This window comes from Bidens hawaiensis, unplaced genomic scaffold (assembly GCF_021521415.1).
Source record: "Bidens hawaiensis isolate Kalapana, Puna unplaced genomic scaffold, B.hawaiensis_p1.1 tig00019310_1, whole genome shotgun sequence".
Classification (NCBI taxonomy): domain Eukaryota; kingdom Viridiplantae; phylum Streptophyta; class Magnoliopsida; order Asterales; family Asteraceae; genus Bidens; species Bidens hawaiensis.
The window spans coordinates 237430-309518 of NW_027492922.1; the positions used below are offsets into that span (position 1 = coordinate 237430).

Genomic DNA, 72089 nt, shown 5'->3' on the forward strand with positions numbered 1-72089 from the left:
TCCTTGGTGCTCCCGTAATTGAAGGAGGCATCGGCGGCAAAGATATTGATGAGAGAGAAACCGAAGATGGCATTGTTGATGAAGCAGAGGTTGATTGAGAGGCCATTGATGGTGATATGGGTATGAAAAGTTGAAAATTGATAGGAAATAATCTGGATTATAGCACCAATTGCCCCACGGTGGGCACCAAATTGTTTTGGATAAAAATCACTCAAGGATAATGTATCCAAATTCGTTTAGTGAGGATTAGTGCTATGGTGATGAAAAAAAGTATGTATCGATTGCAAACACAAACACACGGATTTGTTACGGGGAAAAGCCCTTGATCTGGTTCGGATCGCCGGCACAAAAACCCCGGGTGATGACAAATCGTCTATCACCACTTTATTAATCAAAAAAGGGTGTTACAATTGTGGAGATTATGATCAGTGGTACAATAATTCTAAGTGTGTGAGCTGTGATAGAGAGAATACTCAGGTGTGTGTGTATACAATGTGTCCTATAACTGATCATAATCTCAATTATATATAATAGATAATAACTCAATGGAGTTATTAATAATAAATGCTATTAACTAATTTTCCTAAAAATCGCCTTTATCTTCAATGCAACGTAACAGCCACTTTGACCGCGTGCTCCATCACTCAGGCTGCGAAATAGGGGGTAGACCAGGTCTTGGAGCCGTTACATTTGATAAATATCAGCCTTCATATAAGAAATAACCGTTAATAGCACCAAATACCGAGAATCCATGATCCTGACATAGCTCTGGAACTCTTCAGAAGGATAATTGATCCAGATACGTAAATATCTTCTTGACTACAAGTTAGTAGATAGACTGAGTCTTCTAATAGTTATACCTGCTAAATATTAGATTACACATGAGAACAACCGTTAGTAAATAATAAGTACTGTGGATCCTTGATCCTGATAGGATCTGGAACACACGCTAAGGATAATTGATCCAAAACATATGCCAGGATAACATATCCACAGTGTCAAATTTCTGTGCACTAACAGCAGGTAAGCTACCTAAAGCGCCAGGAGGAAAAGTATTCATGCTTGCAATGACTGATTACTTTTCAAAGTGGATAGAAGCAGAAGCTTTTGTTCAAGTCCACGAAAAAGAGGTGATATCCTTCATTAAAAGAAATATTATTACTAGATTTGGTGTCCCTTCGGAAATTATTTGTGACAATGGTTCCCAGTTTATCGGGAAAAGAACTACTAACTTTTGTGACAGTTGGGGCATTAAGATGATTACCTCCACACCAATTCATCCTCAAGCTAATGGTCAAGCTGAATCAAGTAACAAGATTTTTATCAACAACTTGACGAAGAAACTAGGATCCAAGAAAGGCAAGTGGGCCGAAGAGCTACCATATGTTCTTTGGGCTGATAGAACAACACCAAAGAATGCAACAGGTCAAACACCCTTCTCCTTGGTGTTTGGATCAGAAGCTATAATCCCTACGGAGATGGTGGTTCCTACTGCCAGAACAAGCATCCGTGATCCTCAAGCCAACAAGGAAATCCTTCTCCAAGATCTGGATACTGTTAATGAGCTCAGAGACCTAGCTAAGATCAGAATGGCAGCATATCAACAAAATGTAGCTGGGGCATACAACAAGAATATCAGGATTCGAAGATTTCAAGAAGGAGATCTAGTTTTGAGAAAAGCCTTCCAAAATGCAATCAATCCAGCGGATGGAAAACTAGCACCTAAGTGGGAAGGCCCCTACTTGATCGAGTCAGTAGCCGGAAATGGGGCATATCACCTGCTGACTATGAAAGGGAACATGTTACCTAAAGCATGGAAAGCTATTCATCTCAAGAAATACTTTTTCTAATCAAGATCAAGTATCCTCAGTAGGATCAAGGATCCTGAAATTGGTAATATCTATCCGATCAGTTATTCATTTCAGATTCTTATTAATTTAAGGATAATATATTTTTAACGTTTGTCTTTTTCCAAGTTTTAAATAACAATGCAGATTTCAACAAGAGATTCAATGTCTAAGAGGTTGGCCACCTCTCCTTTACATTCAAGGTACTTTACTATTTCCCTTGGCCTAGCCCACGATTGGATATGACCCCCGATGGTCATATCCCCTAAGGTATAAAGGTTTTCACCTTTCTTATAAATTAGAGTTTCTACACTCTCGCCTGGAGCGCACGCTATCCAACGTATAGTCCGGGGCAGCGGGACCAGTACACGCTTAGTGGTTGAAAATGTCGTTGTCTTCGGCTATATGGAGGATCCTACGATTTATGGTACACGTACCATACCACTGGTTTATAATGTTTTCACGTTATCTCACGTTTGGGCTAAATCCCGGTTTGGGCGAGTCCCCAGTTAACATCCGTATCTTTGGGCCAGTCCCTAGTTTGGGCTTGTCCTCAGTTTGGGCTTGTCCCAGTTCACGGGCTTGTCCCCAGTTACACGGGCTTGTCCCCAGTTGCACGGGCTTGTCCCCAGTTTATTTGGGCTTGTCCCAGTTTGTTGGGTTTAATCCCAGTTAATATCATAAGTTATTTGCATCAGGTATCCTAAGTTCAATTATAAGGATCACAGAAGGATCAACACTTATGGTAACTTAATGGAGTTAGATATACAGCCGGAAGGGAAGTTCCCAAGAAAACTCCATTGATATATGACTGCTTGTCAATTCTCATCTGTTTTGCAGGGAGTTTGATTTCAAAGGCAAAATGACAACTGTGATCTTATCACAACCGCCATTTTGGGGGCAATTGTTAGTGCACGGAAATTTGACACTGTGGATATGTTATCATGGCATATAATATGGATCAATTATCCTTAGAATATGTTGCAGATCCTGTCAGGATCAATGATCCTCAGTACTTATTATTTATTAACGATTTTCCTTTGTTATCTTGATATTTATGGCAGGTATAACGGCTAATGACCAGGTCCAACCTATAATCTCGCTATCAAGTTAAGAAAACGCGTGGATAATGAAGGAAACAGCTCTAATTACGGAAATGCTTAATTCTAGGCTAAAATTAGGGATATTTGTTATATTAATTTTGAATAAATTGAAGCTTGATCAGCTAGGATAAACACACACTGCTCTCTATGAAATTAGCATTATACACACACTTAGACATCATTGTAATCGCTGATCATAGCTTCCAACCCTTGTAACACCCTTTTTTTATTAATAAAAGTGGTGGTAGACGATTTGTCATCACCCGGGGTTTTTGTGCCGGCGATCCGACCAAGATCAAGGGCTTTTCCTCGTAACAAATCCTTTTGTTCATCATTATTTCGTTTACATATTCGCTGTTATCATTTTAGTACTAAACCTCACATAACAGATTTGGATACATTATCCTTAAGTGATTTTTGTCCAAAACAGTATTGTGTGTGTTAACCTAACTGTTTTGAGCTTCAACATATACAGAAAATATAATAACTAAGTCTCCACTTTTTAGCCACTATTCAAGCCCAGTCCTCATAGATCTGTTGCACACTTTGACCACGTTGCTAAAAGACTTGAACAACAAGATAATAGCATAGACTTGGTATTTATCCGGTGTACCTGTTATAATATCAATATAACAAAGAGAACAATCATTAGTAAGTAAGAAGTACTGAGGATCGTTGATCCTAACAACATCTGAAACACATGCTAAGGATAGCAAATCTAGAACATATGCCAGGATAACGTATTCACATCGCCAAATTCCTGTGCCCTAATAGTACCTACCACGACATATTCAGGAGGCAGGCCGTTAACCAGTTGTATGACGAGTCGTGATTCTTCAATCGGGTGGTCAGCATCTTCAAGTTGGTCAACCAACTCCTTTTAATTTTTGACAATAATCTTCAAGCGATGAACATATAGAAAGTGTGAGATTCGTAAACTGAGTCTCAAGAGTCGCCGCTGGAGATTTTTTGTTGCTTAAAAATATATCTTGAACTCGATCCCACTCCTGTTGAGCAGTCAAGTCGTAATTTAATACACAAGTGAGGTATTTGTCACACAACGTACCATAGATCCATTGAAGGACTATGACATTGATTTCAGACTATGGCTCGTAAGCCAGATCGGATTTTGCTGGTGGGTTGTGCCGTCAAAGTGGTGTGAGACTTTATATCCTCTGACGTGGAGCTTGAACAATTTTGTCCAAGACGAATAAGTGATTGCTGCTTCATCTAGAGGATGAATCTTGGTTTGGATATTAGCTACAGAGTAGACCGGGTGTAGAGTTTTTGGCTCAACCGAGTTTGAGGCGGAAGATTTAGGGGTCATGGTGACGGCAATAGAAAAAAAGAAATTAGGGTTTATGGACTTGTGGTTGTGATGCCATGAAAGTCAATGATGATATTATTGTGAATGAATATTACATGGCAATCATCTGAAATATATAAAGTATACATGACAATCTATTCCTATCAAGTATGGAAATAAATCATTATAATATATGGAGAATATAATACTCTAATATTAACTCCGTTACTCAACTCAGCTTTTTATGAGGTGTGAATCATTCCATTTTCTCTTATTGTTTCTTTTTTAATTCAATTAATATTCAAAAATGAAATGGCGCAAGCTCCATGACGTGCGTGAAGGTGGTCAGGCCCCCAATACGTCACGCGTGAGAATGGGATGGGGGGGTGTTTGATGAGATCATTTCCATCATTTTTGTCCACGTAGACCACCCATAGCTAGAGATGTTCAAAACGGTTTGGGACTAGGAACCGGAACCGGTTCCTAACCGGTTCCTATATTCAAAACCCCATTTTAAACCGGTTCCAGGCTCGAACCGGTTAGGGAATCGAACCGGTTCTCCCACCCTCGGACCACTAACCTATCTAACCGGTTCTTACCGGTTCCTAACCCGGTTCCTGTACTGTAACCGGACCGGTTACAGTGTAAAAAAAAATTTTTTTTTTCGTTTTTTGTTTGCGATTTGGATTCTAAACTACGATTCGTATTTGTATAACATGAAAAATAAAAAAAACAATTAACATAAAATTCATTTTATTTACTTTAAGAAGTTCAAAAAAAAAAGGTTACATGTTTTAAAATCTTCAAAAACAAACTAACAAAACATTAAACTTATAAATATAAAGTTATGACATATTATTTCTAGAAAAGCCTTCCTGTTCGTCGTAATTATTGAGCGGCGACTTCTTCCTCAGAATTACTTGTAGAAATGCCTTCTTGTTCGTCGTGCACTCGAACATCAAGTGGTGTTTCATCTTCGAGAGTGGTTACGTGTTGAATACGATCGATTGAGTCCAAGTGATCCTTTAAGCAAATGCACATCTCCACCGACTCCGAATTTAGTCTTGTTCTTCTCACCGATATTACCCTGCCAGTAAGAGAAAAAGCGGATTCCGAAGCTACCGTGGAAGCTTGGACGGTTAGTAAATCACGGGCCATGGTGGCAAGAATCGGAAACTCGGTTTCCTTTACCTTCCACCAAGCCAAAACATCAAAAGTGCCATATTCCTCTTCGGATAAACCGGTAGAGTAATCATTTGCACTATACCTTCCTAGTTCGCTTGAAGGGGTGTTACCCCTTTGTTTTTTAGCCGTTACGTTGCGAACGGTGTTCATAAGGCTAATCATGGGATCTCGTACTCTAGTAGCACTTGAACTTGATGAAGACCCCCCCCCCCCCCCCCCGGCATAGGCATGTGTATGTTTGACCCATATTTATTTAAATAAAAGTCATACATAAATTTAAAATTCAAGTTAAAATAATTTTTTGCCTCTGTTGAAAAGTTTGGGTCAACTTCATGCATATCTAAGGCTGAAAAAATTTCGTCTATCACACATTCAACCCCCGTAACATTTAACATTGGGTTTAAAGTGGCAGCGCAAGTAAAAACCGGTGGCAATTCAAGAAAGTATTTTTTTAATTTAAACTTCATTGGTAATATGATGTTTGAAAACATTGGACTTTTATTTTCAAATTCTTTAAGATTGTTAACGATTAAAAATAACTCCGAAAGAACCAAGGGACTTGTCGGATAATACGTTCCCGATAGTTTCGTAGTTGATGTTTTAAAAACTTCAAGAAAAGTCGATAAGTCATTGATAATTTCCCATTTCTCATTTGAAAAGGGGATTGCCAAATCATTCTCGGCAAGACTAGAATGAAACATTTGTAAAGTTTCTCTTTGTTCCAAAGCACTTTGAAACATTATGCAAGTGGAATTCCATCGATGAGGTACATCCCAAGTAGCTCCCAAAGCTTTTCTTCCCGTATCTTTACAAAATTTTCTATATTCCATTTGTCTTTTTTTACTTTTCTTAAAAACTTCATGTATCATTAGTCTAAAATCGTTTATAACCGATGTAACCTCATCCAAAGCAAGTCCGTCTTGCACGATTAAATTAATGATATGTGCAACACACCTTGAGTGAAAAAATACACCATTGCAAATCGGCGTATATTTTAATTTTAATTTATCAACCGCCGATGTATTATTCGACGCGTTATCAAATGCCATTGAAAATATTTTATTTTCTAGTTTATAAGTTTTTATAACATAATCTAAAATTTCAAACAAATTATCTCCCGTATGTGGATACTCAAAGAGTTCGAAAGCAATGGTGCGTTTCATCATTTCCCACGATGACGGGTCTACCCAATGAGCGGTGACACAAAGATAAGATTCGGGTAGACCATGTGGAGCCGACCAAACATCACTAGTTAAGTTTATTCCCGTATTTATATTTTCAAAATATGCAATTAGTACCTCTTTGGCCTTATTCCACAATTTTAAACAATAACGTTTAAGAGTATGACGACTTACGTGAGTGTATTGTGGTTGAAGCGTATCTCGAATCATGGCGGTTAAGCGAGGGTTGTCGAAGTGGCTAAACGGCAAAGCTTCTTGAATCACAAACTTCGCCATACGATCTTGAACTCGATCAATTTGGTATGTAAATATTCCGCCTTCACTATCCATTTGCGTTTGTTGCGAATCGACGTTCTTTTTCAACGCCTTGCAATACGGTTTTTCGATGTGTTTCTTCAAATTTGAATTCGAAAGTGGGTTTAAATAAACCTCACAAAACTTGCACCGAGCCTTCAATGAATGGTCACTCAATTCAACCAAATCCCAATTGCACCAAATCTCTTGATTACGATTATGAGGTACAATACGAACGAAACTTGGTTCGGCGTTGGAACCTTGACCAACCTATGATTGTGAGGCAGCCATAACAACAAATATGAATATAGAAGAAGAGAAAACAAGAGATTAGAGAACTCAAAACGTTGTAATAATAGCGTTTTTTTGTATTTTTTTGCGTTCGGGTTTGCGTTTTGAGTGTTGTGATGAACCCATGACACCAAATACCTATTTATACTAGTAGTGGGGTGCTTGGGGGAGCCAAAAAACGGCTATTTTTGACCCCAACGGTCAAAAAACGGCCAAAAAAACGATTTCCAACGGCTATAATCGATCCAACGGCTAGAACCGGTTCCTAACCGGTTCCGGATGGTTCGGTTCCAGAACCGGTTCCGGTTCGGTTCCGGTTCCTACCCGCCCCCACTTAGAAATGCAAGAACCGGTCACGGATCATCGGGTTGAATCAGATAGGGTCCGGTTCCTACAAAAAACGGGTAGGAACCGGTTCGGGTCCGGTTCGGGTCCACCGGTTCCAGGAACCGGTTTCGTTGATCAACCCTACCCATAGCCTTACACGTAAAAATCTAAGACGACCCCAATCTCACACCGTATACACCCTATTGCACCCTAACCTCCCGCCCCAAGCTAGACTCAAATTACGTCCGCAGGACCGTTCAATCCAAACATAAAAATAGAGATTCAAGAACACAAAATTAATCCTCCAAATAGCTAAACAATATCCGCTTTCAGGATACACTTGTTAGACATACACACAATGCATTCAAGAATATCGTAATTAAAAATAAAAGAACACATTAATAAAAAGGTCTGTTGGGTCACACAGGTGGCTGCTGCTGCCACTTCTTTAACAAAATTCAAATAAACACAACAAAATTCCTGATCTCTAAACCCAGCCTAAAAACTGTCAACTTTAACAATCTCAAACTTGAAAGTTTTTCTCTCACCTTCCTTTATTATAGGAAGCCATATGTGCAAATGGCCTTCCTTGGTGAGGACTGCTGTGGCCTCATTGGCATCATACCCCCAACAACGGAATTTCCGATTTGAACAATTTCATTTTCTTATCAACTCTAGTTAACCCTTCAACATAAAGAGCCGAACCCACAACCCTAATGCAAACCATTGGCTTGTTTTCAAACTTACTTTTCAAAAGTTCTAAGTGAACTCCACTACTGGAGAGAACAATTTTAAATTCCGCGTTGTTAACATTCTCTTCTTCCTCATCCTTGTATAACTTTTCAAAACGCTCCGCGATTAGTTCAACCACTTACGGTGACCTCATTTTACGTTTAGGCCAATCGTCACAGGTAAGGTACATGTGATAAAGGAATTTACAAAACAACACGTTAATAACGACTGCAACAAATAACTATGTTAGTTGGGCTAAATTAATGTAATTAAAATTAAAGATATTAATAACTTTAACAAAATATACCGTCTTTCATTTGTGGATAGAAGATACTCATGTACAGCAGCATTAAATCAATTGGTGGCATGGCCGCAAGTGTTAGAATTTCTAATTTCAAACAAATTGACAAGCAAATTAGTGTTTGTTCAATAAATTGTAATAAAGGGAATTCTTATTTACAATTAAAAAAAATCGTAAAACCTACCTGGCCTCCGCTCAAGGCTACTGAAGAAGCCTCTCATCAACGCAATCTTTTCTCGAGCGCTCCTGTCTTCCTTGGGTTTTGCAATTGTAGAATCCGGCCACGTTGACAGTTCACCCCTCACCATGAATCCGAGGGACCAGATGCTAACTATGCCAAATATAGTAGCTAAAAAACGAGCAAACATGTAAGAAATTATTATCCAGTTTAAACGTACGTACAAGCTAGCTAGGGCTCTTTAAATTAATTGTTCTTAAAGAAATGAAAGGTTTTCTTTAACTTACTTCCCTGCAAGGCTAGTGCATTTACGCATTCTAGCGTGGTTTCTGTAGAAAGTGGATAATGAGATATTAATGCCTGCGTACAGTGGCGGACCCATGATATTTTGCCAGTGGGGTCCCAATTTTTTCGGTTTACAAAACGGGTCGGTCGTTATTCGGGTCGGGTCGAGACGAGGAACATAATAAAACACGAAAATATGATGTCATTGGAAACGAGTAAGTAGAAAGAATATAGATTAGAAACTAGATAGAACATACACTTTTAATTTATTTTTATTCATACCCGAAAACATAAGCGTAAGCTATATATATATATATATATATATATATATGGTCTTACATAAATAACCAAGACATGAAAAACTAACCCTTACACAAATAAATGATTAATTATAATATACATACACAAGATAAATAATTTAAGAATATGTAAAACCTATGTTGTCATTATATATGTTGCATGATGATAATGGTTATATGGGATAAACTAAAGAAAAAACACAAATACCCTAACTAAATAACTAATATTGACTATGATATTAAAAAAACAACAAAAACTAGGTATGGTGAGGCTTGAACCTGCAACCTCCTAAAGATAAAACAAGGGACTTTCCACTAAACCAGTTCAGCTTAATATTATGAGTTCCAAATATTAATTTTTATAGGTCCTTACAAAATTTAATATACCGTCTCTAAGTAATTTTTAAAAAACATTGGTGTCCCGGGACCCCGATGGAAACTATGTGGGTCCGCCCCTGCCTGCGCATACTCTTTGAGAACAGAAATTGTGGATATTTCTCGTTTCACAGCTTGAAAGGTGAATCGAGTGGGGGGGGGGGGGGGTTAGTGAGGGTGGATCTGCGAAGGATGTTTCGGAACAAGGCTCAGGACGCCATTGTTGAGCTTGAGCTCAGGTATTTAGGAATAGTATGAATTGAGTGAGAGAAATGAGTGACAGGCCAGAACATATATAGTACACAAATTTACAAAAATAGCCCCTCACAAGGTGACAAAAAAGTGTAGTTTCTAGAATCCTCAATTTGGTGTTACTTGTATGGTAAATTATTTAGAAAATACTAGTTATGATAAATTGATGTTCATGATAGTCTCGCTTAATTAAATACCCATTTATTAATATCAAACACAATCGAAATCCCAACTAGTCATTGGCATGAATTTGTACAAATTACGTTCTAAAAAGGGCAAGTTGTTAGAATATGTGTAAAAGAAAATTAACACTAAAAAGTTTGTGACGTGATTTTATCTTATCAACGGCATAGTCACATGTTTTAATAAACTGAATCATTTTAAAAGTTATGATATTGAAGAGTGATATAATTAACTAGCCAACTCATTTTCAATCCATTCATGTGTTAATTAATCAACATGAATGAAATTAAGGTTCCTACTAATCTTAATAGCCATAGAGTTTGATTTCTAAAAAGGGGCTGAGACAATGACTTTGACTTAAAAGTGAAGATCCGTAATCATTGGCCCCGTTTATCTTCATAATAACCATGGTAGGTTTAAATTATATAATTCATATAGAGAGCTAGAAAATGGTGTTTTTAAAGGAATTTTGCTCCTAAATGACAGTCCCATTATGTCTCACGGTATGTATGCAGACAACGTCTTATACGTAAGAGATTGGTCAAGAGAAAATCTTTCAAAACTGTTTAGAATTTTGAATTGCTTTCACTTAATTGATATCGGGCCTAGAAGTAAATGTGAACAAAAGCCGAATAGTGTGAATATGTGTGAGTGAATAACACGGGGTGGTGGAGATGGCAAGTAATTTTGTACGCGTAAAGGCATCATTCCCATTTGTTTTTCTTGGTTTACCACTGGTGCTTGCAAACATGAAAAGGGTTGGATATTGGGACGTGATAGTCGCACACTTTTAAGAATAAATTAAACGATTGGAAGGCGGGGCATCTTTCATTGGGAGGGAGGCTAAAATAGTTTTGGGGATTATACCTTTGTACTATTTTTCAATACTCTGGGTTTCTAAAACTGTGTTGACATGGCTTGAAAGTAGAGGTGACAATGTGAGTGAGTTGTTAGGTTTGAGTGATGGGTTAGAATGAGTATGGATCATGATGGATTTTTAAAATAGAGGGTAGGATATGTATGGGTCAAGATGGGTAAAACTAACCCATCTAGACCCAAATGTATGTTAAAATACAAAGAGTTTTATAAACCCCTAAAAAAATTCAGAAAAATTAATAAAAAAAATAATAATTCAAAATATAAATCAAAAACGTAAAATGAAAAATAACTAAAATGCTTCCCCCGTCAACCGCATTCATTAAAAAAAACCCGGTTATGTATCGGTTCAGTTTCGATTTTTGTCAGGTTTTTCTTCGGTTCGGTTTTGCTTTTTTTCATTTTGGTCGGTTTTGGTATCTATTCGGTTTCAATAATTTCGGTTTCGATTTCTAGGTTTCTATTCGGTTTCGTGGTTTTGTTTAAAATAAAATTGAACGGAGCTTGTTTTATTTCGTTCTAAGTTTCTAACCCCTGAACAAACTTATTCTAACCCATAATCAAAAGTCACTAGAATTTCCATAACCCATCTTGACTTACTTGGAAAATTCTTTTGATCAATCCTAACTAATTCCAATTTTAAAAGGTTATCCATATTGACTCAAAACAACCCATTTGGATTTATTTTGCCACCCCCACTTGAAAGGATTAGAGTACAACTTCTTGTGGCGAGGGAATTATACAAATAGGAAAATTCATTGAGTGGCTTGGTCGAATATGGTAAATCCGAAAGGGTTTGGTCGTTTGGGGGTGGTAGGAGATTTAGGATTAATTACTAATTGAATTTAGATCTCTAATTGGATTTGGCGGTAAGAAAATGCTCTGAGTAGGTGTGTGGTGGCAATTCATAGGGTTCAAAGTCGGGATTATGGGATATTGGGCTAAGAATCCACTTTTTGGTGCATGATTGAGTATCGGTTGAATTGGCTTCTTTAGGCATTGACTTTATTGGTCTTTCTTCAAGTTGGGTGGCTGGGTGGGATTTGTAAGAATAAGTATATGGATATGTATATTTATGTATGGCCTACATGATCATTTATATTATAATAGATCAAAGTTAATTAATTATACCTTATTATTATGTTAGCTAGGTAATTGTTGATAGATTAAATTACCATTTCTTGCTAATCAAGGGTTTCCCCTTGGGTGTATATAAATATATGGAGAGACTAATTAACATCATTGAACAACCCTAAACCTCACTTCAAATTCGTGACCCTCTCTCCCTCTATATTATTCGGTTTCTCAAGAACCCTAATCCCCATAACTAATATACATCCTAAAGGAGAACCCGACCAAGCTGACTGTCATGTCGCCTGGATCATTCTCATCAGTCGTGGCCTCTCTCTATGCTGTGACAGGTATGTTTTAGTTATACGTTTATCATAATATTCATGTTTTCTATTACATACATGAAGAACTGATCAACATGTGGTATCAGAGCGGTATTGATTAATCAGTTCTTCATGTCTTCCGACATTAAAACCAGGATCTAAACCGGAAGACATGGACTAAAACCTGATAAACCCTAACGATTTTCGATTTTTATTAATTCTATTTATTTATTTAATGTTATTAAAATCCAAAAACTGATAAACCCTAACAGATTTTCGGTTGTTCTTATTAATTCGTTTTATTTTATTATCGTTATTAAAATTACGAATGACAGAAACCCTAACAATTTTTTCGGTTTTAAAAATCGTATCTGATATAAACTGACAGTTTTCGATATCTGGTAAATTAAATGTTTATTCGCGTTCATAGCAGTTTTCGAAATCTGGTATAATCTGGTTCAATATCTGGATTGTTATAATCAAATCTTGGATAAACAATCCCTAAGAATTCAGATTAAACGTAATTAGTTGTTCATAAACTTATGGGTGTATGTGTTTACGGCTAAAACAGTTTTCGGAGAACACTGAGTTTCCGGAAACACTAAAACCCGTAAACGCATCAAACCAGAAAACTAATATCCCGAGTCTAAATTTTTTTTGTGAACAATACCCTTTAAACTAAACCAATGTTTTGTTTGCTATTAACTAAACCAATGTTTTGTAAATACTTCAAATTCATATTAATTACTTTTACAAAACATATAAAAAGCTTAACTTGAATGAATGATGATGTACACTTCTGCCCAAAGGTGATGTGATACATCTAACATATCATTCAAGTCTAAATACAAGCTGTGTTAGTTTTAGCTTAAACATGATTTAAATGTATCACTTCTGCCCAAAGGTGATGCAATACATCTATATCAAAGCAAAACTAACTCGTGCATGACTAAAATGGTTTTCACTTCTGCCCAAAGGTGATGTGATACAACTGTTTTGCACATATACTTAAGTAAAATTTAATTCTGCCCAAAGGTGATTTATCTTTTATTTAAGTAGAATTTTATTAATTACATTATTCTATTATTTTGATGTTAATAATAGATATTTATTATCACAGCTTCATAATTTAAATGGTTCTTATTTATGCCTGCATTAGTTTAAATTGCTCCTAGTTCACTCTAAGTTCCCTTCTAGTTTAGTATCTTAACATTCTCATATAAATCCCAATAACAGCTCCGAATGGTAGAATCACATCATTAACTAGAGATAACTTTGCTGCCTGGAAGGACTCTCTTATGCTTAATCTTGCCTTCCTGGATTTCGACTTTGCTCTAAACGAGGATCAACCTCCAGAACTAACCGCTAATAGCACTCCTGCTGAGCACTTAATTTTCGAAAAATGGAAGAGATGCAACCGCATGTCTCTAATGCTTATGAAAAACTCCATTAGCATGCCCATAAGAGGATCTATTCCAGACTCTAAAAATGCTAAAACCTATCTGGCTTCTGTGGAGGAACAATTCAAGGGAACGTTTAAGGCGCATGCTAGTACTTTTATTCTCAAACTGGTGACAACTAAGTACGATGGAAGGAGTGGCATTCGTGGGCACATTATGATGATGAACGACATGGCCCATAAGCTGAAGGGATTAGACATGGAGATCAGTGATGGTTTTCTGGTGCACTTCATCATGACCTCTCTTCCAGCTGCCTATGAAGTTTTCAAGATCAATTAGAACACCCAGAAGGACAAATGGACTATGAGTGAGCTGATCGCTATGTGCGTGCAAGAGGAAGAGCGTATGAAGATGGACAAACCTGAAGTTGCTTACCTTGCCACCAGTTCCAAGAAGAGGAAGAACATTAATTCAAGAAAGGAGTTTGCTAAAGTTCAGAAGAATAATACAGGTGCCTCAACCAGCTCTCAGAACTCCACTGGAAAGCCTTTCATAAGCAGAAGGACTGTTCAGACTTTAAGGAGTGGCTGGCTAAGAAAGGTAATGATCTCTTTATGATACTTGAGTCCTATAATTTAACTGTTCATGCTAATACATGGTGGTTTGATTCTGGTTCTATGGTTCATGTAACCAATTCTACCCAGGGATTCCTTTCAATCCGGAAAATGGAAAGAAACCAAAGAACACTAAGACTGGGGAATGATAAAGAACTTGAAGTCAAGGCTGTGGGAACTTTACAATTAATAATGAAAACTGGTTTATGTATTAAACTTTATGATACCTTATATATTCCTGGGATTACTCGGAATCTTGTATCAGGACCAAAGTTAGACATGGACGGTTTTGATGTTTCTCATGGTCGTGGCAAACTTACTATTTCTTTACATTCTTAAGTGTTTGGTTATGGCTTTTTGGATGGTGGTCTTTACAGATGATAACTAATCTAAATCTTTGTTGTCATATAATATTAATGAATCACTCACAAATATTTAAGAGAAACGAAACTTAGAAAATTCTTCTATGTTGTGGCATCAACGTTTAGGCCACATCTCATGAGACCGGTTAGCCCGCCTCGTGAAGAATGAATTCTTACCACATCTCGATTTCACCGATTTTGGAACATGTGTCAAATGTTTTAAAGGAAAAATGACATCAGCAAATAAGAAAGGCGCCACTAGGAGCTCTAATTTATTAGAACTCATTCATACTGATATTAGTGGTCCTTACCCCATTGCTGGCAAAACTGGACATACTTCATTTATCACTTTCATTGATGATTATTCCCGATATATGTACTTGTATCTCATTAAAAAAAATCTGAATCTGTAACAACTTTTAAAGATTATAAAACGGAAGTTGAAAAACAATTAGATCGTCAAATAAAAGTTGTCAGATCAGATGGAGGAGGTGAATATTATGGAAGACATACTGATGTGGGTCAGGTCCCTGGTCTATTTTATGAGTTTTGTAAGTGCCATAGGATCGTGAACCAATATACCATGCCAGGTACTCCTCAGCAAAATGGTGTCGCTGAGCGGAGAAATCGAACCCTTATGGATATGGTACGCAGTATGTTAGCCAACACTAATTTACCTCTATTTCTCTGGACTGAAGCCTTAAAAGCAGCCGTTCATATACTCAATAGAGTTCCTTCTAAGTCTGTCCCTAAAACTCCTTATGAACTTTGGACAGGAAGGAAACCGAGTCTTAATTATATGAAAGCATGGGACTGTATTGCTGAAGCAAAACTTTATAACCCTTTCTTAAAGAAACCTGACCCTAAAACTGTTACCTGCTTCTTTATCGGGTATCCTGAAAATTCAAAGGGTTATAGTTTCTATTGTCCTTCCCATGTCACTCGTATTGTAGAAACCAAGCGTGTCGTGTTCCTGGAGGATTACAAGATCAGTGGGAGCAGTACTAACCCTTATGAAGAATTTCAAGAAATACAAGATGGGGGGGGGGAGACTCGTCGATTATTGTAACTCCGGCTATTCCTCTTGTACCCCATGTAATTGAACCTTCTGCACCACCTTCTCCACACTCAGAACCCGTTATCACAGAAAATGAAGGCACATCAAACACTCAAAACCAAGACAATGATGAACCCGCTAATCAACTCAGGAGGTCATCTAGGTCTAGAAGACCTACTAACTTTGATGATTATGTCACCTACCTGACTGAAGCTGATGTTAGTGCACAGTTTTGCGTCTTGAGTCTTTGTAATTAACGTTAATGTTTTCGTTTAATATTTAATGTAATAATTAGTTTAATTATTGTCTAGTTCGCTCTATGTATGGTCTAGTTCGCTAGGGGATGTTAGCGAACTAAGACTTAAGCTTATTCCCTCCTGATTCGTTAGGGGATATTAACGAATCAGGGGGTGTTTCGTTATTTAAGTGTATGTAACGAAGCGAACCCTAGTTCATTAGGGGATGTTAACGAACTAGGTTCGTTTTCTATTTATACGTGAACACTGTTCACGCTTAATAAGAGTTGGATAGAGTTAATTATCCAAACCCGGTCAAAACGCTCTCTCAATCTTCAACCTAATATTATACAAACAATTGATATATATACTGATAATACATAAACATATACAACACTTAATCTAAGGTAATTATGAGCTAGATCTATGTAAATGTATTAATCGATTATACACAGATCTGAGATCTGTTATTGTTATTGTTACTATATTGATACAAATCAGGAGTTCTAACAAGTGGTATCAGAGCTTTCGGGGCTCAATTACACTTGAATTGGTGTTTAATTAGTTTTGATATTGGTAATTTTATGTTTGGGTTAATTCGAATCAATTTTGTGTTGAATTGATTGAATTATGGACAAATTGGATTGAATTTGAGTTGGTTAAGGTATTGGAATGGTTTTGTGAATTGGAATTGAGTTTTGGATTGGTTTTGGAGTATTTTGATATCAGTTTGGTTTAAGGCCGAAACAGAGATGATGTGTTGGGATAATTGAGTTAGTTATCGGTGTTAATTGGTTAAGAGGTTTGGTGTATTGGATTCGCGATTGTATTACGAGGTTTTTAATAGGTTATTCGTGTGATTTGGTTAAGAATCGAGGTTGTATTACAAATTTACGTATTCTGGGTTTCTGGGTTTAGTGTTCATCAAATCCAGATTTCTGGAAATCTTCTTTGAAGATTTGAAGATGAATATGATTCGCTATCATCTTCATGGGGATTCGTTTTATTATTCCCTTTGATTCGTTATCTAAATTAGTTGATTTGTCATAACTTTAAAGTGATTCGCTAGCCAGTTCGTAACATTTGTTAGTTCGTGTCATCTGATTTGTTACTTGGATTAACTGATTCGTGCAACACGCGTCCACTTTGGGATTTGTGTCATAACAACCTTTGCCACGTGGCATAAGGTGTCAGAGTTTGTTATAAACGGTTGTAACAACCTGATTCGTTATAGTTGATTCGCTAATAAACTGTAGCCGATTCGTTATCTCATTTCAATAAGTTTTCCTTAGTGATTCGTTACTGATTATCCTCTAATTCGCTAAGCTGATTCTTTGTGATTCACTTAGTCAATTCGTTAGTTTAACTTTCTGATTCGTTAACCTTTTGATTCGTTGGTTGATTCGTTAAACTCAATTGTGATTCTTTGTCTAATCCATCTTAACTTCGTTAAGATTTGATTCGTTATTCTACTGTTCACAGTTCGCTACAACTGTTTACAGTTCTTTAACCTTATTGGTTGTTTGATTCGTTATACCCTTGAATTTTTGAAACTTGTCAAAATGGCCGGTATGTATGCATTAGCGTCTCAAAATATGTTGATGCAACAAATGTTGCAACTTGATACCGAGATAGGTTCACATTCGAAATGTCCAAGATTGATGAAGTTAAGTGACTTTTCCAAGTGGGAACCTCGGTTTCGTGCTCATTTAGGATCAGTTCATCCTGATTGTTCATACTGCTTAGATGAAGTCGATATTGTACCTATGATTGGAGATGCGACTATTGGTTTTACACCAAAAGCTATCTCACAGTATTCTGTTGAAGAAAAGAAAGCATTAGAGATAGAAACAAAAGCTTATTCTACTCTAACTATGGCTTTGCCTGAGAATATTTTTCACCAAGTGGGTAGTATAAACATATGTGCTTCTTTGTTTCAACATATTCGAATGAGAAGTATGGGTAACATGGCTGAAAGCAAAAAGGTGATGCTTAAGTTTCAATTCAGAAACTTTAATTTACTAAAGGGTGAGACGGTTGAAGAAATGACAACGAGATTCAATCACTTGATCGCTGAGATGGACAAGATGAAATTAGATGTCTCTGAGAGGGATAAAGTTTAAACTATTGAGAGTGTACTCCCAAGTTCTTATTTTACATTTTTAATGGTTCTCAAGGAAAACAATTATTTTTTGAATGAAGATTTGACTGCAATTGAATTCTTACAGAAGATTGAAGCCAGAGAATATGATCTTAAGTGTCAGAAAGCTTCAAAAGAAAGTCAAGATCCTTCTTTCTATGGTGGTAGTATGCCTCTTAGTTCAACCATCTCTCCATTGACTGCTTTTCTTACTCAAGCGGCAAGTGAGAATGCAACTACACTGTATAGTGATCCACGAGCATGTTTTTATACAGCTGGAAGTACTGGATCTTCTGGTATTTCTGGATCAACTGGAGCTTTGGGAAGTTCATCCAATACAACTCACTATTCAGCACCCTCAAATGTCAACATGAAAGAAGCTGAACAAAACTTTACTTTTCTATCTGCTTTCATGACTTTGTATGAAAATCCGGTTAGTAGCAAAATTGCCACTAGTGATTTAACTGATGAAGACTATGATCAGATTGACCCAGATGACCTGGAAATCATGGATTTAAAATGGAACATGGCGATGATTGTTAGAAAGGTGAAAAGATTCATGCAAAGAACCGGAAAAGATCTTCCCGCTCTAAACAAAAAGTTGGGATTTGATAAGTAGAAAGTGAAATGTTACAATTGTCAAGAATTCGGTCATTTTGCAAAAGAGTGTGACAAACCGAAAAAGGAATATACTGGTCCTCGTGGTCAAAGTTCAAACTCTTCAACACCACGAGGTAATGACGCTGAAAAGAAACCATCAAGTTCCGGGTCACAAGTAATGTTAGCTAATGGAGATGATTGGTCACAACGACTACTATGTAATGATACCCAAGCAAATCTGGCAATGATTGGGCTTACTGAAAATGTTCAAGAGGATAGTGGAAGTGAGCTGTCTTCTGATAATGATTCTGGATCTGAGTCTGATGAGTCAAGTAAAGATCTTCCAATCAATTTTGCTTGTATGGCAAAAATCAGTGATTCTTCCACATCTGCTTGTACGGCCAAACAAAATGAGGTTAGTAAATCTACTTCTAAGGTGTCATATGTTGATTGTGATTATAATAAATCTAAAATTGATTCATTTAAACTCCAAAATGATAATTTGCTAAAAGAGATTGTGTCCTTAAAAGACACTTATAGGCAATCCTTAACTTCTCAAATAAATTCAAGGGAGAAAATTGAGGCTTTGACTATAAGTAATCATGATCTTAAAGCTGAGTTATCTGTGAAAATGACAATTAATGATCAAAAGTTTCAAGAAATTTTGAAACATCGTTCAAAGATAACCGAGCTTGAAAATGAGGTTCTTGAGTTGAAGAACAAATTGGGTAAATTTCGAAATTCATCTTTTTTGTTAAATGAAATTATTGAAGTTTATGGAAAACAAAAGGAATCAAAGAAAGGTATAGGTTTTGTTGAAATTCCACCACCATTTCACAATGATTATAAAATTAATCCTTTTGCTCCAACTGAAGAAGATGTTATTCTTAAAGAGCATGTGATTTCAGAAAATTCTAAACCAAGTAAGTCTGAAACTGTTAAAACCCAGTCTGTTTCTCATAAATCTCATGTTCAAAGTAACAAAGTTTTTGTTGAAAATGTTGATAAAGTTATCATTGAGGATGTGTTTGAACCTGAAATTATACACAAGAACAAGAACATTCCAAGTTCTAATCACACACTATGTGAACCTCATGAATTTGAGGAGGCTGTGTATGGTTCGCACACAACTAAAATGAAACAAGATTTGTTTGTCAAACCAGTAAAGGCTAAGAGACCAGAAAAACCCAAAATTTTTGATGAATATTTGTTGCGTTTTATAAATCCTAATGCACTTAAGCCGTCATCTGCTCGTGTTTCTAAGTTAAAGGGGACGGGTACGATGTTCACTGAAAAAGACATTCCTCTTAGTATCATTAAACCTAAACTGATTGAGAGTGTGTTTTACAATGAAACTTCCAAGTTTCGTGAACTTGAACGTCAATATGCTCATGCAAAAACATCAGTTTCATCAGATCCGATGACAAGAGCAAAGCAAGTTTTAAAACAAGCTAAACAAGTTAAATTTGTAAAATCTACCAGAACTGACACGTTGAAAAGTTTTTCGAACTGTTCTAATTTAGATTTTTACTTGAAAAAGAAATCTGAGTTATCTGATGATTTTGCTAAAAGCATGACTAAAAATGTGAGTCGTCAGTCATCATATGTGTCACATGTTCCAACAAATTCTCAACTAAATCATGTTGATATGCGAAGTTGTTTTCTTTGCGGTCAACAAGGTCATGTAGTAAGAAACTGTGGCCAGAAGAATTATCAGACTCTTCATCCTTTTATCAAGGACCATTCCAAACCGATTCCAGTGGTAAAGGAGATTCTGAAACGACCAGTGTCGTGTGCTGATGATACTCATATTATGTTTTCGAATATACATCCTCGAATAGTTGTTCATGTGAATGAAACTCATGGTTCAGTTAAACCTAAGTTTATTCTTACTGAACCACTATGCAAAAATGTTAATTCAAATGTGGTTCAAGCTGCGTATCTAAGACGAAATTCGAAGAAACCTGTAACTTATTCTCAAGTTGCTGAACAACAATTGAATGCAACTAAGGTTAACTTTTCTCAAGAAAACCAAAAGGTGCCCAAGACTGAGGCCTGGGCTGCCTTTTTGAACTAATCATTATCTTTTGTGTGTAGGGTTCATCCAAAACCATTTCTGGTGAAAACTGGATCATGGACAGTGGATGTTCTCGTCATATTACTGTAAATCTCAATCTCTTATCAGACGTGAGAAATATTCAAGGGGGTTATGTGGCGTTTGTTGGGAATTCTGGGGGTATGATTACACAAGAAGGTGATGTTTCGAATGGGAAGATTACATTTGAGAAATTTAACTATTGTGATAAAGTGGACCATAACTTATTGAGTGTGTCACAAATCTGTGATAAGCAATACACTACAGTATTTACAGATAAAGAGTGTCATATTCTGAAACCGGGTTATGTGATTCCCGAGGACTTGGTTGTCATGCGATCACCACGATCAAATGATATTTATGTCTTGAATATGAATTCTAAGGTATCCACATCGATCGAAACGTGTTTTGTCTCGAAAGCAACCACGAAAGACTCAGTACTTTGGCATCGAAGAATGGCTCACATACATGTTCAAAAGATGAATTATTTAATGGCAAACGGTTTGGTTGTGGGGGTGTCGTTGAAAAATTTTAAGTTATCTGATCACTGTGTTGCTTGAAAAAAGGGCAAACAGAAGAAGCAATCGCACCCATCTAAATTGTTGAATTCCATTGATACTCCACTTGAATGACTTCATATGGATTTGTTCGGTCCAGTGAATCGTGCGAGTATTTCTGGAGACTGGTATTGCCTAGTTGTGACTGATGATTATTCGAGATATTCATGGGTCTTATTTATGAGTTCTAAAGATCAAACACATGTTTTGGTACAAAACCTTATCACTAAAGTCGAATCACTGTACAAGCAAAAGGTGAGGAGAATTAGGAGTGATAATGGAACTGAATTCAAAAACACTATATTGGATTTCTTTTGTATTCAAAAGGGAATTCACCGTGAATATAGTGCACCATATGTACCTCAACAAAATGGCGTTGCTGAACGAAAGAATAGAACCTTGATTGAAGCTGCAAGAACTATGCTTGCTGATTCTAAGCTTCCTGTCCAGTTTTGGAATGAGGCGGTGAATACGGCTTGTTATACACTCAATCGTGTTCTAGCTGTTAAACGACTCAAGAAGATCAGTTATGAATTATTGAATAATCGTAAGCCTAACTTAGAGTACCTAGAACCTTTTGGGTGTCCCTGTACTATGCTGAAAAAGGATGTAGGTAAGTTTGAAGTAAAAGCCATTGAAGGGTATTTCTTGGGGTATGCGTCACCTAAGAAACGGGTTTTTAATTTTACATATGGTTGTGTTGAAGAGTGGTACCATGTTGATTGTCAAAAGTACACTACTCCTCCACAAGGGAAAGTTCCCGACTGGATGTTTGACTATGATGGCTTATTTAATTCATTCACTCCATCAACCGATCATCTAGATGAAGATTTAGTTCGTGCTTATTTTGAAGAACATTTGGAAATTCCAAGGTTCGCAAGTTCAAAAGATGTTGAAGCTCCAATTGAAGAACCTGATAATGAATCTCCTGTTCATGATGATAATGCATCTAGTTCATCTGATGATAATACTGTTGTGGATCAAGTTATTGCACCTGACAGTGATGTTTCATCTCCTGAATTGGGTGAACATTACACTAATTTATTTGAAAATGTTGCTGTTTCTGAAAATCCTACTCTCAGGATTTATAATTACCATCCACAAGAAAACATTATTAGAGACCTTGATGTAGGGGTTCAGACACGACATCAAGTTGCCTCTTCAAGTGACAATAATGCTCTGTGTGCTCATGCTGACTTACACGCATCTGAAATTGCAACTGTTGCTAAATTTACTTGTTTTCTATCTCAAGTTGAGCCTACAACTTCTCGTGTAGCTCTGCAAGATCCTTCTTGGGTAGAAGCTATGCAAGAAGAATTGCAACAATTTGCACGTTTAGGTGTTTGGGATCTTATTGACAAACCTACTAGAGTCAAGAAGGCAATTCCGACTAAGTGGGTATATAAGTGTAAGAAAGATGATCGTGGAGTAATTGTGAGAAACAAAGCATGTCTATTGGTGCAAGGTTTTCATCAGCAAGAGGGTATTGATTACACTGAGGTGTATGCTCCAGTTGCAAGATTAGAGTCGATTCGAATCTTCCTGGCATATGCTGCTTACAAGAATATCAAAGTGTATCAAATGGATGTTAAGAGTGCTTTTCTCAATGGTGAACTTCACGAGGAAGTGTATGTTTTACAGCCTCCAGGATTTGAAGATCCTGATTATACTGACCGTGTTTACCGATTAAACAAGGCATTATATGGTCTACATCAAGCCCCGGGAGCTTGGTATGGCATGCTCGCCGACCATCTGACGGATAACGGCTTCAAACGTGGAACTGTTGACTGCACTTTATTTTATAAAAATATTGGTGATGATCTTCTGCTCGTTCAGATCTATGTTGATGACATAATCTTTGGGTCTACAAACGATACATTGTGTAAGGAGTTCGAGAAATCTATGCAAACCAAGTTCGAGATGAGTTCGATGGGAGAGATGAATTTCTTTTTAGGGTTGCAGGTTCATCAGTCTGCGAAGGGAATCTTCATTCATCAGACAAAATATGTGATCGATGTCTTGGGCCGATTCAAGATTACTGCCGGAAAAATCCCTTCTACTCCTCTTCCCGTGGGTCACAATTTATCACCGGATGAATTGGAGGATACCGTTGATTCGACCCTTTATCGTGCCATGATTGGTTCTTTAATGTATTTAACTGCTTCTCGACCCGACATAATGTTTGCTGTTTGTTTATGTGCTAGGTACCAAGCTAGTCCCCGAGTGACTCACCTGGCAGCGGTTAAGCGTATTCTGCAATATCTATGGGGAAATCCTGACATCGGGTTATGGTACCCCAAAGATGATACTTTCGATCTTACCGCTTACTCATACTTAGATTATGGAGGATGCAAGATCAATTTTAAGTCTACTACAGCTGGATGTCAATTCTTAGGAAGCCGGCTTGTTTCCTGGCAGTGTAAGAAGCAGACAACGGTCTCCACTTCAACCGCCGAAGCTGAGTATGTTGCAGCCTCGAGTTGTTGTTCCCAGGTTTTGTGGATACAACAACATCTTCGCGACTACGATTTGAAGTTTCTTACTACTCCCATATTGATTGATAACTCTGCTGCTATTAGTATCACCAAGAATCCCGTACAACATTCTAAAACAAAACATATCGAAATTCGATATCATTTTATACGGGAATGTTATGAAAAGAAATTAATTGATCTTGAGAAAGTGCACACTGATTTTCAAAAAGCCGATCTATTTACCAAAGAGTTTGATAAAACACGTTTTAACTTTTTGCTTGGTTTAAATGGATTGAAGACCCTTGCTGAGATCCTAAAATTAGGATAATTATCTTTACTTGTTTTATTATTCTAGTTTAATTTTCTTCTATTTTTAGGTTTTAGGGGGTGAATTCTAGAAAATACAAAAATATTGTGCTTTTTGTTTGTATTGATAAAACCCAAAAACATTAGAAAACATAGAAAAATCAAAAATATTGTGTTCTTTCTTGTTTTTATCTCTTGTTTTATTCTAATATTTGAAAACCCAAAAACATGTTAAAATTAGAAAATACCGAAAAGATTGTGATTTCTGTTTGTACAGAAAAATTCTGAAAAAGTCAAAAAGAATGTGAATTTTTCTTGTTTTGTAAAGAAAAATCCGAAAAGACAAAAAGATTGTGTTTTAGTTTGTAAAGAGAAAAACCAAAAAGATTTTTGCTTATGCTCGCTGAAAATTATGTCATTTGCTTCTATTTTGAAGGGCATATACTTGTATATGTTTGATCCTGATAATTTCTTGTAAATCTTCGGGTTAGCCATTTACCTGACAAATGGATAGTACTTGGGGCGTTTGTTAAGCTTTCTACTTTAGTTTTAGCTGAAAATTTAGTCAGTTATTTAAGTTTGTGAAGCGTGCTTGCATGTTTTGGTCCTGTTCTCTACTTGTAGATGGATAGGATAGCCATTAATTTATAAACTTAAATTGACTGGGGCAATTAAAATTATTTTGTTTTATGTTCCTCAAAATTTTGAGTTTTTGAAGCAAAAAGAGAAAATGATAGTACTTTGATTATTTGACCCCAAATCCAGAAATAAATAAGCTTAAAAGACTGAGTGCTTAACCATTGGTGCATTGATAGGTCTTAAACAAGCTGATAGAGTAAAGTAAATGATATAAACTTAAAGAAAAGCTAAATTGAAAGAGGTGTTAGTCTCTAGCAAAAGTCTCGGTGAAGATGGCAAAAATGTAATAACCGGTCATACTCAAGCCTTATAGTTGTTCATCCAAAAATATAATAAAGCAAATAACAAGTGTTAGGATTCTGGACACTGTGAGTCTTTATGCGGCTTAATCATCTGGGTATTCATAAGCATGAATATTTCACTCGCTTTCTAGAGCAAACCCAAAGTCATTAAACTTGATCACTGCTGTACTCTGTACAATCTAAATTACTGACTTGATCAAAATCCGCTGTTAGTCATACAATTTTTCCTCCCTTGCGTGCGTCTCAATACCAATAAGAAACGGACCCCAGGGGATACAATGTATGTAAGCCGACAAATGGACTCGTGCATACTCACTCACAGTAAAGGAAACTTGATGCATTGCTCAAAATTTCACAATTGGTATCAAAATTTTTGATCAACACTATAATGGTTTAAGTCAAATTGGGGTGATTTGGCAAAATTCAAATTAAGCTTGAACCAAGATTAGGGGCTGATAGTTTCTGATATTCTGTGCGCTAATTGAACCATAATCATATCACATAAATGCTCGGAGGTTTGTTATAAGATTTAAGTGGACAACAATATCAATGACCGACTTAACGCCAGTTGTAATATCGCTGAAATATAAAACTGTGATGGAAGGGCATTTTGGTCAATATGATTCTCTGCTCAAACTCAACAAACGCACAAAAATATGTACTGCTTTTGATGAATCATTGAAAAACACAAAAAGATTGTCCAATTTTTATGTTCGGATGCTTCTTTGTAAATACATTCTTTAATTTTTTTTACAAAATACCAAAAATATTTTATTCTTCTTACTTTACAAATTATTTAATGTTTTAAGTTATGTTTCGTAAAAGTGAAACGTATTTTAAGGTATTCAATTATCGAGATAAAAAGGTTCTCGGTAATGCTTTTAAGTTAAAATTTGATTTATTCACTATTTAATTCATTTAATTATTTAATTTAAAATTAAATAAAGTTTTAATTCGTTAAAAATCTACTTCGTTAATTATGGATAACGAACTAGGTGATTCTTTAGCTAACTGGTTTCTAGTTCGCTCACCTAATTCGCTTCCGCACTCTGTAACGAATCATCCCTTCTTCGTTATACATATTTAACGAATCAAGACACGAGTCATGTTTTGTTCGCTACTCTAAGGTAACAAACTGTAATAGCGAATTATCTAATTCGTTATTTATAATTCAAACGAATTGCGTAATTCGTACACTGTGTACCTTGGGTAGCGTGCTAGGCTATATAGGCCAGAAAAAGACGAACAGTCCTTCACTGTTCATCTTTCTTCTACATCTTTATGAAAACCAAATGGCAGCTGACCGTCAGAATCAAGAACGTCTTATGGAGAATCAAAGACGGATTATGAGTTATATCTCATTTTGTCAGAAGGAGACTAAAGCGCTGCGGGCGATTGTTGAGTCTCAGGGGGTGAAAATGAGGGAACAAGAAGAATTAATTTTGCAGTTGACTTACAAAGAAGATGCCCTAAAGAAACTCAATGACGATGATCAAGATCCTGATGAGTCTGGTGCAGGAGGTGAGCCTAAACAATCGCATGGTTCATCTTCCGGTGCTGGTACAAGTGGCGGTGAAGACTCTGGGAAACAGATTATTATATATCTGGATCCAACTGCTGCTAAGCCTATTGAGATGATTGCAGCTAACACTGTGATATTTTTGGATGGATCGGGGATGGTTAGGAGTGTGGTGAACAGAGATGAGATAGAGGTTGGTGAGTTTGTGGATAGGTCTCTGACACGGGAGCAGATTTCTATATTGCTTGGGCTGAATGACGATCAGTTGACTGCTTTAGAGACTGAGCCTGATGTCGAGGTGGTGAATGAGGAAGGTATATCGGATGATCCGTCAATTCAGATGAATAAGGACTTTATTTATTAAGATGAGGATGTTGAGATGGAAGATGTAACTGCTGAGGAGTATCCGGACATGTTTCAACACACTAATGTTGATCAAGGTGCTCCGATATTTGATGAACAGACAGTTAAAGCGACAGAAGATGAATTGGAAAAGGTGTTGAAGTGTAAGCGGACATTTCAGTCACTTGAAGTCATAACTGATGATGATATTGCAAGATGGTTCAAACGTCAGAAAGTGGACAAAATCATCAGTGCGTATCAATACGTTGATCAAGAACGTAAACACATTGCTGCTGCATGGGTTAAAGAAAACCAAGTGACCTCCTTCAAGACTGTTTCCAAGGTACATGGTGATATTGTCTCATGGCTCTATGACTCTGAGCTTAAAGTATGTATATTTAAGTGGGAGAAGGGGGTCCAGTACTACGAGACGATAATAGATATTCTTACTTTGCCGCGGTGGGATGTTCGTACCCTCGCGAGACGTCCATTTATCAATCGTGGGGGTTACCGAACAGCTGAGTGGTTTCACTAAGACTTATTGTTCGAGTTCAATCATGGCTTCAATTTCTTCAAGCCTCAGGTCCCTAGGCGTAAACGTATTGACGAGATTGATCATAGGACTGGCTGGAGGAAACTTGTCCTAAAGGTGAAGCCGCCAAAGACGATGAAGCAGGCTCCTGTGAAGACGATGCCTCAAAATATGTATCTATCGTTCAACCGCTGGTACTATTACAATCGTACTGGCGAGGCCGTCATTGTTCTTGGTAGAGGACTGAAGACTGAGCTCATCAAGATAATAGACCCGATGTGGTTGGTTAATTTATCAGAGACAGACAATGACGTGCTCCACAGGAAGCAGGTTTTGTTCGAGCGCCTTGAAGACTACGACCTGGCTATGCAATTCCAACGAGTTGTTTGTGTATGTCATGAGCATGGAATTCATAGTTTCAGAGACTGGCAATCCAAGCGCTTCAAGTAATTTTAAGACAAAGAGCTCAAGACGAGGGGGTGTCTGTTAGTGCACGGTTTTGCGTCTTGAGTCTTTGTAATTAACGTTAATGTTTTCGTTTAATATTTAATGTAATAATTAGTTTAATTATTGTCTAGTTCGCTATATGTATGGTCTAGTTCGCTAGGGGATGTTAGCGAACTAAGACTTAAGCTTATTCCCTCCTGATTCGTTAGGGGATGTTAACGAATCATGGGGTGTTTCGTTATTTAAGTGTATGTAACGAAGCGAACCCTAGTTCCTTAGGGGATGTTAACGAACTAGGTTCGTCTTCTATTTATACGTGAACACTGTTCACGCTTAATAAGAGTTGGAGAGAGTTAATTATCCAAACCCGGTCAAAACGCTCTCTCGATCTTCAACCTAATATTAAACAAACAAATGATATATATACTGAGAATACATAAACATATACAACACTTAATCTAAGGTAATTATGAGCTAGATCTATGTAAACGTATTAATCGATTATACACAGATCTGAGATCTGTTATTGTTATTGTTACTGGATTGATACGAATCAGGAGTTCTAACAACTAACGCCGGAAAGTTTAATGATCCTATCTCTTATAATGAAGCCATGAGCAGTGATCAGTCTTCTGAATGGAATAAAGCGATGATTGATGAGCTTAATTCCATAAGGAAAAATGACGTTTGGGATTTGGTTGAATTGCCCAACGGTGTAAAACCCGTAGGATGTAAATGGGTGTTCAAAACAAAACTTGATCCAAATGGGAACGTTGAACGCTATAAAGCGAGATTGGTTGCAAAGGGCTACACTCAGAAAGAGGGAATTGACTATCAAGAGACTTTTTCACCTGTCTCTCGAAAAGATTCATTAAGGATTTAGAGCTGCATCAGATGGACGTGAAAACCGCTTTCCTTAACGGCACTTTAGATGTAGAGGTGTACATGAAGCAACCCGAAGGTTTTAAACCTGAAGGTCAAGAACATCTAGTTTGTAAGCTCAAGAAGTCAATATATGGGTTGAAACAAGCATCACGTTAATGGTACCTAAAGTTTGATGAAGTCATGAAGAAACAAGGTTTTGCAAAGAATCAAGTGGATCAATGAACCTACCTCAAAATGAGTGGGAGTAAATTTACTATACTTGTCCTTTACGTAGATGATATTCTATTGGCAAGTAATAGTTTAGACATGTTGCATGAGTCGAAGCGATTACTTTCGCATAACTTCGACATGAAGGATCTCGGAGATGCCTCTTATGTTATTGGCATCGAAATTCACCAAAACAGACACAGAGGGATCTTATGATTATCTCAAAGGGCCTACATGGACCGTGTCCTTACTCGTTACAAAATGCAACATTGTAACCCAACTGCAGCTTTTGTAGTTAAAGGAGACGTTTTCGGGGCATTCCAATGTCCGAAAACAGAGGTTGAAAAGGGGCAAATGAGATTGATACCTTATGCATCAGTAGTCGGGAGCTTATGTATGCACAAGTTTGTACTCGTCCAGATATTGCTTATATTTCTGGAATGTTAGGCCGTTATTAAACTAATCCTGGCCTTGAACATTGGAAAGCAGCTTATAAGGTGCTTCGATATCTTTAAAGGACGAAAGACTACAAACTAACTTATAGAAGAACTGACAATTTAGAAGTGGTAGGTTATTCTGATTCTGACTTTGCTAAATGCAAAGATGACAAAAAGTCCACTTCGGGGTATATCTTTATGTTAGCAGGCGGACCCATCTCATGGAGGAGTCATAAGCAACAGTTAACGACTACTTCCACAATGATGGCAGAATATATAGCTGTTTATAATGCTACATGCTGTGGAATGCTGCTTAAAAATCCGATTTCTGGACTCAAATTAGTCAATTCCATTTCTAGACCATTGAAGCTTTATCGTGATAATTCAGCTGCCGTTAATTTCTCGAACAGTAACAGTTCGACTGGAGTTGGTTTATATCTTTATACAAAGTATTTGCTCGTGCGTGAACAAGTTGAGGAAAATAAACTTTGTATTGAGTATATTAGTACACATAATATGGGATTTACTGAAGACTTTATTTAATTGCATATTGTACTTATTTACATTTTATTTAATAAAATTTCCTCAGTTTGATTTTGTATGTCTCTTAATATGTTCTGCATGCGTAATGACATATAGACAAATTATTATACAAATCAAATATTTGAAGGGCTTACTTATATAATTTTGATCATAACTACTTAGGTATTAAACAAGGGCTGCAGTATGATTAATGGGGGTCTTGAGCTGATGTTCAATTCAATGACTGTATTTCTCTGCTCCAGTTTGAGTTTAAAGCTAAAATGAGTGATAAAATCTGCAGACTAATCTAATGCTCATAATAAATGATTATTTGGCCAAGTGGGAGAATGTAAGAATAAATATATGGATATGTATATTTATGTATGGCCTACATGATCATTTATATTATAATAGATTAAAGTTAATTAATTATACCTTATTATTATATTAGCTAGGTAATTGTTGATGGACCAAATTATCCTTTCTTGCTAATCAAGGGTTTCCCCTTGGGTGTATATAAATATATGGAGAGACTAATTAACATCATTGAACAACCCTAAACCTCACATCAAATTCGTGACCCTCTCTCCCTCTATATTATTCGGTTTCTCAAGAACCCTAATCTCCATCACTAATATACATCCTAAAGGGGAACCCGACCAAGCTGTCTGTCATGTCGTCTGGATCATTCTCATCAGCCGTGGCCTCTCTCTCTACTGTGACAGGTATGTTTTAGTTATAGGTTTATCATAATTTTCAAGTTTTCTATTACATACATGAAGAATTATCAACAGGACCCAGTTACATTATGGAGGTTTGTAGAGTGGTTAAAGACATTTCTTTAAGGCTTTCCATTGTGGACGACAATTTGTTCAAAAATTACCCATTACACCCTTAAAACAAAAGTCTTTCATATGCGCTTATCCATCTCCGGCGTTAAAGTTGAATGTCTTCGCCTTCATTGAATTGGATCCTCCGGAAAATTAAATGCGGATTTGAAAGGTTTTGAATCACCCTCCTTCAATTCAATTGTTATTTGTTACTTTACGTTACTCCGTCGGTTACATTCATGTAAGGCCCCGTTACTGGTGCCTCACTTTAACGTCGAATTTACTCATAAACACAGTTCTTACAATCAGAGTTAGTTAAAACTTTCGCGGAATAAATAAAACTTCAATCATTCTTTACAAAACAATACAACTTGTCTTTAGATCATAACGTAAAACATCATATTTAAAACATCGTTTCTTCCATATTCAGATGCCAGCCGTTCAGTCCATTCCATGTGCCATCCTCATGCTAGCTTGTAGAACATAATTACCTGCGTGCATACTAAAAGTCAGCTACACTGAGTGAGTTCTAGTTAATCAAGCAACTTACCATACAATCATTACATGCAATCACATACGTGTCCGAAGACACATAGTCCACTGTCTGACCTGTTCACCTTACCACCTAACCACTTAACTGTCCCTTATGTCTTAGCCACTTGTTTACGGAAGCACATAGAGGCTTACCCCCTCATACGATCACGTTATGCCACTTAATAACGGAGACACGTATAAGCTTGCCCTACCACGCACTCACGTCATGCCACTTTAATAACGAAGGCATGTATAGGCTTACCCTACCACGCACTCACGTTATGCCACTAACACCCTTACTAGACCCTTACCACTTCTATCACGCTTTACCTCTACTTGTCTACAACACACTTTATATCATTACATCATTTACATAATAACCAAGCTACATAATAACATTTACACACACTAATAACCACTTAGAGATCATTCCCATTGGCGGTACGTGCAATATCCGAAGATTGTTCACGCACTAACAAACATTTATTCGTAACATCATACTTACCATCACATCAATCATTGTAGCATGCACTTACCACTTCAGGTAAGTGTATTCACACTTCACATCGAGTATGCACACAGCCCCGAAAACATAACAAGGAAATGGGGCTAGAAACTCACCTGAACTCGGTTAAGTTCACTGTTAATGGTTGTCCTTCTCTTTAGCTGTGCGCGACTAACTGTATAACAATTGTACGTATCAGTTAACTATCACTACCCATATTGCGTTCCTGGTCTAATTATAACCCTCAATGAACGAGGATTCGGGGGCAGCGCCCCTGACAACAGGGTTCTAGAGGCGGCAACCCCTAGCAGGGTCCGAGGGGCAGAGCCCCTGGCTGGGGTCGAGCTGTTTTAACACATTTTCCATTAGAATTTTAAATCGTTAATTGATTTGCTAACTTATAAAGTCCAAGGGCTTCTTTGTAATATAAATCATTCTTTTTTTAAGTCCAGGGACCATTATGTCATTTTATTAAACTTCTAGTTCGTTACTTGGTTCTTAACGAACTGGAGTTCATTCGCTACTTCTGTCTCCCATAACAAATTGGCTAATTCGTTACTTTATAATGAGTTGACCTTCATAGCGATCTGAACCCTATCACGAATTGGACCTTATAATGAACTGGTCCTTTGACGAATCAGTCCATATAACGAATTGGACCTCCTTAATTCGTTATCTCTTCCTTAACGAACTTGATCACGAACTAAGGCTACTTCGTTAAGCTTTCATTAGCGAACCACTTGACGAACTACCTCTAGTTCGTTAACTCCCCGTTAACGAATTAGGGTTAGGTCAGAGAATGTCAGAAACATTCTCTGACATTCCCCTTACCTCGTACACACTTTCCGGCGCCGCCATGGTTGGAAAAACGTATTTCAGCACCGTTTCACCACCGTTTTCACCGTTTTTCGTCCCGTTCGATCCAGATCAGAGCTAGGGCGACCCCTAAGCTCATATTAGGTTCGGTTTATACCCGATTCCATCTGGATCTCATGACTTTAACGGTTTAACGGTGTCGGCTCGTCGTTTCGTGACTAAACCTAACGGGTTTGGGTTCATACAACACCATACTAATCTTACCTCGAGTTGATGCTCGGTTTCTTCTTCTATTTCGTCTAGAGAGAAAGTAAGATGAGAAAGAGCTAAGTGTGTGTTTTGGTGGTGTATGGTGTCACTCCCCGACTTACGGCCTAGGCGTGTGACCACAAGTTGGTACCTGTTTCGTAAGTAAATCAGAGTTGCGGTTTATAGCGAAAGTCTTTAAAATATTTATATTGATAACTTATTATAATCTCGGGTTTAAATACCCGCTTGATATTTCAAATACATTTCTTTATAAAACATAACTCTTTTATAATATTTTTAAATAAAAATATCTGAGCCACCAGATAGCATCTAATGACTATAACTCCAATCTTCTATTCCTTCTTGCTTGTTTGTTCTAACCTTTCTTGTTTCCCTGTAACATGGGTGGGAAAATACGTCAGCACAAAGCTGGTGAATAACGGTGACTCTAAAAATATCTTTTCAATACCTTTGTGAAACCAACAATAATACATTTGTGACTACTCATTAGGCACCCAACTAAATTGGGATCAAATTACCCTATGTACCATGTAAAATTAATTATATACACAATATCATTTCTTTGAACAGTCCCGTAGACCTTCAGAGGCATGTTGATGATACGCATGACCTCGGGGAAATGCCGAGTCACCATGTATGTTTGGATCCATACACATGTATACTCTTAATCAGAGTGTCCATTTCTTATTATTGTAACACAAAGTTTTAAGGATTCGTAAATCCTATGCAAACATTCTGACTTAGTATAAAAGGTTTGGGGCGTATTCACATTTTCTATTTATAATAAGTTTCTGTTATTGATTCCTGTTTTCCGTTTTCTTCTTCTTGTTTTGTTACCTCGGACCTATAGTACGAAAATAACCTTTGTATAAATAACTAGATCATCGATCTAGCTTCAGACCTTTATTCTGTTTTGTATACCTTTAACCTTGATAAAAACATTTGTTTATTCAAAACATTTGGACCTTTAGTCCCTTTGTTTGTTTATCATTTACACACGATGTTTCTTCTTTAGGAAGAAACATTAACTTTATAATCTTTTTATATAACTATTATATTTTAACAATAAAGAAATACTATTTAATTATACCTCTTTTATATACTTTCTTACGTTTCTTAATCAACAAGAAACTATATTTTAACTATAACCTTTTACTTAAGAAAAGTTATATTATTCTTAATCGTAAATCAAGGTTCGGCTATACCTTTGACTATGGTCTAAGTCATATATAATAATAAAATAATAACTTAAGCAGAACCCCTACCTCGCACGGGTATTCTGAGTTAGATATTCATAAGTTTATACGGGCAACACTTCTACTCTATATGCACGTTTATCGAGGCGTTATTGATCAACTCTTCTTGGCATACAAATCGAGACGATGTTCAGATGTCGCCGAGTCGTGCACGTACTACGAGGTAGAATGTCGGGTTATTTGGGTGGCACGCACTTCGAGGAAACGTCGGTATTTGGCTCGGATTACGAGGTGATATTTTTGGGTCAGTGGCACGCAAAACGATGCTCGGCACGCAAACCGAGGTACAGAGAGAGAGTGAATTTCTAGAGAGAGAGTGGTTGTGGGTGTGAGGGAATGATCCGATGCCCTTCATATTTATAGCTGATTTTTGGTCCCATCGCGTGCCCCCTTTTCAACACCGTCGCATATCGCGATGGGTATCTTTCTGAGATCATGCCACGTGTCGCCACCTGCTGCCACGTGTCGCCCTGAAATATCAAGCGGGTATTTAAACCCGAGATTTTAATAAGTTTTCAATATAAATATTTTAAAGACTTCCGCTATAAACCGCAACTCTGATTTATTTACAAAACATGTACCAACTTGTGGTCACACGCCTAGGCCGTAAGTCGGGGTGTGACATATGGAATATGTGTTAAATGAATGAGAAAATGAGAATTTAAGGTTTATATAATTATGGACATGGGCTTAAGCCCATGATCTCTTCCTTCCTTCCCAAGTTCATAACCCATATCCATTACCCAACACTAACCCAACACATACTAACTCCTACTTTATTCATTATTTCTCCGCTAACCCGAGTAAACTTTCTCACCAATAATAAATAATATAATTAATATTACTCTAGAAATTTCGGGATGTTACAATTCAAACTATTACTTTTGATGATTGATCATTCAATTGTCTTTATCCCTTCCGGTAGCCTTCAATTTCCAGGCAATTTTTTCTCCCTTCGACTCAAGACCTATATAATTGTAACATGAATTCAGTTAAAAAGAAAAGAGTCCAGATGCAGAGGGATCTTGCTCAGTGCCCTGAATTCGTGTATGTATTTATGATTTCCCCCAATTTAATTGATAATTACCATTTTTTTTCATCTTCCACCAATAGAAATCGATGTTGGTTGTGTATCCTTTATTTTATATATATTTATATACTAGTAGGGTGCCCGCGCGATACGGCAGCGAACAATAGTTAAAGGTTGTTAACTAGCTAATATAATCCAAACCAGGGCTAGCTTGAACTGGACTCGAACTTCATTCCGAGCTGAATTGGTTAGGCTTCAAATTAAACTTGAGATGGTATACTTGACTGTCAGTGTATGATTTGTTGTCCACAGCTGATTGAATAAGTTAAGGGTAGTTTAGTCTTTATGTTTAATGTAATATGGCTCATTCGCTAGGCATGTTTAGCGAATGAGGTCCATTCATTATAGATTAAGCTCATTCGCTAAGGGATTTAGCAAATGAAGGCTCATTCATTAATGTAATGTCCATTGGTTGAGGATGTTTAACGAATGGGAGGTCATTCTCTATGGGAAACCTTATTCGTTAGGTGTGTCTAATGAATGAGAGACCTCATTCATTAGTGATGATTAACGAATGAGGGTAGCTTATTAATAGGCATTTCCTAATGAATATACGTAGATATCTATGCCATATTTATTCTCTGTGTAACGTTACCATGCTGAATTCTCTATAGGCTTAACTTATGTAATGCATGAACAACAACGTATATCAATAAAGTATTGTTAACGTGATCGTCTCGTGTACGTATCATGTTATGCGATTAGATCTTGCAAGAGGACCATACGTTTTCTCATTGACTCAATTTGGCTCAACTTTACAATTTATTATCATAAATATCACACATATAACTTAATCATGTCGATGGATTAATTCTAAGACTTTACTTAACTAAAATGTTGACTACGTCAGTTGCTTGTTATAAGGACTGAACTTGTGTTTATAGAATATATAGTCTCTCCGATATTGTTTCTCCATTCATATGGACAGAGAAACAATAATAAATGTTTAACGTTAAACAAGAAGATAAATTATTTATAAGATTTCTAATGTGTTTTAACACTTGTATTTACTTAAATTATTGAACTTTATATGCATTTACATTTTCTCCTCCTTATACGAGAACCTAAATTAAGCATAATTTTTCAACTTTAAAACATTGATAACTTTTCTCCACGACATTATTATATAAAAAACAACACCATAAAATCAAGCATTTAAAAAAATTACATAAGTATTTTCTTTTCTAAAAAAACAAACTACTTTTTTTTTTTGCTATACTATTTTTTTAAAGAAAAAAAAATGATTTTCTTTATACCTAGGTGTGTTGTGCGTATAATAAGTGTGATTTTAGTCATGCGTAATTATGAAAATATGTTGTGTAATTATCATAGAAGGTGTGTAATTATCTTTCTTTATGCGTAATTATGTGCATGCAAAATTGCAACATATATTGCGTGATTATGTACGTGTCAAAATGGGTTGGTGTTATTTTTAAACAGGTTAGAATTAGGTGGTGTTATTTTCCAACTGATCAGAATAGGTTGATATGGCACGCACAACCCGACGTTAGTAGGCGCGTCAGGCTCGCTATGCGCGTCAACCAACATTGAAACGAACACAGACCTACATATGTCGCATAAAGCAATATCAAACTTGTAATCAATGTCGATACACATGTAACGAAGGCACATCGACCACATAGTTGTTACCGGTACGAGCGTAACTTGACGACCATAAACGCATAATGCATCATCGAATGCGTAACCAGATTCGGTACCTGGGTAACCCGCGCTTGAACGCATGAAATCTAACGTCGCCACGTGTGTAACGCGGCATCTGGCTCGTAACCGATGTCGGTACACATGTAACCCGACATCAAACGCTTAACCAGTGTCGGTGTAACCCGACGATGCTAAACGCCTTGCCAGGACCCGGTTGTCGGTCGTAAATCGTATTCGTTTAACATGCGAATTTTTTAAAATTACAAAGTATAGCATTACTATACTCAAATTAAAGAGAACAAAATTCTCGTTTTTATGGTGTAGTTTCTCTTTTTAAATATTAACGTATGAAATCGTTATGATCTTTTAAAAATCGTGAGGGATAGTTGGTTTTACTTGAGTGGCCAAAAACATAATTATTGTTTATATAGTAAAAGTTAATAAAAAATTGAGAGGTCAAGATGTAAGTATTGATAGAAAGACGTCTTTACCCTTAAAAAGAAGTTAAGACATGCATTAAAACTTGTAAACTTGACAATATTTGTTGGACCTCTTAACTTTTAAGAGGCCATTCACTCATTCTTTATATATATATATATAAATTAGAATGCCGGTGTTGAGTGTGTTTCATCTTCATACAAATTAGACAACTATAAAAATGTAATTACATGTGTTGTTTTCATTTTTTTTTTGGTTCTTCTAAGACCCTCATTGTTTGCATTTGTGCTTATGAAAGATAATTGGAGATGCATACAATGTTTGCATTTGCGTTGAGCGAAGCTATTGAATTTCGCCTATAACATCTACATCTGCTCGTCAAGTAAGATTAACTATTCGTCATGCATGCCCATTGTTTAGGTTTATTATTTATTTTATTTTATTTTATTTTTTTGTAGAATTTATCCATTTTGTCGGACACTCGATTATGCTTCTGTGGAACTTCATGTAACTCTTTTCTTTAGGAGTTGATAAATTAGAATATGAAACAAATTTAGTACATAATCTGATTGGACATCAGTACATAATCTGATTAAAAATTATTGCTTCATATTATTGCGTCATATTTAGTTTGCAAATGGACAAAGTTTATCTTAAAAAGCCTAAATGGTATGTAATTTGTAACATTTGTCAAATTTTGGACCGGAAAACCTGATCATTTAAATGCTATTTTTATTTTTTTGTTATTATTTGAATCTTCATTCTTTTATATATATAAAATGATGATTTATTATTTATTTGTTGTATCATTTCGTTACGCGGCACTAGATTCCACCTATTCGTTAAAGGTATGTTTAAGCTATCAAACTAGTGCATTTTAACCCCTAACTATGTTTTTACCTTAACTTGATTAACCAAACAAACATCAGGGATCAGTTTGTAATTTATTCAATAATAATAATAATAATATTAATATATTATTATTATTATTATTATTATTGTTATTATTATTTCCTCTTTGTTCTTTCCCTTCTCCCAACGACGGCTGCCCCCCCCCCCCCCCCCCCCTTCCTTGAGCCACAATTTAAGCCGAATTTCACGGAATTGGTATTGTTTACATGTTAATTTATCACACACGTGTTCAATCATCGATATAGTTGATCTATTAACAACTAAGGGGTGTTTGTTTTTTCATAAAATCTTTTCTGGACCTCTTTTGTCTGCGCCGCGCAGACCACACGCATATGTTTAGGTCTGCAGATTGTTTGGTTTTTGGAAGACATTTCATTAAAAAACGTTTGCGCGTCCTCTTCCTCACGCAGACTTGGACCAGCCACTTCTCACGTCTCCAGCCCTCTTCTCATCTTTTCTTTCATTTCTACATCTGTTTTTCAAACCCTAGCAAAAACACAACCACCCCTTTTTTCCCATCGCTGCCCCGCCTCCCGCTTCCTCAAGCCATCACACAACCTCGTCGTTCATCACGCTGGTCCACGTCGCCTCCGCACACCTGCGCCGACCACCACACTGCCCCTCCGCCGCCCCCACACAGCTCCGTCTCCGCACCCTGCCATAATCCAGGATTGTTATAACCATAAACAAGAATCGTTGTGTGCTTCTAATTTATGAAGATGATGTTGAATTTGGGTTTTTGTTTAGGTCAAATAAGTTTTGTGTGATTTGGGTAAGTCACTTGCTAACTCATGTTTACATTTTTGGAAATTTTACTTATAAACTTTGTAGCCATCATAATGATAAGGAGTTTAATTGTATGGTTAATGTGGTTCCAAAGTTGCAAACATTCCTAAAGCTGAACTATAAGCAATGTAACATATAACTGCAAAATTTGATATTAGTATGAGAAGGTAAATGTTATTTACTTTATCTAATAAACACTTAAAATATAGTGATTTCCAAATTCTTTTATCAGCCAATTTTTTATTGCAATTGGACAAGACGTCAACTGTTTCAACATCCAAATTGGGTTAGTATTACAAATGTAAGTTGTTATATTTAAACAAGTCAAAGGCAAGCATAATGTTAGATATGCAAAAGCCAATTGTACTTTGGGTCAGATGGTTAAATATGAATATTCAGGCAATTTACAATTGGGAGATTATTGGTAACTATCCATTTAAATGAAAAGTCAACCGGGTCTGAACGAGTGAATTTTAAAAATGTCCAGTTTAGTTCCGGTCAAATTGATTCAGAGTGGAGTAGAAACTACCCTTATTTTGGAGCAAAGATGAAATTAGTCGAGACACATGGACCCGAACACGACCCATGCATTTGGAAGTTGATCCCAACACGACCCGTTTAAGCGTTGAGTTTTTGTTTGATGTGCTAACGTCTGTTTCATATTTTCAGTATATATAGATGCTGCAATTTCAAAACAAATTTTACCTATTCAAACTCATTGTTAAATTTAAAATTTTATAAGTATTTGGTTGGTATTAAACTCATTTGCTTCTAATTAGAGTATCTATACATACTATTAAAATAAGGAGCAATTTTCACATGTCACCATTCTAAGTTGTTCATATAGGCTGCCACCTCATTGTCATGTCACCCATTACCTTTCTTAAGCATGCCAACTCATCAACTAACCTATATTTAACCCATTAACCCATTTAAGCTTATTTTCTCGCGGGTCTTGGATATCCATTTAACCCATTAACACGTAAATACAAATATTATATTTTAGTTTAATTTCGTCTGTTGCCACTATTCAGAAACCCTAATTGCCGCTCTAAGCCTCTTATTTCCGATTATTCTTTCCGATGCAAGGTAAACTTATATAAATTAATTTCCGGCAACCTAATTATTTTTCCGGTTATTCTTTCTTCTAAGCTTTTTATGTTTATTTTCATTGTTAACTGATTTTAAAAATACCAGTTTAGGTTGTAAATCATAAACGGGCATGGAGGTGATATGTGGACGTTTTATGTTTTCCGTTAAGTATTTCCGGTAAGATTTTCCGTTAATTTTTTATTATATATTAAATTCCGATTGTTGATCTATGTATTTCCGGCAATAATATATTTTCTTCCGGCTATTGTTTCCTCATATCTTTTTATGTTTCTTCTAATAATATCAGTTTAGGTTTTAACTACAGAAAGGCGATGTCTACAATTTTTCGACGTGTTTACGTTTTTTCGGGTGAGTATTGACGGTATGTTTCTCCGGTTATATGTTATACTTATAACAATGATTGTTTTATATTTGTTTGTATTTTTTAATATTTCCAGTTTTTTTGTTTGACATGTTGTTATGTTCTATATCAAAATTATATCCATCCATCGACGGTCAATCCTAATGTAAATTGTTATTAATTATTTTCCGGTAAGTTAATATTATATACTAGGATAGTAGCCGTGTTACACACGGGTTGAAAAGCGATAAATAACAAAATTAATATAGACAACCGTAAAATTTCATAAATAGACAACCATATATTAACATTAGGATGGCCTAAACAAAATCTTAGAGAGTAACATTGTCTACATAAAAAATTAATAATTACACAAACTTGTCTATATTAGCAAAGTCATGAAAATATTTAAATCGTATTATCCCAGTATGAACTTAAAAAATTTTCATCCAAAAACAAAAGCATTTTTCTATAGAACCTGAAAGGAAATATCTCATAGAATAGTAACCAAGTCTCAAACGTGTTCCAATTAGGTCACTTATGCATATTTTCCCCAAATCGGGTCACTAAATCTTCAAATAAAGTCTCACCGATTCTTCGCCACTCAACGTCAACATAAAAAAAAGATAAAAAGAGTTCATATATGAAACAAAAAAGATAAAGGCAAAAAAACATGTTAAAACCTTTAATTTAATAAAATATAAAAGTTGAGTGGCTTAATTGAAACACTTTTTAAGTTGAGTGACCTAATTGGAACATTTTTGAAACTTGGTTACTATTCAATGAAAACAAAACAAACCATGCAACATGATTAAGTATTAAACTAAAATGTTAATGCATGTCATAATGAGTTTATTTAACATTAATATCTAGAAGATTGTGTAAAACTAAAAACAAAATGTGTGAATGTAATAATTACCATATAAATATAGAAAACCATAAAATTTCACATGAAAACATTTAGAAAATCATAAAATTTAGATAGAATTACAAATTTTGTCCTTTAAAATAAGACGAATTACGGTTCGTGTCCTTTTCTAAGTTTCCTTGCAGGCGGTGTACTTTAAACTTTTTTTTTCTACACGTTATGTCCTTTACGCTAACTGGGTTAGAAAAACTCAGTTAAATGCCCTCACGTGAGGCGCATGTGAGGGCATTTTTGTCTTTTCACCTGTACCTGCAAACACCATCATCAATCACCATCATCAATCACCAACCAATTCTCCATCACAGGCTAAGAAAAATCCACCCTAAACACCCCCGCCGGACTCACCACCACCACCACCGGAATCAATAGCCATGAGTGGTGGCCGGAAAACCGACTGTAGCCGCTGCTGTACACCCCCTAAACACCCCCGCCGTAGATGCTGGTGGCCGGAAAACCGACAATAGCCATGGTTTAGATTCAAGAAAATAAACCCTTTTGGATTCAAGACAACAAATTTCCAAACAAATCACAATGGTTTTTGTTGTTTGATTTTGTTTTTTTCTGTTAAAGGTTGTGGATTCTGTAGATTTGTCACTAGGGTTCCGCTTAATCGGAACTAGGGTTTGAAATTTGGGGCTTTTTTTCCGGGTTTGATTCCGGTGACAAATCAAAAAACCCTAATTCCGGTAGTATGTGTATACTGCGATGAATAATATAGACATATGCATAACGAAATGAAATGAAATAGAAATAGAAAGAAGCTTATATTATATACCTGAATGATGTTGAGCAGAATTGATGAGAGAAGAAAGTGTGTTGAAAGACCAAGAAGAAGAAGATCTTGCAGATCGAGAGAGAGAACTGATCTGTACAGGTGATTCCGGTGGTGGTGGTGGTGAGTCCGGCGGGGGTGTTTAGGGTGGATTTTTCTTAGCCTGTGATGGAGAATTGGTTGGTGATTGATGATGGTGATTGATGATGGTGTTTGCTGGTACAGGTGAAAAGACAAAAATGCCCTCACATGCGCCTCACGTGAGGGCATTTAACTGAGTTTTTCTAACCCAGTTAGCGTAAAGGACATAACGTGTAGAAAAAAAAAGTTTAAAGTACACCGCCTGCAAGGAAACTTAGAAAAGGACACGAACCGTAATTCGTCTTATTTTAAAGGACAAAATTTGTAATTCTGTCTAAAATTTAACATAACTTTATAATCACAATCTTAGAATTTAGATGTTTTAAAAAAAATGCAATTAACTGGTCATCAAAATCATAATATATTTTTTCACTGTCATATTAAACAAACACACATAATAAACATAACTTAGTAACCAAACTATTGATCATTCAGATTTTCTTAATACAAGCTTAATATTAAGACAAACTAAATATACACATAAAGATGATAGACCAAAAGAAGATCCAAACATGCATGTCGGAGTTAAATTTACCAACCATTAACTTCTTTAAAATTTCACAAAAAAGAAACAAATTACCTTCACAACCTGACAAACAAAATAAACTATTATGGAAGTTTATTGTACGTTTTTGGAAGTTTCTAGTTATGGACTAAACTAATAACTTAAACAGAAAACACAAAGTAAACAATGAAAGTAAAATTTTAGAGTAATCAACTATATAACTAAGTTATTGAATAAGTGTTACCTTAAATGTAATCTTCAAATTCCAAAATGTTTAGAAGATCATTAAAATTTGACTTGTAGTTCTCACACTCTAACAACCATTTTACCTTCTCATTAACTTCATTTTCCAAATTCAAATGTGCACTTTCTTTTCTAACATTAGCAAGCTTCAAGTGATCCAAATCTCTTAAAAGAAACATATCATTAGATTCCAATATTGATTTAGGATATTACTCGTGTTACACGCGGTGTAACATATTTAAAAACATAATATATATGTAATATCATATAAATTTAATGAAATGCAAATGTTGTGCTTATAAATAAATGATACTTTTATATGATACTTTTATATCAATAGTTTTTATTTTTAGTTAGTAATAAGGTAATGATAGTTTAATATTGTATGAGCTTAACCCGTTAGATATAGTCACAAAACGACGAGCTGACACCGTTAACCCGTTTAAGTCACGAGATCCGGGTGGAATCGGGTATAAACCGAACCTAAGATGAGCTTAGGGATCACCCTAGCTCAGATCTGGATCCAACGGGACGAAAAACGATGAAAACGGTGAAAAAATGAGTGAGATCTCGTTTTTCCGGTGAAAACCCGATTTTCCGGCAAAGGCGGCGCCGGAAAGTGATATGAGGTTAAGGAGAATGTCAGAGAATGTTCTGACATTCTCTGATCTAACCCTTGTTCGCTAGCGGGGAACTAGCGAATAAGCCTTAGTTCGTTAGCGGGAAGGGACGAATTAACCCAATTCGTTATATCATTTCGCTAAGGAAAAAGTAACGAATAAGTTCTGATTCGTTAAGGTCCAATTCATTACATGGACTGATTCGCTACGAGAACTGATTCTTCAAAGGACCAGTTCGTTATAAGGTCCAGTTCGCTTAATAACCAGTTCGTTAAAGGATTCAATTCTCTACTTGGACCAGTTCGCCAAGATAACCCAAATTCGTTAAAGACTGAATAATGAATTAGAAAGTTTAATAAAATGACAGAACAGTCCCTGGACTTAGAAAAGAATGAATTAATTACAATTAGGCCCTTGAACTTTTGAGTAGCAAATTAATTAATGATTCAAAATCTTAATGGAAAATGTGCTCGACCCCAGCCAGGGGCTCTGCCCCTTGGACCCTACTAGAGGCTGCCGCCCCTAGACCCCGCTGCCAGGGGCGCTGCCCCTGGACCCCCGTTCGTTGTGGGTTATGATTAGAATAGAAACGTGATATGGCTAGTGATATATAATTGATACGAGTAATTATTATACAGTTAGCCGCGCCCAATTGAAGAAAGGAATAACAATAAACGGTGAACGTAACCGCATTCAGGTGAGTTTCTAGCCCCATTCCTTGTTATTTTTTTGGGGCTGTGTGCATACTCGATGTGATTAGTTAATACACTTATCCTAAGTGATAAGTGTATGCCATATATGTATTATGTGAAATGTATGAATGGTTTCTTGTCGATACATGAACGATCTTCGGAATTGCATGTATTGCCAGGAAATGGTTGATGTTATATGTATGTTGTAAGATGAAGAATGAATGATGTATGCATGAAACTTACGATTATGTATATAGAAAAGTATGTTAAAAAGGTATGGAAGAAAGGGTACCGGACCCTAATAATATCCGAGGATGAAGGGTACCAGACCCTAATAATATCCGAGGATGAAGGGTACCAAACCCTAATAATATCCGAGGATGGAGGGCACCAGACCCTAATAATATCCGAGAATGGAGGGTAGCGGACTCTAATAATATCCGAGGTATGTAGGGCGAATGCTCTTTATAACGTAAGGTTAGATATATATGTGTATGAAAGATTGATGGACAAGTTAAGTATGTAATGCGTACCTACGGGCACGTGTATGTGTATGTAAAGTAAGTTATGTGATTAACTAGAACTCACTCAGCGTAGCTGACTTTTAGTATGCACGCATGCAAATAAGTTGAGGCAGCTAGCATGATTGAAGACACATGGCATGGAATCGAAGATACTGGCATCTCGAAGAAATGTTGTGATATTTTAAAGACTGTGTTTTATTTAATTGACTATGAATGTTTTATAAGACAAGATTTGAAGGTTATGTAACATATTATGGTTGATGTTTTAATGTTCCGCGAATGTTTTAATTAACTATGATATTTAGAACTGCGTTTATAAGTAAATCCAACACCAAAGTAGGGCTATCGGTAACGGGGCCTTACAAAATATAATAATAATCTAATATTGTTTTTATAGATTGTGCTATTTAGCTTTTATGTTTTTTTTTTCAATATGTATCCATTTAAACCGTTTTCTTTGTAGGTATACTATTTTTTACCCATTTAGATAATTGAATCTATTTAGGAGATTAAACTTTTCTCCATATTTCGTACATGCTAATTTAGTAGTGATGAAAATAGAAATTTACTTTTATTAAACTTTAAACATAGAAATGTTTAGAAAATGCTTTTTTTCCTTATGGGAATAATATGAATAATTTAATAAAACATTCCATGTTCACTAATAGTTATTTTACGAAAAAAAATGTATAAATTAAGGAGAAAAAGTTTTTTTTTTTTTATTTTTAGCAACCACTATTTGTTTGATAGTTATGCTAAAATCATTTTATGTCTCATTTTTAGGTGTTTAAAAATAAAATATTAGAATGGATTTGAAGTAAAAACTTATATTATGCCAAGAAAAGTATTATCATTTTGTACAATAAACATAGTGATGACAATACAATTTAAAACATAAATTAGTATATGATATATATGAATATGGTTGATGACTATTAATTAAACTTTATAATTAATCTTATTTAAATATTTATAAGTTAAAAGTTACAAATAGTTTTTATTTTTAGTTAGTAATAAGGTATTGATATAATTTTAATAACATAATTAAAAGTGTAACAGTTACTAAATAAAGAATTAATTAGTAATTGTATTTAATATATCAATAATTTTGGTAATACGATTATTATTGATATAAACTGAACAAATGAAAGATTAATATATTTAAGGGAACGATTATTATTGATATACTCGTTATTATTGATATCTAGATTAGAGCCCGTGTTACACACGGTTGAAAATATAAAATCAATAACATAAGAACTTGTAAAAAATATACTTCATTTAAACCCGGGTCATAGTTCAATATGGTTCCAAATGCTAGTATTTAAACTAAAAATATATTTCAAACCTGTGTCATATTTGAAACAAAAGTACGAAATAATTCGTAGTAGTTGTAGAGATTATAATATTGGATTTAAAATTGAAATAGATTAGAAGATATTTTTGTATTTCGGTTTGTTAATATTAACAAAATTGTAACTTAGAATTGACTGGTCAAGATTACTAAACTAAGAAAACTGTAATTATGCTAATTTTAGTTTTTTTTTAAATATAGTCAAAGTCCAACTGTATAATATATTATTGTAAATTTCATTTAAATGTTGAGAATTTGAATTTGAAAATTATTTAATTTTTTTTTGTAAAAATTCATATAAATAGAAATGAGAATAAATTATTATTATTAAAATTATAATAATTTCCAAATTTACCAAATTTAAAGTCAAATGATTAACTTATAAAAATTTAGTTTTTGAAAATACGGTTAAAATCCAGTTGTATAACATATTATTGTAACCTTCATATAAGTGGTCATAATTCAAATTTCAAAATGGTTTATATACATATATTTTATTATTCAAATTTAGGAATAAATATATTAAGGGATTTAGTTGAAATCGACATTAAATTCATAAACTTGAAATATTTTGAAATGGTTATTAAAATTAAAATCTTATTTATTTTAGGCATGAATACTGAAAAATTATGAAATGGGTTTATAATTATGGATAATATTAAAAAAATAAAAAATGTTTTCAAAAAATTAGTCAAATTCGGAATAAGAATTAGGTTTAAATATGTAAATGTTATTTAAACATATTTAATATAAATGGTCAAAGTAAGTCAAATGGTTAATATGAAATTTAATAAAATCCGGTTTTTAAAAATATAGTCAAAGTCAAACTGTATAACATATTTTTGAATTTGAGTCAAATAATTAATTATTAAATTATTAAAATTATAATAATGTACACATTGTTGCCAAAATTAGAGTAATCATTAATTATCAAATAAAACCCAAAATAATCTACTAAAACTGTATAATCTATTTTTGTAAAGAATTAAAAATAAATAAAAAAAGGTTGAAATCATTATTATGGATCATTAATTATAAAATAAAGGTTTAATTATATAACAAAGATGTATACAATTACCGTAAAGTTAATTTGAATTTGAATTGGGGAAAATAAATTGAAATTATTTTATAATTCGTTAATCAAAGAACATAATCTTTTATTAAGGAATTAATATAAAATGAATTAGCAAAATATAAAAACGATTTAGTATGAATGGTCAAATAGTAAATCCGGACGGAAATTTATTCAAGTTTTAACAAAAAAGGAAAGTATAACTATATAAATTGTAATAATGAGATAATTAAACTAAGTCAAACCATATAAAATAAAATATATATTTAATTATTTAGATTGGAAAGTTTAATTAATTGTTCATTCGGTTATTTAAACAAATAAGAAAATTTAAACTATATAAATTGTATTAATGGGAAAATTAAATGTGTATATAATTTAAATTAATGTACATTATACTCTTACAAATATAGAATATACATGAATATTCAAAAAAGAAAAATACATCAATATAAAAAAATATTTAAATCTTAAAAACTAATGATTAATCCAGAAAATAGGTCATATGAGTCGGGACAATAACCTGAAATGATAAAGTCGAATATTAATTCATATTATGCAAGATTTGAATTATAACTTATAACCGGAAAATTTGAATGGTCTTACTGGAAAAACGAAATAGTGAGAATGACCACGGTATCTCAGATTTCTTTTTAGATTTTAAAGTGAAATTAGTTTGTATCAGTCGGGACATTGACCTGAAATTATAAATTAGTTTATTGATGTTGATATTATGGAACATTTTATATTTAATTTATAACCGTAAAATTTGAATGTCTTACCGGAAAAAAACAAATAATGATAATAACCATGGTATCTCAGATCTTGATTTAGAAGGTAAAATGAAATATTCATTACATCAGTCGGGACAATAACCTGAAATAATAAAGTTTTGTTATAACATTGATATTATGGAAGATTTGAATAATAATTTCTAACCGGAAAATTTAAATGGCCTTACCGGAAAAACGAAATAGTGATAATGTCCATGGTATCTCCTATTTTTATTTAGAACCTAAAAGAACAACATGTATAACAAAAACACAGGAAAAATATAAAATTTTAAATAAAATATAAAAAGACCATTGTTATAGATACACATCACCGAAAAACTTACCGGAAAAACGTAATAACGTTCACATATCAATTACATCGTCGTTTTTTATTTACAACATAAACTGATTATAATAAAATCATAAAATAATGAAAATCAAGATAAAGGTTGGAGGAAAACATTACCGGAAAGAAGTATAGTCTTTCCAGAAAAACATATATCAACAATTGGAAGTTTATTATCAAATATAACCTTACCAGAAAACGATTAATACAAATCTAGATCTAGATGAAAAGAATATATGAGATGGTGGAAGAAGAATCTGTCTAGTAGAGAAAGAGAGAAAATATGTTTAGGGTAAAAATTTGTTAATTGTTAAGGTTTAAATATAGGGTAGGTGATGATTTGGCAAGAATATGAAAGGAAATTGGTGAGTTGGAAATGATGTGGCATCCTATGTGGACACCCTAGAATGGTGACATGTGAAAATTGCTTATTGCTTTAATAGTATGTATAGATAATTATTTCCGGCAATATTTCATAATTTTTTCCCTTAAGTATGTATATAATTATTTCCGGAAATATAATATTATCTTCCGGTTATTGTTCATCCATTTTTTTTATGTTTCTTTTAAATCAGCTTAGGCATTTTAATACAGAACGGCATTGTTTAAACTTTTTGGACGTTTTTACCTTTTTCCGGTAACTGTTGCCGGTTATTTTTTCCTGTCATGTTTTGTAAGGCCCCGAACCCTGTAGCCCTACTTTAGCGTCGGATTTACTCATAAACACAGTTCTTACAAATCAGAGTTCATTAAAACTTTCGCGGAATATAAAAACTTTCATGAAACGTTACAGCAATCCAAAACTTGCCTTAATTAAACATTCTTGTCTTTCAAAATAAACGTCAATTACATTAAAACATCTTGAGTCTTCAGATGCCAGTCTCCTATTCGCCCACCATGTGCCCGCTCAAGCTAGCTGTCTCATTCTACTCACCTGCGTGCATACTAAAAGTCAGCTACACTGAGTGAGTTCTAGTTAATCAAGCAACTTATCATACAACCACTACATACAATATATACGTATCCGAAGACACATAGTCCACAGTCTAACATGCCACTGCTTAACCACTTAATTACCCCTATAGCTTAGCCTCTTAATTACCCCTACAGCTTAGCCACTTATGCCACTTTATGCCACTTGATGCCACTTTAATAACGAATATCGTTATGCCACTTTGCCACTTTAATAACGAAGTCACGTATAGGCTTACCCTACCACGTACTATCGTCATGCCACTAACACTCTTACTAGACTCTGCCACTTCTATCACAATCTACCCCTACTTGTCTACAGCACACTTTATATCAATACAATATTTACATAATAAGCAAGTCACATCATAGAATACATACACACTAACAACCACTTGACAATCACTATCCTTGGCGATACGTGCAATATCCGAAGATCGTTCACGTACCGACAAGCATTACATAATAGCTACTTGTATAACATCTATACACTTACCACTTAAGGTAAGTGTATTCACACTTTCACATCTAACCTGCTTACCTTACCACTTAGCCTCTTATTTACACCTACCACCTTGCCACTTTGCCACTTTAATAACGTATAACGTTATGCCACTTTGCCACTTTAATAACGTAAAACGTTATGCCACTTTGCCACTTTAATAACGTAAAACGTTATGCCACTTTGCCACTTTAATAACGTAAAACGTTATGCCACTTTGCCACTTTAATAACGTATAACGTTATGCCACTTTGCCACTTTGCCACTTTAATGACGTAGTCACGTATAGGCTTACCCTACCACGTACTATCGTCATGCCACTAACACTCTTATTACACTCTTGCCACTTCTAACACGCTCTACCTCTACTTGTCTACAACATGCTTCATATCATTTACATAATAAGCAAGTCACATCATAGCATTCATACCCACGTAATAACGATGGCACGTACAGGCTTTCCCTATCACGCGCTCACGATATGCCACTAACACCCTTAGACTCTTGCCACTTCTAACACACTCTACCTCTACCTGCCTATATCACACTTCATATCAGTTCAGTATTTACGTAATGAACAAGTCACATCGTAACATTCATACACGCTATCAACCACTTGGAATTTACTATCCTTGGCGATACGTGCAATATCCGAAGATCGTTCACGTACCGACAAGCATTATAAAACATATACCTCGTATAACATCTATAGCATACACTTACCACATAAGGTAAGTGTATTCACACTTCACATCGAGTATGCACACAGCCCCGAAAACATAACAAGGAATGGGGCTAGAAACTCACCTGAACTCTGCTTCTTCCTCCGATAGTTGTAAATCCCTTCTTTAACTGAGCTCGGCTGACTGTATAAGTTACACGTATCAATACTCGCCTGATTTAATCTGGTGGCCTAGTATTAGCTTACTTTTACTTATCGTTTTAATCTATTTTCTAATCGAACTTGACTTTAGGCGAAGTTAAACCTTAGGCGAACTTGGCTTTAGGCGAAGTTGTCATCAGGCGAACTTAGCTTTAGGCGAAGTTGTCATCAGGCGAACTTAGCTTTAGGAGAAGTTGTCATCAGGCGAACTTAGCTTTAGGCGAAGTTATCAGTTAGGCGAACTTGGCCGTAAGCGAAGTTATCAATTAGGCGAACTTGGCCTCAGGCGAAGTTACCAGTTAGGCGAACTTGGCCGTAAGCGAAGTTATCAATTAGGCGAACTTGGCCTCAGGCGAAGTTATCGCTTTGAAGGCGAAGTTATCGCTTTGAAGGCGAAGTTGCCCAGTTCGCGGTGAAGTTGCCAGTCCAGCCGCTGTTTGGTTTCTATCAAGCATTTTGGCGATTTTAACACCCTTGTTATGGTTCAACATCACCCACTACGTTCCCCAACCGTTTTCGGTCGTTTATACACTATAAAGCTTGGATCTTTAAACTTCAAAGATCAAGAATCATACCTTTTTGAGCTTGTTTGGATCTCGTTTAACTTGTTTAATCACAACTAATCGCTCACCCTCTCTCGGATCTTGTTCGTTCCTCTCCTCGGCCGCCGGCGGTGTATGTGGTGTGTGTGTTTTGGGTGTGTGTAGAGATATGGATAAATGGATGGAATGGAAAGGATTGGGGTTTAAGGGGGTATTTATACTCCCTCAAGCCCATGGACCGAAGGCCCATATTTCCTTTTGGTCCATATCCAAACCCATCTAATTATCCTACTAAGTCTTCATATTATGCTGTTCCACTAACTCGTTTATTTCACCCGACAAAATAATATATTAAATATTACTTAGAAATTTCGGGATGTTACATGTTTATAACAATGATTTGTTTATATTTTTTGGAATACTTCATTTAACTTTGTTAATCAAAATCTGAGATTTCATGGTTAACAACGATATTTGTTATTTACCGGTAAGACATTCAACATTAATATTCTACTTTATAATTTCAGGTTAATGCCAAGACTAATAGATGCTCATTTTGCTTTTCCGGTATATCATGGTAGTTCGGACAATATCGTTTTTCCGGTAACACCTTTTAAATTTTCTGTCTTTTAATTATTGTTTAAAAGTCCATAATATCAAAATTAATTCTCGATTTTATTATTTTAGGTTATTGTCCGACTCATCTATACTAATATCACTATTGATGAAGACTTTAGTATATGTATTTTTATTATATATTAATGTATATATTTAATTTTTTCAATATTCATGTATTCAATATTTCAATTTCATATATTTTAGTTATAGTTAAAAGTTAATAGTAATTTTTTTCCTTTTTGTTAATAAATTACACCATTAACTATTCTATTAATTCTAATTATTTTGTTTGACTTTCCTAATTTGTGGACATAACCGAATTCGGTGTTATACATTGACTTTACTCAATTAAGTATTTCCTAATTTTTGTTTGGTTAATACAATTAATTTCATTTATATTTATAGACAATGACTTTCCTTAATTTATAAAGAAAATCGATTTTACAATTTAACTTCATTTTTTCCCTCATTTTCTATTTGACCATTTTAATTCTAATTATAAAATAACATTTAGACATATATAGAACTTTCTCACTACCATCTAAAATAAAATTATTTTATTCCCTTTTATATAAAATTTTTAATCTTAACGAAATAAAATTTAATTTAAAATTATTTCTTCCAACTCAAAATTAATAATAGTTTACCGTAATTGTATATAGTTTTGATATATCATAAAAACTTATCTTAAAATTAATTGTCCATAATTTACATAATAATAATTTATCTAAAATTAAATGTTCATTATCTATAAATAATAATACATAATACGGAGTAACAACTTTACTAATTTACATTTACATAAATAAGTAAATCAAGTTATAGAATTTATATATGGTATCTCTATACATTTTTGGTATATGATTTTAATTATAATTTTAATTTATAATAAATGTCCATATTAAGTGTTTGACAAACAGGTTTCCTTTGTATTCGTTTAATATATGGTCAAAAAGTCTCCCGTTTCCTATTTAACATGTTTCCTTTAATTGTTTGACTAACATTTGAATTTCTAATTAATTTTTATTCGTTCTTACATTTTTAAATAGGATAGTATTTTGGAATTTGAATAGACAACTGTTTTAACTATAATAATAATAATTAATAGTTATGAGTATAGTTTTTATTCGTTCTTACATTTTTTGAATAGACAACTGTTATAACATATAGTTATATAATTATTTTATTTACTATAATAACAATTACTCCGTATAACTTTGAACATCTTAAGTTTAGACATTATTTAAATTATATACTTTACAAGTATATTATATGATGTCCAGAATTATAATTCCCAATTAGTCCAAATCATTTCTATTTATATTAAATTTACATAAATAACTAAATAATTTACACTATATACTCATTCATTTCTTAATCTTTCTAATCACCTTGAGCCATTAGAACCTCCATTGTTTTTCTTCATCCAAGTTAATGTCAGTTTTACTTTTAATATTTTTTGTTTTATCTATCACATTTTATATTCAGTATACGTTACTAATTAATTTTGTTATTATTTCTTAAGGTCAATGAAGGCCCAAAAGTTTACTGTGTTACACGAGATTGATGTGCTTAGATCTACTTCATCTACCATTAAGGTAAAATTGTTGAAGGTTTGGAGTGTCAAGAATAACAATAAACCTAATGAGGATTTCTTGATTGAAATGGTTTTTATGGATGAATCGGTAATCTTTAGTTTTACCATTTATGTTTATGATTATTTGTCCCTTTTGTTATGCTTCATAAGTTTTTTTTGTTTTATTAAAAATTCAGGGTAACCGAATGCAGTCTACAGTTTTTAAACAAGATATATTCCGTTTCAAATGTTATTTAAACGAGAATGCTACATTAATTATAATCAACCCTACCCTTGGATCTAATGCATCTAATTACAAGGTTATTGACTGTCATAATAAGTTAGTTTTAAACTCCAGTGCCCATGTTAATCCTTGTAGCCAGTTTGATGGTCCTACATTCGGTTTTAAGTTTTACTCATTCAAGTCAGTTATTGATAAAGAGATCCCGTTGAAAGCAACTATAGGTATTATTTAAATAGTTTACTCTTTTTATTATTTATGAACATTTTTTTTATTTCTATTTCTTTAATAGGATGTCTTCCAGATATAATTGGACATGTTGTTCATGTTTTTAAAGATAACAATTCTAATATGAGAGATGTATAAAGAAATGCAAGATTAACTACGGAGGTTTCTGATATCAGGTACATGTTTTTCATTAATTTATATGTCCGTTTGTATTAATATTTCTTAATATTTGAACACTATAATATTTTAGTTCTAATATAAGTTTTGTTTACAGTGGTGACATTGTTTAGGTCACTCTTTGGGGGGGTTACGTATCACATTTCTCTAAGTATGTTGTTGACCATTTTGATGAATCACATATGATTATTCTCATGCAATTTGGTAGAGTTAAATACCATAAAGGTTTGTTTTTTATTTTTAATATGTAATTTCTTTTTTCTAAGACTTTCTTATTTTAATATCATAATGACTGTATTGTGTTTAATTTTTTAGAGAAACCGTATGTGTCTAATTCCTACGGTTCTGATGTTACTCGTGTGTTCATCAATGATAGTATTTCTGAGATTGAAGATTATAAGACACGGTAATATTATTAATAGATGTCCTGAATGTTTCTTCTATAATTATTTTTTTTTGCATTTCTAACTGCTTATAAATTTGTTTTGCAGTTTGTTTGAATTTTTGGACTTCAATGTTGATGGTGCTGTTCGTAGGCCGATTCCTGTAAAATTGATGTCTACTCTTGATGAAGAGATTCTGATGGCTACATCATTTTCCAACATTTGTGAAATTTGCACTATATTGCAGCTACTTTTTAATAATAACATCTAATTATAATTTATAACTTTTACCAGAAGGTTATGTTATCTTTTTTAATTGATTTATTTCAGCCAAAGAGTATTATAGTACTCGGGACCATAAAGGCGGTTTGTCTAGATTCAGAATGGTACTATGCCGGTTGCAATAGTTGTAGTCGTAAGGTGAGCGTGACTGTTGTGGAAGGCGAAGATGTTTATGAATGTAAGAATCAGAGATGTAACACTTTGGGTGTTACACCTACTCCTAGGTATATTATATATTGTATAAGTAAATATTTTATATAATAAATGTTGCTATGTTGTTGATTAAAAAAATTATTTCAGGTTTAAGATTAAGCTAAGAGTTCAAGATGGCAGTGGTGTTGTTTCGTTGACACTTTTTGATTGGGATGCCAAACTTATTATCAATAAAACAGCATCTGAATTGCTTGCTACTAAAGATGAGGTTATGTTATTATGTATTCATATTCTATTGCTTATTTTTTTATTTATATAAAACACTGTTTATGTAACACATGTTTTTATTATAAATATTTTAGGATGATGTTGGGCATAGTGGGTTTCCCACTGAGTTGAACTGTTTGTTGGAAAAGAAGTTTGATTTTAAAGTTGAGATTGCCGATTTCAATTTTAGGAATAATGTTGAGGTATACGGTATATCAAAGCTAACATATGATCAACAAATAATTTCTGCTATTGAGAAAAGACTAATCCTTGAATTTATAGTGGTAAATTCATTTGCCTTTAACTTATATCAACTACATTATAGCCTTATATTTTATTTTTCTTATTATATTTGTAGCCTTTTGATTCCGAATCTCTAACATTTGGAAATTCTTTAACTGATCTTCAATCTACAAGCTCTGCTTCTTTAAAGGTTTTTTCCACTTCTATCTATTTTACATTATTTTGTTTTTTTGGTTTGTTTTTATATTTGTTTTTACACCTTTTTTTTTGACAGATTTCTGAGAATGGGGATAACAAGACTCCAGTTTCTTATCGTTTGGTTGATGATGAAGTGAATGAGATCAAGCTGTCAAGTAGTGATTCAGATGACAAACTGAATTGTAAGCTTGTGGATGTTTTTGATGGTGATCAACCATCGGGATTTTCTTCTACTAAGTCGAAGACAAGCGATGTTCAAGGTGATTCTGAGTTAGTTAGCGTTGTTGGATCAAGCAAGGATGGTGTTAAATTTCTTACTTCGAAGGTCGAGAAGTGACTTGAAGACTTGATTGTTGGGTTTTTATTTTATTTACATTTTAATAATAAATACACCTGAGTGTGTTCGGTGTTATTTCTATTTCAAGACTTCATTTTAGTGGTGTTTTTGAAGACTTGATTGTTGGGTTTTTATTTTATTTACATACATTTCTTATTTATCATGGTGATTTTTAATTTCTTTATATTATCCTTAACCTTATTTTGTTTCTATTGTTTATTGCAACTCATAAATTTTAGTTTTATTGTTTTATGTTATGTTTTTTAAATTTAATTCCATAAATTTGGGATTACATAATTCAATATTGACTATAAAAATGTAATTACATTCTACGAATATTAAAGTTTAAGATGAATATAAATATCATAGATATGCTATCTAGTTTATACTAATATATTCCAATAATAAAATGTGATGTTTATATTCTCAAGAAACCCGTTTACCAATTAATGACCCGGGTCAAACCGACTTTTGGTATCATTTATAACCAATTTTAAATTGTTTTTACTCTATTTCAACAATCCGATCAATATCAACATCAATCTTTGTTTCTTCTTCCATGTTTTGAAGGTAAGTTGGTTACTTCATGTAACATCCCGAAATTTCAAAGGTAATATTAATTATATTACTTATTAATAGATGGGAAGTTTACTCGGGTTATCAGGAAATAAATAAAAGAATAGGAGTTGGTATGGGTCGGGCTAGTGTCGGGTAATGGAAGTGGGTTATGGACTTGGGTTAATTGAGATAGGTTAAATGAGAATGGGATTTCGGGGATATAAATACCCCCAAAATCCCAAAATATCTCATTTCTCACCAAACTCCCTAACACACACTCCTTACACCCTCAAAACACACACATTCTAACCGATCTAGATTCGAAGCCGAGACCCGAGATTTTGCTGGTAGATCTGAGTTGGAAAGTTAGCCGAGCCCAGTTAAAGAAAGGAATTACGATCAACGGCGAGCGTAACAGTATTCAGGTGAGTTTCTAGCCCCATTTATGTGTTATGTTTTCGGGGCTGTGTGCATACTCGATGTGTTGTTAATACATTTATCTTAAGTGATAAGTGTATGCCATATGTGATATATGTGATGGATATGAATGGTTGCTTGTCGGTACGCGAACGATCTTCGGATATTGCGCGTACTGTCAGGTCAAAAATAAAGGTACGAATATTATACAGCGAAGATGTATGAACATTACAAATGAATGCTTGTCGGGGCGTGAACGATCTTCGGATATTGCACGTACCGACAAGAGGTATGGTTGTTAAATGAATGATGTAAAGAACGCCTAGGGTGTTCTTATGCTATGATGTAATTATTGTATATGTGAAGTAGGTGTATACAGGTACACGAATGGTATGTGAGTTCTACGTTCGACATAGTAAGTTAGGATGGCAAATCCCTCTAGCTTTTGTCGGACATAGACTCGGCTGGTGATGGCGTAGTTAAGGACTGCGGGCCTTATACGTAAAGTAGATGATAGATGTAAACGTAGTTAAGGACTGCGGGCCTTATACGTAAAGTAGATGATAGATGTAAACGTAGATAGGGACGGTGGGCCTTATACGTGTTACAGATAATAGACGACAACGTAGTTAAGGACTGCGGACCTTATACGTATTATAGATAGGCATCAGCATAGGAAAGGACTGTGGACCTTATACGTGCTGTAGTTGTATTGTGGTAGCATAGGGGAGGACCGCGGACCTCGTACGTGCTATGGTTTAGGTTGCAACATAGGGAAGGACTGTGGACCTTGTACGTGTTGTGGATGTAGGATGGTATAGGGAAGGACTGCGGACCTTGCACGTACCATAAAGGGTGAACATAGGTAAGGACTGCGGACCTTTGTACGTGTTCACGACCTTGAGTACAGGTATAGACGGTGAACTATGAACGTACTCTCGGTAGACTGAGGTTAGTGATTGTAGATATGTATGTATGTATGGTAGCAAGTATGTAAGTAGAACAGAAGGGTAACTAGTGAAGTATGAATATGTATCTACGGATATGTATGTATGTGTATGTATTGTATGGCGTTCGATTAACTAGAACTCACTCAGCGTAGCTGACTTTTAGTATGCACGCAGGTGAGCTGATTACAGAGTTAGCATGAGGATGACACACGGCATGGATTGAACGGCTGGCATCTGAAGAAAGAAGTAAAGATGTTTTAAATATAAAGTTTTGTGTTATGGTATCAAAGAAAAGGTTTAACGTTTTGTAACAAATGATTGATGTTTTATATTCCGCGAAAAGTTTTAATAAACTCTGATTTGAAGAACTGTGTTTATGAGTAAATCCGACGCTAAAGTAGGGCTACCGGGTTCGGGGCCTTACACTTCAACCCTAATTAGTGTTTGATTTTGTTCCCAAACAATCTCTATTATTAGATTTTTCTTCGTTTGTACACATATTCTTCATCATTTACTTCAATTTCATATATTTGTTTTTCTAACCGTAAAGTTAATTACCAATGATATTTCCTAATCAGATGAATTATCCTGCGTTAGCTGTGTTTAATCAACCATTCGTTGAAAATATGGTCAGTATCTACCAGTTAAAAGTGATCGTTATTATCATGTACTTCAATTTTTTTGTGTTAATGTATGCTAATAGAATTTCTGTTGAATTTTTTAGAAAATTCTCAAAGATTATTTTAAGCTTCTTTTTCCACATAAGTCTGTCTATGAGACCATTAGCATTACACATCTAAATCAAGAGTGTAGTGTTGATATTGATCTAAGCATTGATAAGTTTGTATTTGGCAATGGATGGTTCCCATTTGTAAAAGACAACGGTTTCGGATTTGGTGATGTTTTTGTTTTCTTTCCCACTCAGCCACACGAGTGAAGATTGTTATATGTTCCAGAACATCCGGATTGGGAGCATAAGGTTTTTGATGTCTATGTCTCTTATCCAACAATGAATAAGTTGGTATGTTAAAGCGTATTATTATTCGTACTTATATATAAGTTTTAAATTTTTTTTATATTTATTTGTTTATTTCGTAAAATTTGTCTTTTATAGTATTTTTAACAAGGTTTTATAAACTTGTATGTCAGCAATTAAGAGACGATCAGCTTGTACATTATCTTCCATATATGAATCGTGGAAGGTCATCTGCCAACTGGGATGTTTCTGCAGTTGATGGAAGTAGATGGACTCTTGTGTTTAAAAGTTTCAAAAGCAGCATTCTTGGATACGCATTTGTTGGTGAATGACCCAGTTTAGCAAGGCATGTTAACTTACAAGTTAATGATTATCTTGTGTTTTTACCGGTTGATCGCAAGACTCTCAGGTTATATGTATTTGATAGTCGTGGTGTTGAACGTGCACAGTTTGTTCAACAAAATTGTAAGGCCTCGTTACCGGTAGCCCTACTTTGGTGTTGGATTTACTCATAAACACAGTTCTAAATATCAGAGTTAATTAAAACTTTCGCGGAATAATATAAAACATCAACAGTCGTTACAAACATTCATCATCTTGTCTTTAAAACATAAATTAAACATGTCTTTTACTTCAAAACATAACAAATAGATCTCCAGATGCCAGCTTCTTTATTCTACCGCCATGTGTCCCCGCTCAAGCCAGCTGCCTCATTCTACTCACCTGCGTGCATACTAAAAGTCAGCTACGTTGAGTGAGTTCTAGTTAATCACCTAACATACAATACGTACACTTACCTTCCATTATGCATCCGAAGACACTTAATAATTACGTTACTATTTTACTTTAATTACATAACTTCATACATACATACATACATACATACATACTTTATTACTTTCATACTATATATTTACTATCCATTCTATCTCAGATATTATTAAGGTCTGATCCCTTCCTTTTCTATCTCAGATATTATTAGGGTCTGATCCCTCTTTCCTTTGCCTATTTCAGATATTATTAGGGTCTGATCCCTTTCTTGTCTATCTCAGATTTTATTAGTGTCTGATCCCTCTTTACTTCTCTATCTCAGATATTATTAGGGTCTGATCCCTTTCATCTCTATCTTAGATATTATTAGGGTCTGATCCCTCACTTCTTCATCTTCATACATTCTGTCTTTACGTACTCGTAACATACATAACATTCTTTACTCTTTCATACACATTCATACATACATCTATCATACACATCCATTTATCATATACATACCTCCCTTGTCAATACGTGCAATATCCGAAGATCGTTCACGTACCGACAAGCTTTTGATCACATTTAAGATATACATAATTAACATATAAATCATACATGGCATACACTTACCATTTAAGGTAAGTGTATTAACTATCACATCGAGTATGCACACAGCCCCGAAAACATAACAAGGAAATGGGGCTAGAAACTCACCTGAATGCGGTTACGTTCACCGTTTATGGTAATCCCCTTCTTGAGCTGTGCACGACTAACTGTATAACAATTACACGTATCAATTATCTATTACTACCCATATCGCGTCTCTAGTCTAATTATAACCCTCAACGGACAGGGGTCCGGGGGCAACGCCCCTGGCAGCGGGGTCTAGTGGCGGCAGCCCCTACCAGGGTCCAAGGGGCAGAGCCCCTGGCTGGGGTAATCCCCTTTTTATTTCTATTAACTGTCTTAACACATTTTCCATTAGGATTTTAATTCATTATTTAATTCGCTATCTCCTTTGCCATAACGAATTAAGCCTAATTAGTTAGCTAATTCGTTACTTTCATAATCTAGTTCGTTAACTGATTCGTCGTCTAATCAACATCTGGTTCGCCCTCTGATTCATTAACTTATCATAACGAATTGGGCAAGTAACGAATCACGTGATTCGTTTTCATTCCATGGCGAACTAGTGGGTAATGAATCACTTGATTCGTCATCTTAGCATAACGAACTGGGTGATCTAATTCGTTATTTTGTCTTAACGAATGGTAGAACTAATTCTCTATCTGGACATAACGAATTGCACCATTCTTAACGAATCATCCATGTTCTTATCCAGACTTTTACTTAGGGTCAAAGTCAAAATTGCCAAGAACACAGAATAGTCAACATTCACCAGATCTTCAATTAAACCCTCGTTTCTTAACCAAATATCACGAATTAGGTATCAATGGATTCGGAATTACAGCGCCTACAAACCCTAACCATCAAATCGGCCAAACACCAATGTTTAAGGGGTGCGATTTGGGCATATAGGTTACGGGTTCCTTTTAGGTTATCAATTAACCTACCAAATGCTAATCCATTTCAGTAATATTTGTTTGGTTAGATTCGTTTTCATCATAATAAAACAGATATGTGATTATCTAAATGAATCCGGACCTATATGAACGATTTCTAGTTATAAACGTACCTTAAACGAGTCGAACTATGAACACGAGCTGGTCTTTGATGTTTATTTAGTTCTTCACAACGATCTAGCACCAACAAGCTCGGGTTTTCGCATTCGGATCTTGGTTCGGGTTAAACGACAGTGTTTGTGTGTGTTTCCAAGGTGTAGGCTATGGTGTAGAGATGGATAGAAATGGAAATGTTTAGTTTAAGGGGTATTTATACTCCTTTAAGCCCATGGACCTAAGGCCCATTCCATTCTTTATTTCATCTTCTAAAGTCCAAGCTCACCTTCTGTTAGTTTATTTATTTAAACCGACACACGACACATTATAAAATAAACGAAATTTGTTTTATTAATTCTTATCGAAAGTAGGACGTTACAAAAATAATATTGTTGGTGGGTCGGACAATGTTGATATAGTTACCGTTTCAGGTTAATTTCCCAATATTCACATCATTTGTGTATCAAAATATAATTATTTGTTAACTTTTGTTCAATGTTTTTATAATTAGATTATGATAGCTTTGGTGTTGTTGATATAGAAGGTGAGCGTGTTTGGATTCAAGATGAGCATGTCAGTAACAATTTTGTTGAAGTTATTATTAGGGATCGTTTGGTAAGTTGTTTTCCCATATTATAAATTGGTTATGGTATACATACGTTTTTTGTATTCAAGTATGTATTATTATAAACACTAAATACTTTTGTTTATATATTTTACAGCGTTTACCTGTTCAATTTGCACGTGACAATGGATTAGATAAAGAGACTAGGTTGGTGTTGATAAACCCAAATGGTGAAGATGCGATGACTATAATCCACATTGAATACAATCATGGTAATTAAGTTTAGAGTTCATGACTGGCTAGAATTTGTTCGTCTTAATTCACTCGAGTTGGGGAAGAAATGTCTATTCGAGTACAACCGTCCCACTCATTCTCTGATCCTGTCACAAGTATTTAAATAGGTTTAAAACAAGCTTTTGTGGTATCCATGTTTGGGTTCAAGAATATTATGTTTTGGTTGTTTAAGTTCTGCTACAATTGACACTTTTAACTTTTTTCTGTATAATATCTTTTGTTAATTATTATGTTTTGGTATAAACTTAACAGATTTTATAAAATCTATGTTTATCATATGTTTAAATTCGTCATACATGTTGATGTGGTTGAATACGTATCATAAATGTTATAGTATCTTATGTTTAGTAGTATATATTAATTTTATATTATATTTACTTATTTAATAGATGTTTTACATATTCATAGTTTATGTTTAAATGTTTTATTATAACTAACAAATAAATGTGTTTTATTTGTTAATTTGTTACGATTCTTCTAGAATGTAGTTTTCAATTTCAATAACCACCCCTCTTATTTTCATTTTATGTTAATTTTTATTCTAACAAAATTTCCGCCTATTACCTAAGTTAGACTATTATTTTAAAAAGTGTTATAAATCCCTAATCATCTTTTAGGTTTAACATCTTGTTTATCATTCTCACTGCCGTCATTCATGTATGTATCCATCCCTTAATTTCTAATTTACTACTTATAATGTATAATTTACTTTTAACTATTCTTATAGAACTTGTATTTCTTAGATTAATACGTTAATAACTAATATTTTAAATTTATATTATTTTGTTTCATGTAGAAAGATTATTTTTGTAATGACAACTTCTTATGTTATGCTTCTCGAAGATCCGAAATTTCCTATTCATGTATTCTTAAAATTCTATGATAATATTTTTCTCTAAACGTTCAGTATCTAATTGTTGTAAATCTGAATTTTGTTATTAGGAAATTCCAAAAGAATTTATCTTGCAAAATTCTTCTATGTTTAACTTGTTGCCTAAAACAGTTGAAATTGATTATTACAAAGGATCATCGATAGTGGATTTAAAAAAGCATGAAAAAACAGTTTGTTTGGGTGATGGAGTTACTGATCTAATGTGTTCTTTGAAGATTCGTCCTTATCAGAGGATTATTTTTATTTTATTTGAAGATGAAAGTAAATGGTTAGTTAGAACTCCTTCCAAGAAGGCAATTTCTACTGGGTATCGACAGGCATTTGTTTTATACGATCATAATAGAATAAATGATAAATTGGTAAAATTCACTTTCTTTGTTTTTAATTAATAGTCAGTGTTAGAAATATGTATATTAAAATGGTTTTAACATATAGTATGTTTTCCTATTTTCTTGACAGGTTGTTTTAAAGAAGAATATTGAATCCCAGTTTCAAGGCGTGCTTCATATCAGAGTGAGTAGTTAACTTCATTTTTTATCATAACCATTCATGGGAGATCAGTTTTAAATTTTACAAAAACCACTATTTGTTTGGTGACGGTTGGAAACAGTTGGTTAAAGATTTGTGTTTCAGAGATGGTGACGTCCTATGGTTAAATTATGTTAACAGTTTTACCATTGATTTAAGCGTGTATGACAAGAACGGTATTCTTTTATTGTTTCCACATTTACCACGAATTATTTGTCACTAATTAACAACTTTCAATCCGCATGGTGAACATACCGTGGAGTCTCCATATTGTCAATCGGTAGTTGGTTGTTCTCCCAATCCAGGTATCAATCCTGGTAAAAAAAATTTGGCTGAAAACTATAATTGTTATTTAGAGTTCCCTAAAAAGATTGAATATCGTATGGTAATAAACATATCCCTTTTATGCTTTTGTTAGGTTTTTTTTATACTTTAAAAATAATCATATAAAATTTCTATATTTTTTTCTTAGCGATTACCAGCTGAAGTAGGGAGACTTGCAAATCTGAAAAAGAAACACTTAATTAAGTTTAGGAGTTTAGCTGGGAACGAAACAATATTCAAAGTAAAAAACGGAGGTGAAAAAGAGAAGGGTCGTTTTTCGTTAATTGGATGGAAGGATTACGTAATTAACAATCGATTATGTATTGGCAAGAGTTTAGTTATTCGTTATTATAAGGGCGATGATGTTTTGGTTGTGGTTGAGTTGATTAGTGATTAGTTTTAATTTTCGTTTTTGTTAATTTTTTAATTTTGTCTTTATTAAAACTTTATTATAAGAACTATGCTATTTTCAATATGATTTTGTTTGCCTTTAGAATAATGTGTTTTTGTATTGTTATTTGTTTTGTTCATTTCTCTTGATATCTAACTATTTGTTAACATAATCACATTAACCAAAACTTATATGTAACCCCGATCTATCATGAGTTAAATATTATATGTTAAGTTTTTTATACTTATTATCTTTGAACATATTAAAGATATATAATAATTTAACATTGGACTTACTTTATATTATCAAAATTAAACCTAATATTGATTCCCTAAATATTATCATAAATGTAATAATATAAAATCGTTTTTAATGATTAAAGATACTTTCCAAATTCTTTTAATAATTACATATCAAAATATCAAAATATATTTAATATTATGAAATCACTGAATATTCTGTTAGAACTATCTTCCATATGGCATTTTTATAACATAAATCAACATCTCATCTACCATTTTTCTTTCTTATTTCTCTAACCATGTCTTCATTTTCAAAAAAACGTAAATCTGTTCCCTCCACCTCAAAGATCAACAACCACGATCGAAATGGTAATTTAATTTTTCTTTAACAATTGTTGGTGCATTTTGTGACCGTCGCTATGCAATTCTGACCAGCGGAACGCCACAGGCGAAGTTAGCACAACTTCGCCTTAGGCGAAGTTAGAACAACTTCGCCATAGGCGAAGTTAGCACAACTTCGCCTACTGAAGCCCAGGCCCGAGAATGTTTTATATATATATACGTGTGTCTTGTTTAGGTTTAGGAATCCAGAAATTAGCGTGTGTTTTGACCAGTTTGTTTGTTTAGAGAGAGTAAGAGACAAGGAGAGTCGTGTGAGACGACCCGAGGTAGAGCTCACCTCGGGTCAGTCGTGTTTTCTGTTTGGTTACGGTATGTAATGTGTTTTGATTATTATATAAGAATCTGCAGATTTGATTATTCCGTTCTTGTATTCGTTCGTGTATTTGTTCGTGTACGTGTTTGTGTTCTTCATCTTTACACCAATAAACGAGTCTAGGAGGATTCCGCACTCCTAGACCTCGTGCGGATCTCGTATCGATCGGCTACATGTGGTATCAGAGCCTTAGGCTCTTATGCTATGGTTCGAGATCGGCGTTTTGGTGTTTCTGGCACGAATCTAATGCGTTCTTGGCTGAACAGCGCCGCAGGCGAAGTTATGGGATTCAGGCGAAGTTGCCGTCACTGTTCGTATGGTTTCGGCGATGTTATTGGCCAGGCGAAGTTAGCAGCCAAGCGAAGTTTTAGCCAGGCGAAGTTATAGCCAGGCGAAGTTATGGACAGGCGAAGTTGAATTTAGGAGAAGTTAACGAAAAGAAAAAAAAAAAAAAAGAGTGTTTTGGAGTTTTCGTTTTTATGGCCAGGTGTACACGATTATTGTGAGAGCGAAGACGTTGTTCCGTCAACGAGTGAAACTTGTTATCTCTTGGTCTTACGTGTGAACAAATACGTGTCAACTCTGGATTTGGAGTTGAGGTTGTGAATGGGATATTGTTTGAAACTGGATATTGACACATATTTGGGTGTTTGTGGGCAATGAAATTGTTGTTGTTCGAGGTTGACCAACTGAAGAAAGTCAAATTGAACTGAAGGTTTTTGTCATTACTGGATTGCGGTCAGAGCATATTATTTATGTTATTTTCAAGGCGTTCGAGAATTGGATCCTGAAACGTGATGCTTATTTATTAGAGTGAAAATTCTGGAACAAGTTGGATTTAATCGGGAACTAAAGTGTTTATGTTCTTGATCGTTATCCCTGGTGATTGAAGATGCTTCGGATTAATTAATGGTCATGTGTTAGATTCTGTCAAGGTGGTTTTGTGATGAAATTGATCACTTGATGTTGAGTAGTTGAAGATTAAACCTTATCGTATGCCAACGAGTTGGTGAAGTTGTGGAGGAAGCCCAACTTCACGTGTTGGTGAAGTCAGATGGACTCACGTGATTGGTTGAGATGATCTATTGGCACGAGGATGCATGCATTTCAAAGACCTCAATCATTATAGTCGGAGAAGCTTACACTGAAGGGGAGATCTGATATGGAAGATGCTGGGTGATTGGTAGATTTGTGAAGCTAGAGGACAGATTCAGACACGGCTGGTTGACTGCAAACAGAAGATCATCAGTTAAGAGGGGGACTGTTGGTGCATGTCGTGTAACAGATGATCTTTTGTGTTTGTTAGAATTGCGAGCAACGGTCAAAGGGGAGACTGTTGGTGCATTTTGTGACCGTCGCTATGCAATTCTGACCAGTGGAACGCCACAGGCGAAGTTAGCACAACTTCGCCTACTGAAGCCCAGGCCCGAGAATGTTTTATATATATATACGTGTGTCTTGTTTAGGTTTAGGAATCCAGAAATTAGCGTGTGTTTTGAGCAGTTTGTTTGTTTAGAGAGAGTAAGAGACAAGGAGAGTCGTGTGAGACGACCCGAGGTAGAGCTCACCTCGGGTCAGTCGTGTTTTCTGTTTGGTTACGGTATGTAACGTGTTTTGATTATTATATAAGAATCTGCAGATTTGATTATTCCGTTCTTGTATTCGTTCGTGTATTTGTTCGTGTACGTGTTTGTGTTCTTCATCTTTACACCAATAAACGAGTCTAGAAGGATTCCGCACTCCTAGACCTCGTGCGGATCTCGTATCGATCGGCGACACCCCGGGGGGACCTACAACAATCTATCAACCAACCTTATATTCTTTATCGGTATTGCTTTTTTTTTTTATTTAAACTTGATTTTATATATTTCTTTAGGTAATAATCTTCTAAGACACCCATTGTCTGATGTTTCAAACACACAACAGCCAAGTAATATTCAAAGTGTTCATGTTAATCCTACCAACACATGTTTGTTGAACCGATACTCATCTCCAATCTATCATTACAATCCATACGGTATAATCAAGTTGAGTTACTTTGTTTTGTAATATTAATTTTGTATTTTACGTTTTCAAATCGACCAGTTAGGTTATCTTTCAAACAACAGACCACTTACTATATCTCAAAACAACACACCAAATAATTGTGTGTTTAATTCTCTTGCAAGTAAGTATTATATGTATTATGCTTTTTTTATTTGTTTAAATTTATTGTTAATAGTTTGTTCGATTTATGTTAAAATCCTAAATGCAGATTCTAATAACATAACCGATACTCCCTATTTAGTTCATGGCAGTACTTTTTCTACAAATAACAATGGGAAGGAAAACTTATATCCGTATACATTACCAAGCTTAGACAATAATTCGCTATATAACAAACCTACGTATCTATTTTGCATATTTTATAAATATTGTAACTATTTAATTATTATTATTTTCATTATTCATTTTACATTATATATATATATATATATATATATATATATATATATATATATATATATATTTGCAGATGATACATCTACTCAAATTGAAAGTTCTTTTTCATCAAAACGAAAACAAAGAAATGATATTCTAGATGGGAAACGTGATAAAATAATACATTCCTTAAACAAAAGTTCCCAAAGAAGCCTGTCTATCACAAGTATGACCTATTTTATTTTAATCGTTTATTTTTTTTGCAGTTTATTTGCTGTCTCTGTTGTTTTACTTCGTATAAAATTTTGTTTAACAGGTTGTGTTTCTTCGTCTAACATCAACACTAATCCAACATCAAATGTTAGCACTTCTGTTTCTACCTACATAAATTCTGGAAGTACCTCATCATCAAGGCGTAAGGGAAGACCAAGGAAAACAACCAATACTACTCCTATACCTATGCAGCCGCTAAACGATTTTGAGCTTGTTGTTGATGTTTTTAAAGGCATATCATCAGGTTATAGGTTAATACATTATATAAGTCTATATAGTATGTTCTAAATCTATGTCATAATTATTTTTCATTTGTTGTACAGATTACCTTGATCTTGGTAATCAAACTTTTCAATGTGAATCTTGCAAAGCCTGTTTATGGGAAGCCGAATCTCGGAGAGAAAAAAATAGGAGTGTCGATTCAAATTTCTCTTTATGTTGTCGCAGCGGAAATGTTCAACTACCTGAATTAAAACAGCCTCATGAAAGTAATCTTGGTGGTCCGAATGATGGTGAAGCAAGTATATCAATTCCAGATGATCTTCTAATAAAACATTCCCTTGATCCTATGTCTGATTTAATAGACTTTGTTTATCCTTCTATGCTAGAAAGGTTTAACGATCTTACTTACTTTCAAGAATGGGCGTTGCTTGCTCCCTTAAATGAGGTGGTTCAAGAGATTAATGATCATATGTTATCATATTGTCCTAGTCAAGAAATGGAATACTTAAGTTCAGATAGTATCGACGAGGTTGAAAGTGTCTCAGAGGATTTTGATCCCACGTTGTACTCTCATGATTTCCTTAATGGTATAAAGATGTCTAGAATGCCAAACCATCGTTTGTTGCTTAGGTGGAGTTTCTATTATGTTACTAAGAAATATTAATCAGAAAAAAGGTTTGTGCAATGGAATTCGACTACAAGTTGTTAGTTTGGGAAAACGCGTCATTGAAGCTAAGGTTGTTTCTGGTACAAATATTGGATTTCGTACTTTAATTAGCAGAATAAGTCTTACACCGTCTGATAAGAAGTTTTCATTCAAGTTAAAGAGAAGACAGTTTCCTATATCAGTTTGTTTTGCAATGATTATAAATAAAAGTCAAGGACAATCTTTAGCGCGTGTTGGATTATATTTAATCCATGGCTAGCTTTTTTTTCTTTGTGTAGAGTTAAGACTCGAGAAGGTATTAAGATTGTTTTACTAGATAAAGAATCCAAGCTGAATAACGAAACAAAAAACGTTGTGTATAAGGAAATATTTGGAAACCTTGTATGAGTTTTTACATTTCATTTTCGTTTCTGTTTGAAATCTTGTAATTATCTTTAACTTTTTTTTATAAAAGGATTGTGTTATTTTATTTTGTTTAACTATGGGTATATGTTTGTTTATTAATTATCCATTTATTATTCTTATTTTTTATGTTTCTTTTTTATCTTGTATCTTTTACAAAGTTAAATTTCAAAAAAATGTATTTATAGGATAAATTATTAAACATGTATATTTTTAATTACAAGTTATTTGATATATATTATATATCTTATCTATTTACCAGATTTAAAAAAACAAAAATAGGTATAATGTTTATAAACAGTCTGAAAGTATAGGGTTAATAATTAGTTTTATTGATTCAATAAACCGCCATTATTTTTGATTAATTTATATGGTTTTTGAAGATGAACAATCACACCCTAACTTTTTCAGTCAAACACAATCATTTTTTTCATTTTCTTCCACAATGTCGACAATTGTTAACTGGAAATTTTGCACCGATTACAACAGATATGAGTTCCTTATCAGTGATCTCTCGGTAATTCACAAGTATAACATCCACTCTGTTATGTCTTTTGGTATTCTCAACAAGTATCAAATATACGCAGTCGGGAATCGCAAATTAGTTCTAACTGATGAAGAGAACTCCTTGATGAATGCTATACGAGAAGATATTGTTCAACATGATCAAGAGGTTCTTCCGGTTGTCAATATGAGTCAGTGGTTTTTTTATCCTTTCCAGAATTTGGTTGTTATAAAGTATGTCAATGGGCAACAGAATACTGTTAAGCCAAAATCAATATTGCAATTAAATGATGTTTATCTTTTAAGAGATTTGGATCAGTTGAAGCTTTCGAATGAGAGAAAACACAGGGCACATTTTGATTTCGAAGAGGAGGTCGGTGAGAAGGTTAAATGGTTGTTAGATTGTCAAAACTATGAATCCGATTTTGATGATCTTCAAAGTTCTTTTGATCTGATGTTGAAGTTTAAGGTAACAGTTATTCAATAAGTTGTTTATTTACTGATATGCTAAAAGTAGTCTAATAATTATTAACTAAATTACACTAATCTAGACACTAAGTAATACTCTAGACTCTCTAAAACTCGACTAAACTACTAACCGCCAAGTGAACCGATCGACTCTAGTAAAGCTAAGTAAGTACGGATATCGAACCCACGAGACTCTTTAAATTACGTATATTAACTAATTAGACTCAACTGACTGACACAACTATTTAATTATTATTATTAAAATGGGGGTTTTACTTAAAAACTAAATTTAAACTAATTAATAAAAAACAAGTAAAATAAACAAAAGACAATTTTAATTGATTTAAATCAGATGACGATGAAAAAGCACCTAGGCTAGAATCCCTAAAGTTTCAGTTATCAATTATTAGGAAAATGCATGTTATGGAATTGAGATAATAAAATAATCACTTAAAAGAAAACCTGAACAGGACCCCTGACCCTTCAAGAAGACACCTCCCCACACTTGATATTAATCAGGAGGTTTCTCCTTGATCGGGACCCTGTCCAACCCGTTCAGTTCCACCCGGTACTTATCAAACAGTAATATATCAATGATGGAACCGAAAAATATTAAATTAGAATTAAAAATTAGTAACGGGTCAGACCACCTATATTTAAACTTACCTGGCAAGAGCTGAATGCATGGCATGTATCGAGAAGACTGGTCGTTCTTGAATTTCAATGGCTTCTTCTGTCTTGTAGACCATCCTCTGACTTGAAAATAGTTCCGATTCGCAAATACTCTTTTCTTCGCCTTCGCCCATGGTTTTGATTTTTGAGCGACATTTATTATAACTGCCACGGGCCAGCTGTGGTGTTCTTCTTCTACCACCACTTCAATATATTCTAGTAGGGCTTCAAAAAATGCTAAGTCACCCTCCGAATCGAACTCACCTATTTCATAATACTCGGACAAACCTTCTAACTCCAAATCCAAAAACTCATCCTCATCACATAACTCATTATCAACCTTTTCCCCAACACCAAACATCAACTCGAGCGAATCTCCCAAATTCACTTCATCCACTATCTCTTCTTTCTTCACTAATGACATCTGTGTGGCCTGAGGCGGGACTTTATCAGCCACTCGTGTCTCCGTAACTGGAATGTTCTTCTCTGAATCATCTATATACTCCATGATTGGCTCATTAAATTGTATTTGATACTTTAAGCCCGACCGGAAATCATCCATGATATCTGAAAGTGGTGATTTTGGATTAATGCTATGGATGACACGTAAAACATCGTATAATATCTCTTCTGGATGTGGTATGTGATCCATCATTGCACCAGATGAGTCTTTACAACCGATAATATTCCCCATCCTATCATACACAACACAGAATTTAGGTTGATAGCTGTTGTTATCTAGGTTTAAACCTCTTTGATCTTTATGAGAATTTTCTTCAACTCTGGTCCCATAGTAACAATCCATGACAATCACTGCAAAGATAAACTTAAACATAAAAGGATCACGAGCACCAAATACTAATAATAAACAATATATTAAATAAACTATACTAATTTAAAAAAATAAAATAAAATAAAATTAAACTATATATAACCTAACTTCTACGACTCAAAACAAACTATAAAAAAA

The 72089-nt window shown here is 34.6% G+C and overlaps 2 protein-coding genes across 2 annotated transcripts; both read left to right on the forward strand.

Annotated features, from left to right (window-relative positions):
- Positions 1-12384: 12384 nt before the first annotated feature.
- LOC143557967 (uncharacterized) lies at positions 12385-14148 on the forward strand. Its single transcript, XM_077046910.1, has 2 exons — positions 12385-12436; positions 13646-14148. Exons 1-2 carry the CDS (start codon positions 12385-12387, stop codon positions 14146-14148), a joined length of 555 nt encoding a protein of 184 aa, XP_076903025.1.
- Positions 14149-19062: 4914 nt separating this feature from the next.
- LOC143557968 (replication protein A 70 kDa DNA-binding subunit A-like) lies at positions 19063-56206 on the forward strand. The gene is made up of 12 exons (XM_077046911.1): positions 19063-19233; positions 53657-53806; positions 53895-54162; positions 54231-54298; positions 54457-54568; positions 54659-54749; positions 54835-54889; positions 55057-55232; positions 55309-55429; positions 55524-55712; positions 55787-55861; positions 55946-56206. The coding sequence occupies exons 1-12, from the start codon at positions 19063-19065 to the stop codon at positions 56204-56206; spliced, it is 1737 nt and encodes a 578-aa protein (XP_076903026.1).
- The last annotated feature ends 15883 nt before the right edge of the window (positions 56207-72089 follow it).

Bases quoted from the DNA above. Each gene is read 5' to 3' on its own strand.
- LOC143557967 (XM_077046910.1), top strand. From the start codon at position 12,385: ATGTCGCCTGGATCATTCTCATCAGTCGTGGCCTCTCTCTATGCTGTG. The intron at 12,437-13,645 runs GTATGTTTTAGT...TCCCAATAACAG, and splicing joins CTCTCTCTATGCTGTGACAG to CTCCGAATGGTAGAATCACA.
- LOC143557968 (XM_077046911.1), top strand. From the start codon at position 19,063: ATGATTGGGCTTACTGAAAATGTTCAAGAGGATAGTGGAAGTGAGCTG. The intron at 53,807-53,894 runs GTAATCTTTAGT...TTAAAAATTCAG, and splicing joins TGGTTTTTATGGATGAATCG to GGTAACCGAATGCAGTCTAC. The intron at 55,430-55,523 runs GTTATGTTATTA...TAAATATTTTAG, and splicing joins TGCTTGCTACTAAAGATGAG to GATGATGTTGGGCATAGTGG.